Source organism: Scyliorhinus canicula, chromosome 28, assembly GCF_902713615.1.
Source record: "Scyliorhinus canicula chromosome 28, sScyCan1.1, whole genome shotgun sequence".
In the NCBI taxonomy this organism is placed as follows: Eukaryota; Metazoa; Chordata; class Chondrichthyes; order Carcharhiniformes; family Scyliorhinidae; genus Scyliorhinus; species Scyliorhinus canicula.
In genome coordinates, this window is record NC_052173.1 from 18,243,422 (window position 1) to 18,304,955 (window position 61,534).

Consider the following 61,534-nt stretch of genomic DNA (forward strand, 5'->3'; position numbering starts at 1 on the left):
TGGCAATAAAGCTTGCCCACACTTAAGCACAGAGTTGTGATCTATTTGCACAGCTTCCGTTAAGTTCAGTAATGTATTTTGGAAGGAAAAATGAGAAGAGGCAATATTGTCATGTGAGAGTACCGTTAAGAAATGAGTGTTTATAAATGGGTGTGTATATAAATATCTGTAGCCAGAGTACCTTTAATAAATGGGTGTTTATTACTGCAGTGATGTCAGAGAGTGGGTGGAGCTGGGCAGTCTGTCAGCTTTTTACTTTCGTTTTAAGCTGTTTGCTGCAGGGTGTGTTTTAGTTTCGTTTTTAGAGCTGGATAGCTGCAGTCACAGCCAGAAGGTGTATGAGTCTCTCTCTCTGTAATCTAAAGACTGTAAATCGATCCTTTAGTGATTTAAAACTAACTACTGCTCTCAGTAGTGACTTTAACCTGATTTTAAAAAAGTTTTTTTAAAAAGTCTTATGGATGTTTAAAGGACAGCTTAAGGATTACTTAGTGTTGTATTCTTTGGGGGTTGTATTTGAATTAATGGTTGCTAAGATGTTCACTGTATGTTTTAAAAAGGTTAACTTGAGTTCATAGAATAAACATTGTTTTGCTTTAAAAAATACTTTTCCATTTCTGCTGTACCAGACCTGTAGAGTGGGCCGTGTGCTCCCCATACCACAATCTATTAAAAGTTGTGGGTCAGGTGAACTCCATGATATACTTTGGGGTTCTCTAAACCATGACCCATAACAATATAACTTAAATGGTACAGCTTTAAAGATATGTAGCAAGAGAGTTCAGGCACAGAAATATTCGAAGGCAGATGGACAAGTTGATGCTGTTAAAAAAACATACAGGATCCTTAGCTTTATAAATAGAGGCATTGAGTAAAAGCAAATAAGGTATGCTTAACCTTTATAAAACACTCAGCAATGATGTCAAGACTTTGGAGAGGGCTTTTCCACGCGAGCGGCTCCGCGCGTAAGATGCCCCTAGCTAAAGATTTATTGCATCCGTCTCCCGAGGAGGAGAAGTAGAAACACAACAACTAGCGCCTGGTGCAAGTCCCAACTCTTACTTCATGGATGTCAAATGTCCCGGTTGCGACAAAATCACGACTGTGTTCAGACACGCACAGACTGTCGTACTGTGTGTCGGCTGCTCCACTCTCTGCCAGCCCACCGAAGGAAAAGCCAGGTTAACAGAAGGCTGTTCCTTCAGAAGAAAGCAGCACTAAAAATGAAAGTTGGCATTTGAGGTTGGGCAAGACTCCACACAGCCGGGCATCGAGAGACTGGCTGAGGGGTACTGATTCGCTCCCTTGGCATCTGGATGGTGACATGGGAGAGATGGACGGGGGAAAGGAGGGGGTGTGTCAGTGTCCCGAAGCCTTGCCCACCCTGGTTTATAGAAGCATTTTTGGACCTTGCTGGGTTTGTGAGATTTGTTCAGAATTGTCAAATATAATGACATAAAAATTTTTTTAAAAGACTTTGGAGAGGGTACAGAGGAGAATTACCAGAATGGTACCACGGGGGATGAGGGACTTCACTTAATGCGGAGAGACTGAAGAAGCTGGGATTGTTCTCCTGAGAGCAGAGAAGGTTAAGAAGAGATTTAATCAAGGAGTTTCATATCATGAGGAATATTAATCGAGTAAAGGGAAACTATTTACAATGACAGATGGGTCAGTAACCAGAGAGACTCAGATTGAAGAGAATTGGCAGAAGAACCAGAGAGAGGATATGAGGAGAATTTTCTTTATATAGTAAGTTGTGAGCGGGAATGCTCTGCCTGAAAGGGTGGTGGAAACAGATTCAACAGTAACAAGGGCGGCATGGTGGCGCAGTGGTTAGCATTGCTGCCTCACGGGGCCGAGGACCAAGGTTCGATCCCGGCTCTGGGTCACTGTCCGTGTGGAGTTAGCACATTCTCCCCGTGTCTGCGTGGATCTCACCCCCACAACCCAAAAAGATGTGCAGGGTAGGTGGATTGGCCACGCTAAATTGCCCCTTAACTGTAAAAAAAAGATTCAATAATAACATTCAAAAGAAAATTGGCTAAATCATTGAAAGGGACATTTGTTTTGCTGTAGGTCGATGGTTACTGGAAGCAGGAGGCAAACGACTGGAACAATCTCAGCAGTTCTCCAAGAACATTGTGAACCTGTTCACCATCCAACCCCAATGCTGCAATCACTTTGAAAAACGGTGAGATTTACTTGCTGATGGGAGATAAATGTTGGCGTGTCAACAATCAGTTACTCACAGAAACAGGATATCCAAAGAACAAGCCCATGGTTTGGGTGCAGTGTTTGTAACAGGGTGACCTGGACACATTGATTGGTTCAATGTTGAATATCTGTCAATCATCTGGGGGGAAACACAAAGGGCCGACTGATGGATGTCATTTCTGGGATGGATTCCTTCACTGGATTCGTACATGGGATAGTTTTATACCGTGGAGAAGGTCACAACTGGGAATGTCTGGGCACGTTCAATCTCTGAATCTGAACAAACATCAGCAGGAGACGACTTTGATCACAGCTTCCGGGGATGGATTCAGTACCGGTATTCCAGAGGGAAGAGGCCCAGCCAACAGGATTCAGCAAAGAAAAGGAATTTGTTAATCCTCCTTATGTAAAGTCTGTTATTGGACCATTTTTTAAAAAGCAGGTAAGAAGAGTGACATTGTGACAATCTCTAATTGGATCTCCCTGATGTGTATTTATAACAGGCTTCACCCAGTCTCAAACACAGCTCAGGGCCGAGCTCACCCTCTGGTAACATTAATCTCGCTTCACCCAGTCTCAAACACGGGGCCGAGCTCACCCTCTGGTAACATTAATCTCGCTTCACACAGTCTCAAACACAGCTCAGGGCCGAGCTCACCCTCTGGTAACATTAATCTCGCTTCACCCAGTCTCAAACACGGGGCCGAGCTCACCCTCTGGTAACATTAATCTCGCTTCACACAGTCTCAAACACAGCTCAGGGCCGAGCTCACCCTCTGGTAACATTAATCTCGCTTCACCCAGTCTCAAACACAGCTCAGGGCCGAGCTCACCCTCTGGTAACATTAATCTCGCTTCACACAGTCTCAAACACAGCTCAGGGCCGAGCTCACCCTCTGGTAACATTAATCTCGCTTCACCCAGTCTCAAACACAGCTCAGGGCCGAGCTCACCCTCTGGTAACATTAATCTCGCTTCACACAGTCTCAAACACAGCTCAGGGCCGAGCTCACCCTCTGGTAACATTAATCTCGCTTCACACAGTCTCAAACACAGCTCAGGGCCGAGCTCACCCTCTGGTAACATTAATCTCGCTTCACACAGTCTCAAACACAGCTCAGGGCCGAGCTCACCCTCTGGTAACATTAATCTCGCTTCACACAGTCTCAAACACAGCTCAGGGCCGAGCTCACCCTCTGGTAACATTAATCTCGCTTCACACAGTCTCAAACACAGCTCAGGGCCGAGCTCACCCTCTGGTAACATTAATCTCGCTTCACACAGTCTGAAACACGGGGCAGAGCTCACCCTCTGGTAACATTAATCTCGCTTCACACAGTCTCAAACACAGCTCAGGGCCGAGCACACCCTCTGGTAACATTAATCTCGCTTCACACAGTCTCAAACACAGCTCAGGGCCGAGCTCACCCTCTGGTAACATTAATCTCGCTTCACACAGTCTCAAACACAGCTCAGGGCCGAGCTCACCCTCTGGTAACATTAATCTCGCTTCACCCAGTCTCAAACACGGGGCCGAGCTCACCCTCTGGTAACATTAATCTCGCTTCACACAGTCTCAAACACAGCTCAGGGCCGAGCTCACCCTCTGGTAACATTAATCTCGCTTCACACAGTCTGAAACACGGGGCCGAGCTCACCCTCTGGTAACATTAATCTCGCTTCACACAGTCTCAAACACAGCTCAGGGCCGAGCTCACCCTCTGGTAACATTAATCTCGCTTCACACAGTCTCAAACACAGCTCAGGGCCGAGCTCACCCTCTGGTAACATTAATCTCGCTTCACACAGTCTCAAACACAGCTCAGGGCCGAGCTCACCCTCTGGTAACATTAATCTCGCTTCACACAGTCTCAAACACAGCTCAGGGCCGAGCTCACCCTCTGGTAACATTAATCTCGCTTCACACAGTCTCAAACACAGCTCAGGGCCGAGCTCACCCTCTGGTAACATTAATCTCGCTTCACACAGTCTCAAACACAGCTCAGGGCCGAGCTCACCCTCTGGTAACATTAATCTCGCTTCACACAGTCTCAAACACAGCTCAGGGCCGAGCTCACCCTCTGGTAACATTAATCTCGCTTCACACAGTCTCAAACACAGCTCAGGGCCGAGCTCACCCTCTGGTAACATTAATCTCGCTTCACACAGTCTCAAACACAGCTCAGGGCCGAGCTCACCCTCTGGTAACATTAATCTCGCTTCACACAGTCTCAAACACAGCTCAGGGCCGAGCTCACCCTCTGGTAACATTAATCTCGCTTCACACAGTCTGAAACACAGCTCAGGGCCGAGCTCACCCTCTGGTAACATTAATCTCGCTTCACACAGTCTCAAACACGGGGCCGAGCTCACCCTCTGGTAACATTAATCTCGCTTCACACAGTCTCAAACACAGCTCAGGGCCGAGCTCACCCTCTGGTAACATTAATCTCGCTTCACACAGTCTCAAACACAGCTCAGGGCCGAGCTCACCCTCTGGTAACATTAATCTCGCTTCACACAGTCTCAAACACAGCTCAGGGCCGAGCTCACCCTCTGGTAACATTAATCTCGCTTCACACAGTCTCAAACACAGCTCAGGGCCGAGCTCACCCTCTGGTAACATTAATCTCGCTTCACACAGTCTCAAACACAGCTCAGGGCCGAGCTCACCCTCTGGTAACATTAATCTCGCTTCACCCAGTCTCAAACACAGCTCAGGGCCGAGCTCACCCTCTGGTAACATTAATCTCGCTTCACACAGTCTCAAACACAGCTCAGGGCCGAGCTCACCCTCTGGTAACATTAATCTCGCTTCACACAGTCTCAAACACAGCTCAGGGCCGAGCTCACCCTCTGGTAACATTAATCTCGCTTCACACAGTCTCAAACACAGCTCAGGGCCGAGCTCACCCTCTGGTAACATTAATCTCGCTTCACACAGTCTCAAACACAGCTCAGGGCCGAGCTCACCCTCTGGTAACATTAATCTCGCTTCACACAGTCTCAAACACAGCTCAGGGCCGAGCACACCCTCTGGTAACATTAATCTCGCTTCACACAGTCTCAAACACAGCTCAGGGCCGAGCTCACCCTCTGGTAACATTAATCTCGCTTCACACAGTCTCAAACACAGCTCAGGGCCGAGCTCACCCTCTGGTAACATTAATCTCGCTTCACACAGTCTCAAACACAGCTCAGGGCCGAGCACACCCTCTGGTAACATTAATCTCGCTTCACACAGTCTCAAACACAGCTCAGGGCCGAGCTCACCCTCTGGTAACATTAATCTCGCTTCACACAGTCTCAAACACAGCTCAGGGCCGAGCTCACCCTCTGGTAACATTAATCTCGCTTCACACAGTCTCAAACACAGCTCAGGGCCGAGCTCACCCTCTGGTAACATTAATCTCGCTTCACACAGTCTCAAACACAGCTCAGGGCCGAGCTCACCCTCTGGTAACATTAATCTCGCTTCACCCAGTCTCAAACACAGCTCAGGGCCGAGCTCACCCTCTGGTAACATTAATCTCGCTTCACACAGTCTCAAACACAGCTCAGGGCCGAGCACACCCTCTGGTAACATTAATCTCGCTTCACACAGTCTCAAACACAGCTCAGGGCCGAGCACACCCTCTGGTAACATTAATCTCGCTTCACACAGTCTCAAACACAGCTCAGGGCCGAGCTCACCCTCTGGTAACATTAATCTCGCTTCACACAGTCTCAAACACAGCTCAGGGCCGAGCTCACCCTCTGGTAACATTAATCTCGCTTCACACAGTCTCAAACACAGCTCAGGGCCGAGCTCACCCTCTGGTAACATTAATCTCGCTTCACACTTGCTTATTTTACACTCTTAACACATCCTTGATGGACAGCACTGCTGTCTGATCACCAGAGCTTTTCTATTCTTTAATGCTATTGGTTCCAACCCTCATCATTTACAGTCATATGACAAGTTTCCACCTGTGATAGGTTGGCATCATTCGTTTTTAAAAATTAATTTAGAATACCCAATTATTTTTTTCCAATTAAGGGGCAATTTAGCGTGGCCAATCCACCTAGCCTGCACATCTTTGGGTTGTGGGGGTGAAACCCACGCAGACAGGGGGAGAATGTGCAAACTCCACACGGACAGTGACCCAGAACCGTGTTCGAACCTGGGACCTCGGTACCATGAGGCAGCAGTGCTATCCACTGCGCCACCGTGCTGCCCTGGTTGGCACATTTTCTAGGCTTACAATTCAGTGCTGTAAAGTGAGCATTGCACTGTCAGTGTTGCCGTCTTTCAGATGAGTTGTAAAACCAAATCTCTGCAAACGCAAGTGGATGGAAATGGTCCCATGGCAATTTCTAGAAAATAAAACAAGGAGTTATCCCTAGTGTTCTGGCATCTAACATTCCTCCTATAACCATCAGAACAGGGGCTGGGATTTCCCTGACTATACTGACAGATCGATTCTCCTGGAGTAGTCAGGTTTCAGGTTGGGTGTTAGTTCTGAAATCGTCCCTCGTAATACCATATGCATCACTTCTGAGTGTATCGGATCACTCCGAGTGATTCCTCAATGTAGAAGATATTCCCGTTGGGACAGTCTGACAAACTATCTGGCAGTGGTAATCTTGAATGTCCATCCGCATTACCATGTGGACTTGACTGTTGGTGCTCAATGGTATCAGTCTGTGCAGACCAGAGCAATGCCTTTCTTTGCATTCTGCTTACGGCAAGTGACAGAATTCCCGTGTGTGGTCCAAAATGGTAGTTAACGGACGATGGCCCTTCAGCAATGTGAACGTTATCCTGTCCAGGAATTGATGGACTTTCTTTACTCCAAAAATGATCCCCAATGCTTCCTTTCAATCTGAGCTTAGTAACTTTCAGCTTTGCTCAAGGTTTGAGAAGCAAAAGAATTGGGTCTTTCTTCACTCAATGGAATGATGTGAGAGACCATCGCTCCTACACCATAGGGAGATGCATCGCAAGCTAAATGTAAGGGTAACGTAGGATCAAGATATGACAACTTATTTGTCTTGCATGAAAGCGCTGTTGTATTGATGCAACCACTCCCACTTCTTGATCTCGCACAAGAGGTTATGTCATAGTTTCAGAATTGTCGCTAGGTTTGGGACAAATCTTCCAAAATAGTTCAACAATCCCAAGATGCAACATAACTGATTAATATTCTGAGATGCAGGCACCTCTCTCATTGAAGGAGATTTGCGAAGGCCAGTAACGTCTTTCACATGTCTCAAATACTCAACAGAATATTGGAAGGACGCATACTTGTACTTACAGACTCACAGGACATTGTCTCCCAATCTCTGGAGAGTGGAATCCAGATTTTGAAGGTGTTCCTCTTCATCTCTTCCAGTGACTGGGATGTTATCCAGATAGCACTGGATTCTGCTCAGTCCACTCAGGATCTGATCCATTGCTCTTTGAAACAGTGCAGGAGCTGATGTGATACCAGACGGCAACCTTCAATACTAGAACAAGCCTTTATGGTCACAATTGTCAGAAGTTTCTGTGACTTCTTGTTCACAATTCATCTGTGAGTAAGCTTGGCTCAGATCAATTTTGGTGAAATGTTGGCCTCTTACGAATCCCGCAAACAAATCATCAATGTGAGGTAATGGGTACTGTTCAGCGCACAACACTGGATTTATGGTGGCCTTGAAGTCCCCACAAATCCTTACAGATCCATCTTTCTTAATGACAGGAACTACTGGCGTGGCCCATTCACTAATGCTGACAGGTTCCAAAGCTCCGGACTTCACAAGCCGATCCAAATCAGCCTCCACATTTGGCCTAATAACGTATGGTGCAGACCTTGCTGTCAAGCATTTTGCCAGCCTTCCTTCCTTTATTTTTAATTTAACTGTAATATCTGTCATGCTCCCTAATTCACAATTGAACACAATAGTGGGCTTCTTTTTTAAAAATATAAATTTAGAGTACCCAATTATTTTTTCCCAATTAAGTGGCAATTTAGCATGGCCAATCCACCTACCCTGCACATCTTTGGGTTGTGGGGGCGAAACCCACGCAGACACGGGGAGAATGTGCAAACTCCACACGGACAGTGACCCAGAGCCGGGATTTGAACCCGGGCCCTCAGCGCCGCAGTCCCAGTGCTAACCACTGCGCCACATGGCGCCCCGAACAATGGGCTTCTTTAAAATGGATTCTCCATTGGTCACCATGTTGACCTCGGCCCAGTTCAGTCAAATGTCTCCAGCCATGTTTGACCCATCGACGCTGGATATTTTCCCATTACTACATGTGGAGGTAAATCTGCTGTGTGCCCAATCTGTTGCACAGCTACTTCAATGAGGCCCTTCAGTGGAACCACTTCTCCTGTGTATGTCTTTATCATTATCTTTGATGGCCATAAGGGAATATGTTTGAGTTTCTTCGTGTAGACAGTCTCTGGCACGAATGAGACTGCTGCCCCAGTATCAGCTTTCATCCTTACTGGCTATCTATCCAGCAGTGCAGTGACTCAGTATTGGCATGTAGCACCAGCAATAGCTAGCATATTCAGTGATATTTATTTCCTCCTCTGACTGTGAGTTGCTTCGTTTTCTTCGCTCCTTTTGTACAGCATGGACATACCTCCTTTTAATTTGTTTAAACGCTGCCTTGGTTTGTTCCTGCTTCTTATTTTTACTGAAGAGCTTGCTTTTTCTTCCTGCAGGATGCTCTAAGTGTCCTTTTTTCCCATTGCTTTGACATACCATCATGTCTTTACACCAACATTCAGCCCTGGCATTACACATTGGTAACATGTATGAATCTCAAGATTCTTGGGTGTTCATTCAGCAGCCGTTTTGTGTATTTGAGTATCCAAACTCAATTGCTGAGCTTCCTTTGCAGCCAGCTCCATAGAAACATTGATTGTCATAGCCTTCTGCAGAGTAGGATTACTCTCAGTTAGCAAATATTTCTGTATCGCTTCACTGCGTAGACCACAAACAAATCTGTCCTGAATAGTGTCATCCAGCACATCTCCGATCTCACAATATTCTGCAAGTCTTTTAAGCTCAGTCACAAATTGCGCGATTGGCTCCCCCTCTTCATGGTTTCCTTCATGCAGTTTAAAGCATTCTACAATCGCCAAGGGCTTCGACAAAAACTGTGCTTGTAAAATATCTACAATCTGCTTGTATGTTTTAATGCCTGACATCTCAGGTTGCACTAAACTACGGAGGAGATTAAACATTGCCCCCCCCCCCCCCCCCCGCCCCTGTTACGCCCAGGAAAGTGGGCACCATGATATCTTCGCAAAATAGTCAAAATGTTCATTATAGGACCTCTATCGCTCCACATTTTCATCTAATGGTCCCACAATGCCGAAAACCCCAGCCATTTTCCTACCAATGGGGGTTTCCCGTTTTCACACTTCACAACCAAAACAATCACTTCAGCTTCAGCCTCTTATTTAGCACAGACAGCTGTATAATCTATTCTGCAGGCAGATTATTATTACTCACGTCCACCGAGCTCACTAGTTCTCTGCCGCATGCGTCATGCCAGGTGAAAAGCTTTCCTTTCTAACTGTTCTTTTTCCAACTTTCCTCGATAAATTTCTTCTTTCCGGGTGGCTAGCGCACATTTATAGTCCTCATTGGCATCTACTGTGTTGTGTTTTGGAGGTGCGATATTAGGAGCTTAAAACAATGGAGCTTTAGTTACAGTGCGTTATTACTTACATGTCGGCATGGTGGCACAGTGGTTAGCACTGCTGCCTCCTAGCACCAGGGACCTGGTTCGATTCTGGCCTTCGGTAACTGTGTGGGGTTTGCACATTCTCCCCGTGTCTGTGTGGGTTTCCTCCGGGTGCTCCAGTTTCCTCCCACAGTCCAAAGATGTGCAGGTTAGGTGGATTGGCCATGATAAATTGCCCTTGGTGTGCAGGTTAGGTGGGGTTATGAGGATAGGGCGGGGTGTGGGCCTAGGTAGGGTGCTCTTTCAGAGGATCGATGCAGACTCAGTGGGCCGAATGGCCTCCTTCTGCACTGTAAGAAATTCTTTGACATAGAGTTTTAGAGCGGGCAGCATAGTGGCGCAGTGGTTAGCGCTACTGCCTCATGGCGCTGAGGCCCCGGGTTCGATCCTGGCTCTGGGTCACTGTCCGTGTGGAGTTTGCACATTCTCCCTGTGTCTGCGTGGGTTTCGCCTCCACAGCCCGAAGATGTGCAGGGTGGGTGGATTGGCCATGCTAAATTGCCCATTAATTGGAAAAAAGAAATTGGGTACTCTAAATTTATTTTTTTTAAATAGAGTTTTCGAGCACAGAAAGAGGCCCTTTGGCCCATCCTCCATGCACCAGCCATCAAGCACCTCTTCTCTCTCTCTTTCCCGTACTAGGACTTATGGCGTCACTTCCGATTATTACAACAGAGCTTCACGAGAGCTAATAATTTAATAATCTTTATTGTCACAAGTAGGCTTACATTAACACTGCACTGAAGTAAGAATTAATGCAAATACACAACAAGATCCTCATGAAAACAGATCCCCATTCACAGAGCAAGAGAGAAAAGAGACCCAAATTCATCCAGAAAGAGATAACGGATTCCATTTCACCCAGATAGAGAAAACAGACTCGGCAGAGAGAAAACAGATCATCTTTCACCCAGTAAAACCTATTTGGGGAACCGATGGTGTAGTAGTGTTGTCATTGGATTTGTAATCCAGAGAGCCAGGGTAACGATCTGGGGACCCGGCTTTGAATCCACCACGGCAGAGAATTCAATAAGAACATCTGCAATTACAAAGTGACGATCATGAAGCAATTGTCGTAAAAACAATTCCTCAATCTCCCAGGGTGAGTGGGAAAGACAGAGAGCGCACAAGGAGAATGAGAGATACTTCTTTCACCCAAAGAGAGGGATACAGAGAGAGAGATAGATGGAGAGAGTGAGAGAGAGAGAGATTGAGAGAAAACACCTCCCCTTTCATCAAGTTGGATATCAATGAGGAAATTTCAATGATTTCTTTGTGAATGTGTTTTCTTGTATCAGTAAGGTCTTACAGCACCAGGTTAAAGTCCAACAGGTTTGTTTCTAATCACTAGCTTTCGGAGCGCAGCTCCTTCCTCAGGTGAATGAATCAACCACGTTTGGATCTCAATGGTTCATGTACTTGGATGGAAAAGTAACATTTTCCCCTGTTCCCCTGTCAATGCTGATCCAACCAGGGCAGGTTTTTCTCTATCAGCTGTTCCTGTTCTTACCTCCACCTGAAATCCACACGTGAATACTCTCGTGCATGTCACAGTGAGTAGAAACCCAGCCCATTGTCACTGAGTCCCAATATCAGGTTCCAGCCTCCGACCTGGCTGAACTCAGCTCAAAGTGCTCTCAAGAGCTGCAAAAGTTGACATTGTCTTTTTCTCTTGCTGTAGGCCGATGGTTAACGGCAGCGGGAGGCAAACGGCTGGAACAATCTCAGCAGTTCTCCAAGAACATTGTGAACCTGTTCACCATCCAACCCCAATGCTGCAATCACTTGGAAAAACGGTGAGATTTACTTGTTGATGGGAGATAAATGCTGGCGTGTCAACAATCAGTTACTCACAGAAACAGGATATCCAAAGAACAAGCCCATGGTTTGGGTGCAGTGTTTGTAACAGGGTGACCTGGACACATTGATTGGTTCAATGTTGAATATCTGTCAATCATCTGGGGGGAAACACAAAGGGCCGACTGATGGATGCCATTTCTGGGATGGATTCCTTCACTGGATTCGTACATGGGATAGTTTTATACCGTGGAGAAGGTCACAACTGGGAATGTCTCGACACGTTCAATCTCTGAATCTGAACAAACATCAGCAGGAGACGACTTTGATCACAGCTTCCGGGGATGGATTCAGTACCGGTATTCCAGAGGGAAGAGGCCCAGCCAACAGGATTTAAGATTTAGGTGGGAATGGAACCCTTTTTATAAATTAAAACTGACCAGTGAATAGAATTGTGATTTTGTGAGAATGTCTAACTGGATGTCGCTGATGTGTGTTTAGACCAGGCCGAACCCTGGGCCTTAATCCCAGCCCAGTGCTGAGTTCAAACTCAGTCTCCAGGAATTATCATTCAGTCACATTCTAATTAGTGTAATTTATTAGTAACTGTAAGGTTTTATTACTAGCAGCAGTAAAGCTTATGAGGAGTGTTGGGATATATTAGTTATAAATTAAGTTGCAAAATAAATGAATTAACAGACAATGATGATGGCAGGCAGGTGGTGTGTTGTGACTGTGGAATGTGGGAGTTCCTGGACACCAGTCTTACTCAGGGCAAGCACACCTGCACTAAGTGTCTGCAGCTTGGGGAGCATTGGTTCAAACCCTTTGAGCTGGAGGTCAAGAGCAGGCAGTGTGATGCATCTGGGGGCGGGTAAGTTAACCGGACACTTTATTCTTGGAGACAGTTTGGGGAGAGGTTCTCCTGATTTGGTCAGTGGTCAGGGACAGGAGGGTGTGGGGAAATGGGGGAGCTTCAGCCCATGCAGGTGTCCAATAGGTTTGAGGTTCTTGGCACCAGTATGGATGAAAGTGAGTCGTACAAATGGGTGGGCAAATTGACCATGGCACACGGGGAGAGTTAATAGGAATGTAGGGGACAGTTCTCTACAGCCGAGAGCACGGCTGCATTGCCTGCCTGAGCACCAAGCTTCAGGACATGTGCTCGGGGTTGGAGAGGAACTTGCAGTGAAAGAGGAAGGATCCAATTGGCATGGTCCACGTTGACACCAATGACATAGGACTGAACAAAAGTCATTCTCAGGGTATGACAGCAGATCCAGCTAAAATGAATTGGGAAACTACATTAAAGATGCAGTGTCAGATTTGTAAGGAGATATTCAATAACTCTCAGCAAAGATTTAGCCCAGTGAGAAAGAAAGACTCTTTGAGAAGGCTGCATCACCCATGGTGAAATATGGAAGTTAAGAACAGTATCAGATTTAAAGAAACATTGGACATCTAAAAGGTGTTTGATAAGTTGACACGCACAAGATAATAGCGCATGGTGTTGGCAGTAACATAGTCGCATTGGTAAAGAATTGGTTAACCTCCAGGAAGCAGAGAGTGAGGATAAATGGATCTTTTTTGGGTTGGCAACCTGTAGCCCATGGAGTGCCACAGGGATTAATGTTGGGGCCTCAATTATTTACAGACTAGATCAATGACACCAATGAAGGGACCAAATGCATGGTAGCTAAGTTTACCGATGGCATCAAGATAGGTCGGAAAGTAAGTTGTCAACAGGAGGTAAAGTAACCCACAGCGAGATATGTATGGGTTAAGCTAGTGGGCAAAAATGTGGCAGATGGAGTATAATGTGGGGAAAATGTGAACTTGTCCACTTTGACAGGAAGAATAGAAAAGCAGTGTATTATATAAATGGAGAGAGATTGCAGAACTCTGAGGTACAGAGGATTCTGGGTGTCCTGGTACATGAAACACAAAAAATTAGTATTCGGATCCAGCAGTCGATTAGGAAGGCAAATGGAATGTTGGTGTTTATTGCAAGGGGAATGGATTTTTTTATTCATTAATGGGAAGTGGGCATCGCTGGCTAGGACTGCATTTATTGCCCATCCCTAATTGCCCTTGAGAAATAGGGACATATTACTGCATTTACAGACCACATCTGGAATACTGTGTGCAGTTTTGGTCTCTTTAATTGAAAAAGGATAGAATTGTGTTAGCAACAGTCCAGAGAAGCTTCACTCGACTCTTTCCTGGGATGAAGGGACTTGTCCCGTGAGGAAAGGTTGAACAGGTTCGGCCTCCACCCATTGGAGTTTAGAAAAATGAGAGATCTTACTGAAACATATCAGATTCTGAAGGAATTGATAGGATGGATACAGGGAGGATGTTTCCTCTTGAGGCAGAGACTAGAAGCAGGGAACACAGTTTAAGAATAAGAGGTCCACTGTTTAAGATTGAGTTGAGGAGAATTTGTTTCTCTCAGAGGGCTGTTAGGCATTGGAGTTCACTTCCCCAGGGAGCAGTAGAGGCGGAGTCATCAAATTTATTCATGGCTGAGTTGGACAGATTTTTGATTGACGGCGGGTGTCAAAGGTTAGGGGGTGGCGGGCAAGCAGCAATGTGGAGATCAGCCATGATTTCATTGAATGGCAGAGCAGACTCGAGGGGCTGAATGGCCTTCTTCCTCCAAGGGACAGAGTGCAACATGGACAATAATTCGTATTCCCTCCTTCTCGGGAATGTTCATCAATTTCAAACCTAATTCCAAACCATATCAAAGATGGGTTGGTGCCTGGTCTTGGCGTGATCGGCTGATACACAACACAGGGCAAGTGTCAGTTCAATATGGAAAGCACACTTTTCTTTACAGAGAAGAAAAGGCTGGTTTGGAGAACTCTGTTGTTCTTGGACACAGGACAAATGTGAGATTTGGAGGGGAACAATAATTGGCCTGATTTGGATACGGGATGGGGGAGGGGGATAGTGGGAGAGGGAGAGCAGCTTCCAAAGGGCCTGTAACATTCCTTAATCTGATCTTGTCACTGCAGCTGGGAGCCCTGACTGATCAATTGGACATGCTATTTTCTCATTCAGGCCTCAACGTTCCCGGCAAGAATGTGGTTGACTGTATTTTTCAGAAGGTGTCTTCTTTCAGAAGGGCCTCACGGTAGCATGGTGGTTAGCATCAATGCTTCACAGCTCCAGGGTCCCAGGTTCGATTCCCGGCTGGGTCACTGTCTGTGTGGAGTCTGCACGTCTTCCCTGTGTGTGCGTGGGTTTCCTCCGGGTGCTCCGGTTTCCTCCCACAGTCCAAAGATGTGCGGGTTAGGTGGATTGGCCATGCTAAATTGCCCGTAGTGTAAGGTTAATGGGGGGATTGTTGGGTTACGGGTATACGGGTTACGTGGGTTTAAGTAGGGTGATCATGGCTCGGCACAACATCGAGGGCCGAAGGGCCTGTTCTGTGCTGTACTGTTCTATGTTCTATGTTAACGTCAGCTCGGGATCCTGCATCAGATTACTCTCCAGTGACACCTGGTGGAAAGCTCATGTATGTTTGGATACCATTCAGCTCAATTGGGGCTACTCCCATAGTTGAACAGCCTTTTGATTATTGACATTGACTTGAAAGGTGACAATGAGTGCGAGGTTGGGAGATGCTGATTTCCATGGAACTGTATCCTGGCAAAACTCAGGAGACAAAAGCTAGCAGTGTGGGAGGAGGTAGGAGAATCTGGGGGAGCAGAGATTAATGTTTTTGTCCCAAACATGTTCGGACTGAGATGTCATGGTAACAAATGGTAATGTTTCACAGCAACAGACTTTACCCAAATGTGGATTGTATTAGGAAGGGATTTCTCATTTGCAAAGCTGTCATCTTTTTCTTGCAGGACAGAGTGATGCCCTGGTGCAGCAAGACCACTCGGGGAAGTTCATGCCTGGAGGTGGAGGGGCGTACGAGATACTGGAGCAGGGTAACACCGGAGCCCAGCAGAGCCTGTATGATCTAAGGTGATCGAACAGAGGTCCACGTGATGGGAAACAACGTGGAAAAGGTAAATCCAGACACGTTTAAATTAAAGTGAGAGCTCAGGCCAAGCGAGTATCCAATTCTTCTTTTCCAATTAAGGGGCAATTTAGCGCGGCCAATCCACCTACCCTGCACATCTTTGGGTTGTGGGAGTGAGACCCACACAGACATGGGCAGACTGTGCAAACTCCACACAGACAGTGACCCAGGGCTGGGATCGGACCTGGGACCTCGGCTCCAGTGGGCAACAGTGCTAACCACTGAGCCACCGTGCCGCCCCAGGAAATGTTCTTCTCTAACTCTTTCTGTTCTTGCCCCCCCTGAATTCTGCAAACGCACTCTCGAGCACACCTCAGTGAGTAAGAAAGCCGTGCAGGAATCCAGCCCAGTCACTCGCTCTCTCTGCAGCGACCGTGCCCTACAAAGCTGTTGGTGACCATGGACCTCCATGCTTATCTTTCTCGCCAGACATGGATGGTCTTTGTTGGTGGTACATTCACCCGGTTTGTGAAGCTCTTTAGAAAGGTCCTACTTTCTCTATCTACATCTCTTTTGCCAGCAATCTTTCCCATCGGTATCAGATTGTCTAAATCTGGATTTTGTATCACGTGCCCAAGAAATTCCAACTGTCTCTTCCTGATCTTGGCCAATAGGGTTCTGTTGGTCTCAGACTTTAGCAGCACCTTTTCATTGGTTCTGTGACTTGTCCGGGATATCTTCACTATCCACAAAATCTCCTCTGGACCAGAGTAGGTGCAGAGGAGATTCATCTTGATGTTGCCTGGGCTGGAGCGTTTCAGCGATGAAGAGAGGCTGGTTAGGCTGGGGCTGTTTTCCTTGGAGCAGAGAAGGCTGAGGGGGGATCTGATTGAGGTGGACAAAATTATGAAGGACATAAATAGGATGGAGAGGAAGGAGCTTCCGAGTAGAGGGATCAATGACCACGGGGAGGAGGGGGTGGGGGCACAGATTTAAGGTAATGGGGAGGAGATTTAGAGGGGATTTGAGGAAAAAGTTGGTGGGAATCTGGAGCTCTCTGCCTGAAAGGGTGGTAGAGACGGCAACGCTCTCAACATTGAAGAAGTATTTAGATGAGCAATTGAAATGCCCCAACACACAAGGCTACGGCAAAGTGATGGGAAATGGGATTACGACAGGTGCTTGATGGCCGGCATGGACAGGATGGGCTGAAGGGCCTCTTTCCATGCTGTAACACCCAATAACTCTATGCCAAAAACCACAGCTCTGCAGCCTCGATTCTTCTCTCCATTGCTTACTGATTGTTCAACACTCAATTCCGTGTGTCAAAACTGGTGTGATCTACCATCCCAGGGTTCGCAGCTTAGTTTTCAGGGCTAATTTTAACGAGGCAAAATCTTGTCACAGAGTCTAAATATCAGGTTGCTACCTCTGGCCTGGCTGCTATCAACTCAATCAACTCAAAACTGGACATGTTGACAGTGTCTTTCTGCTTTACTGGGCGACAAACTCAGCAGTTCTCCAAAGGACATGGGGAACCTGTTCCCCATCCAACCCCAATGCTGCAATCACTTGGAAAAACGGTGAGATTTACTTGTGGCAGAAAGTGACCGAGCTGAAACATAAACTTTGTTTCTATCTCTCCACAGATGCTGCCTGACCAATGGAATGCTTCTAGCAAGTTCTTTATTTATGAAGCAAGATTCACTTGTTGATGGGAGATAAATGCTGGCGTGTCAACAATCAGTTACTCACAGAAACAGGATATCCAAAGAACAAGCCCATGGTTTGGGTGCAGTGTTTGTAACAGGGTGACCTGGACACATTGATTGGTTCAATGTTGAATATCTGTCAATCATCTGGGGGGAAACATAAAGGGCCGACTGATGGATGGCATTTCTGGGATGGATTCCTTCACTGGATTCGTACATGGGATAGTTTTATACCGTGGAGAAGATCACAACTGGGAATGATCTCGGCACGTTCAATCTCTGAATCTGAACAAACATCAGCAGGAGACGACTTTGATCACAGCTTCCGGGGATGGATTCAGTACCGGTATTCCAGAGGGAAGAGGCCCAGCCAACAGGATTCAGCAAAGAAAAGGAATTTGTTAATCCTCCTTATGTAAAGTCATCTTGGGCGGCACGGTGGCACAGTGGTTAGCACTGCTGCCTCACAGTGCCGAGGTCCCAGGTTCGATCCCGGCTCTGGGTCACTGTCCGTGTGAAGTTTGCACATTCTCCCCGTGTCTGCGTGGGTTTCACCCCCACAACCCAAAGATGTGCAGGGTAGGTGGATTGGCCACGCTAAATTGCCCCTTAATTGGGAAAAGTGAATTGGATACTCGAAATTTATAAAGAAAAGATGTAAAATCATTTTTTATTCTAAATAAAAGGAAGGTGGTAAGTGATTAGAAAAGTGATTTTGTCGTGGAAACTGACTGGATGGCATTGAGGTGTGTGTGTGAGGGGATCTCAAAGCCAGACCAGTGCAGAGACTTGATTCGCTGACCCTCAGGTAACATCAGTCTCCCCACACACTTGTTTATTCTACGTGTAGTGATATAAACATATCTTTAATAGGCAACAATACTGTCTGATCAGCAGAAGTGGGTTTTAACGTATGATTGTGTGTGGTAGGGGTGTTATTTGGATTGACCAGTGTTCCACTGTCCCTCACATAATCAATGGCTGTTAACTAAAAAGAAGCATTTTTCTCTCCAACGTTCTGCCTTGTTCCCCTGCCAATGCTGATCCAACCAGGGCAGGTTCTTCTCTATAAGCTGTTCCTGTTCTTAGTGAGTAGAAACCCAGCCCATTGTCACTGAGTCCCAATATCAGGTTCCAGCCTCCGACCTGGCTGAACTCAGCTCAAAGTGCTCTCAAGAGCTGCAAAAGTTGACATTGTCGTTTTCTCTTGCTGTAGGCCGATGGTTAAAGGCAGCGGGAGGCAAAGGCTGGAACAATCTCAGCAGTTCTCCAAGAACATTGTGAACCTGTTCACCATCCAACCCCAATGCTGCAATCACTTGGAAAAACGGTGAGATTTACTTGTGGCAAAAAGTAACTGAGCTGAAACATGAACTTTGTTTCTATCTCTCCACAGATGCTGCCTGACCAATGGAATGCTTCTAGCAAGTTCTTTATTTATGAAGCAAGATTCACTTGCTGATGGGAGATAAATGCTGGCGTGTCAACAATCAGTTACTCACAGAAACAGGATATCCAAAGAACAAGCCCATGGTTTGGGTGCAGTGTTTGTAACAGGGTGACCTGGACACATTGATTGGTTCAATGTTGAATATCTGTCAATCATCTGGGGGGAAACACAAAGGGCCGACTGATGGATGCCATTTCTGGGATGGATTCCTTCACTGGATTCGTACATGGGATAGTTTTATACCGTGGAGAAGATCACAACTGGGAATGATCTCGGCACGTTCAATCTCTGAATCTGAACAAACATCAGCAGGAGACGACTTTGATCACAGCTTCCGGGGATGGATTCAGTACCGGTATTCCAGAGGGAAGAGGCCCAGCCAACAGGATTTAAGATTTAGGTGGGAATGGAACCCTCTTTATAAATTAAAACTGACCAGTGAATAGAATTGTGATTTTGTGAGAATGTCTAACTGAATGTCGCTGATGTGTGTTTAGACCAGGCCGAACCCTGGGCCCTAATCCCAGCCCAGTGCTGAGTTCAAACTGACTGTCACTCAGGTAACATCAGTCATGCATCACACTTGCTTGCATGCACGTGATATAACCACATCCTTGATCGAGAACACTGCTGTCTGATCACCTGATGTCATTTTTCAGATGTAGTCAGTAAGGGCACTGGCATTGATCACTACTGCGCGTGTCATCCTAGAGGTTTATGGGCACATGAAATCAGCCAGTGCAATAAGAGGCTAGGATGGCTTTTGCCACTCACAGTGGTCTATGAGTCATACATTAGGCAGAACTCCAAAAAAACTGAAGTTACTGTTTGTTGAAGAGCGATCACTTTGATCCATTGCTCCTGGAATAATTTTCAAAGCAGGCATTTAATTTTGTGTTTGTAAGGAAGGGGCTGGGCAGTTCAAACATTATGACTGAGGGTGCTTGACCCTCCCTCACTTCCACCCAACCTGAGCCGTAATTCTGTCCAGCTCACTGTGAGAAACAGCACTTTAAACCTGCTCGTATTTAACACAAGTGAAAGAAGGGAAGGAAATGTCTAACTCTGAGCTGTGATTGAATATCAACAACCACTTGTTACCTGTAATGAGAAACCAAGGGAAGAAATGAGTGACAGGAACAACTTTGTTTAATGTCTCACTTATTCAGCAGTGCCGTACGCAAAAGAAAAATATTGTGGATGTTGGAAGTCTGAAATTTTAGAGGCCACAGGGGAATCCAAAACAGTGGGATGAGAAAGTTATTTGATTATAAAGTTAACGTTTTCCACAATACACTCCAGTTCTCAGCCGGGACTAGGCTGCATGGCTCCCATTCGGGCAGAGCTTTTATTGTCAGAATCCATGGGCTGACCGAAATCGCGTTCGGCGACGGGGCGGAGAATCCGTTTTGACGCCAATCAGGGGGTGGCGCCACTTTTGCGATGCTGCGTCCCCTGAAAAGCGGCATACGCCGCGCACCGTATCCACGGCCTCAGGCCATTGCCTGAGCCCCGCCCCGTGAAGCTCCGGCCAGCCCGGGTTCCCGACGGCGTGGGTTACGTGTGTTCACACCGTTCGGGAACCTCGTGAGGCGGCTGCGAAATCCGTTTGGGGCCGCCACAGTTGGGTGAGGGCTGATCCGTGGGCAGGGGGGGCTTCATTCGGGGCTGGGGGCACTGTGAGGGGGTGATCCTGAGCCCGCGAGCAGCCGAAGTGGGGGGGGCATTGCTTTTGCAGTCCAGGTCCACAGGTTGAGCCCGCAATGGAGCATGGCGCGGCCGCCGCCGTGCGCGTGGGCGGCCACAGACCCGAAAATGCTCAGGGTTGTATCAGCAGCTGGAGCAGGGAGCTCTGCGCTACCTCCCTGCTCGCCAGCAAAACAGCAAATCGGTGGCCATTTTGCGCCAGTTTTCCTGGCGTAAAACATCACCGTTTTCACGCCGGCTTGGGGACTTAATCTCCCAAATGGAGAATCCAGTCCCAGTACTCTGCTGATGGGTCCCCGCCCCTCAGCGGGGAAGCGCGTATCCTACGAGGCTCACGGGGAGGATAATTGGTCCGTCCCCGAAGGTCTTGTGCAGGTTATAACGTCCCTCCCCGCAAAGTCCGAAGACTTTTCAACGGAGGGTTGAGTAGGAGGGCGCCTGCTCTTTTTTGCCCGTGGCTGTACTTCTTGCGCCCATAGAGCTGGATCAGGGGGCGTAGATTTTGATGGCGAACGTTGCGTCCTTGCTGATCGTTACGGTGAAACCACCACTGGTGGCCACTCTTTGGTCTGTTCACCATCAGAAACTTCCAATGCCTGGGTCTCCATATTGGAGTTGGAACCCTCGACCTCCTACTTCCCTGTGCCGGGTCCCCCAGGGGACAGCGCCCTCAAAGCAGCTGGTGCGGGGGTTGTTTGAGTGGAAACTGCTTCCTCCGGAGGAGTTGTGTGTACAGATGTTCTCCTGTTTCTGAGATGGTCTAAATGCTACTTTAGTACTTGGTCCTGTGCCTGAACCTGGTAAGAAACTGGCCCTGTCTGTTGAACAAACGTCCTGGAACCCACTTTGTCTCGTCGCTGACATTTCTGATGTAGACTGTGTCATCTTGTACGAACTGTCTAGTCTGCATACGCCTGTCTGGGCAATGCCCTTAGTGCTCTTGACTGGCGTATTTTCCTGCCAATATCTGGGAACGCAAGGCTGAGGCAGGCCCTAAGTCTCCTGACCGTTAAAAGTTCTGCCGGTGCTACGCTGGTCGTGGCATGTGGGGTGGTACGGTAACAAAGTAACAAAGTAAGAAGCTGGCCAGACGTATATCACGGGAACCTGAGGTTTGCTTCATTGACCCTCTTTTAAACATTTGCACCGCCCTTTCGACCAGCCCATTCGAGGCCGGGTGGTACGAGGCTGTGTGGATGTGTCACACCCCGTTTGCCTTCATGAAACACCCAAACTCTTCGCCAGTAAAAGGCGTGGCGTTCTCGGCGACGAACCCCTCTGGGATACCGTGTTTACTAAACGAGAGTGGCAGTTTCTCAATGGTCACCTTCAAAGTAGTGGGCGACAGCCTGTGCACCTTTGAATGAGCATCCACAATAATCAGGGACATGAAACCCTAGAAGGGACCGGCAAAATCGGCATGTAGCCGCACCCAGGGCTATCCCAGCCATTCCTATGGAAGCTTCTGCTGTTCCTAACAGGCACCTCACTGTTGAGCCAGTTGTTCTATGTCTGCATCCAGGCCTGGACACCAGACATAACTGTGGGTGAGCATCTTCATTTTCGATATGCCCGGATGCCCGTTATGCAGATCTTGCAGTATGAAGTCCTGATCCTTGTGTAGGACCACGGCACGGGTCCCCCACAGGAGGATGCCGTCTCTGACTCTGAACACAGTTATCTTTCTGCATAGTTTCGTTCTGCTGCAGCCAGTGTTCTGGAAGCGAAAGCAATCACCCACTCTCACCTGGGGCCACACCTGGAGTATTGTGTCCAGTTTTGGTCTCCTTACTTGAGAAAGGATGTGGAGATGCCGGCGTTGGACTGGGGTGAGCACAGTAAGAAGTCTTACAACACCAGGTTAAAGTCCAACAGGTTTGTTTCAAACACGAGCTTTCGGAGCACGGCTCCTTCTTCAGGTGAATGGAAAGGCTTGTTCCAGAAATGTTTATATAGACACAGTCAGAGATGCCCCGGAATGCGAGCACCTGCAGGCAATCAAATCATCAAAGATGCAGAGAGAGAGGTAACTCCAGGTTAAAGAGGTGTGAATTGTCCCAAGCCAGTTCAGTCGGTAGGCCTCTGCAAGTCCAGGCTTGTTGGTGGGGGCCGAATGTAATGCGACATGAATCCCAGATCCCGGTTGAGTCCGCATTCATGCGTGCGGAACTTAGCTATAAGTTTTTGCTCAGCAATTTTGCGTTGTCGCGTCTCCTGAAGGCCTCCTTGTAGAATGCTGACCCGGAGATCAGAGGCTGAATGTCCTTGACTGCTGAAGTGTTCCCCAACTGGAAGGGAACAGTCCTGCCTGTTGATAGTCGCACGATGCCCGTTTATTCGTTGTTGCAGTGTCTGCATGGTCTCGCCAATGTACCACGCTTCGGGACATCCTTTCCTGCAGCGTATGAGGTAGACTACATTGGTCGAGTCGCACGAGTATGCGCCGCGTACCTGGTGGGTGGTGTTTCCACGTGTAATGGTGGTGTCCATGTCGATGATCTGGCATGTCTTGCAGAGATTACCCTGGCAGGGTTTTGTGGTGTTGTGGTTGCTGTTCTGAAGGCTGGGTAATTTGCTGCAAACAATGGTTTGTTTGAGGTTGCGCGGTTGTTTGAAGGCCAGTAGTGGGGGTGTGGGGATGACCTTGGCAAGATGTCCATCCTCGCTGATGATGTGTTGGAGGCTGCGAAGAAGATGTCGTAGTTTCTCCGCCCCAGGAAAGTACTGGACGACGAAGGGTACTCTGTCAGTGGTGTCCCGTGTTTGTCTTCTGAGGAGGTCGGTGCGGTTTTTTGCTGTGGCGCGGTGGAACTGTCGATCAATGAGTCGAGCGCCATATCCCGTTCGTACGAGGGCATCTTTCAGCATCTGTAGGTGTCTGTTGCGCTCCTCCTTGTCTGAGCAGATCCTGTGTATACGGAGGGCTTGTCCATAGGGGATGGCTTCTTTAATGTGTTTCGGGTGAAAGCTGGAGAAGTGGAGCATCGTGAGATTATCTGTGGGCTTGCGGTAAAGCGAGGTGCTGAGGTGACCGTCCTTGATGGAGACGAGTGTGTCCAAGAATGGAACTGAATTTGGAGAATAGTCCATGGTGAGTTTGATGGTGGGATGGAACTTATTGATGTCATCGTGTAGTCGTTTCAGTGATGTCTCGCCGTGGGTCCAAAGGAAAAAAATGTCATCGATGTATCTGGTGTATAGCATCGGTTGAAAGTCCTGTGTGGTGAGGAAGTCCTGTTCAAACTTGTGCATGAAGATGTTGGCATATTGAGGTGCAAATTTGGTCCCCATGGCTGTTCCGTGCGTCTGGATGAAGAATTTGTTGTCGAAGGTGAAGACGTTGTGGTCTAGAATGAAACGGATGAATTGCAGAATTGCGTCTGGAGATTGGCAGTTGTCGGTGTTGAGGACTGAGGCTGTTGCAGCAATGCCGTCGTCATGGGGGATGCTGGTGTAGAGTGCCGAGACATCCATTGTGACGAGGAATGTTCCTGGTTCAACTGGTCCATGGGTGCTGAGTTTCTGTAGGAAGTCCGTCGTGTCGCGACAGAAGCTGGGTGTACCTTGTACGATGGGTTTCAAGATGCCCTCGATGTGGCCAGAGAGGTTCTCACACAAGGACGTGAGAAAGGACGTACTGGCGCTGGAGGGTGTGCAGAGGAGATTCACTAGGTTAATCCCAGAGCTGAAGGGGTTGGATTATGAGGAGAGGTTGAGTAGACTGGGATCGTACTCGTTGGAATTTAGAAGTATGAGGGAGGATCTTATAGAAACAGTTAAAATTATGAAGGGAATAGATAGGATAGATGCGGGCAGGTTGTTTCCACTGGCGGGTGAAAGCAGAACTAGGGGGCACAGCCTCAAAATAAGGGGAAGTAGATTTAGGACTGAGTTTAGGAGGAACTTCTTCACCCAAAGGGTTGTGAATCTACGGAATTCCTTGCCCAGTGAAGCAGTTGAGGCTCCTTCATTACATGTTTTTAAGGTAAATATGGATAGTTTTTTGAAGAATAAAGGGATTAAGGGTTATGGTGTTCGGGACGGAAAGTGGAGCTGAGTCCACAAAAGATCAGCCATGATCTCATTGAATGGCGGAGCGGGCTCGAGGGGCCAGATGGCCTACTCCTGCTCCTAGTTCTCATGTTCTTATGTTTATGTTCACCGTCGTCCATGCGGTGTGACAACAGGCCACCAATACCATACGACGAGGCATCACCACGTGACGACCAGTGGTTTAGCAAGATTATAGTGCGTCAGCAGGCTGGATGACGTCAATTGCTGTTTTACCTGAGCAAACGCCTCTTCCTGTGGTGCTCTCCACAGTAGGCTATGCAGTGGGGCTAGCATGGTTGCGAGGCCTGGAATGAATTTGCCATAGTAATTCACGAGCCTGAGGCAAGAGCGCAACTCGATTGGATTCTCCGGCGTGGGGACTTGTTGAATTGCTGACACCTTCTCTTCTACCGGTGTAGTCCATCCCGGTCTACTCGGTACCCGTCACTGACGTGAAAAACGCTCTTCTCTCTTTTGAGGTGGTTGCCAGTCTCTGAAAAGCGACGGAGCGCCTCATCCAAGTTTCTCAAGTGCTCTCACTCTGTCACCCCCGTGACCAATATGTCATCCAAACACATCGCCACATGTGGTAGTCCCCTCAGAATGTTTTCTATGACGTGCTGAAAAATAGCACAATCCGACAATGCTCCGAAGGGCAATCTAGTGGACTCGTAAAGACCACTGTGGGTATTTATGGTCACGTTTTGTATGGACTCCGAGTCTAATTCTTTTTTTAATATGAATTTAGATTACCCAATTATTTTTTCCAATTAAGGGGCAATTTAGCATGGCCAATCCACCTACCCTGCACATCTTTGGGTTGTGGGGGTGAAACCCACGCAGACACGGGGAGAATGTGCAAACTCCACACGGACAGTGACCCAGAGCCGGGATCGAACCTGGGACCTCAGCGCCGTGAGGCAGCAGGGCTAACCCACTGCGCCACCGTGCTGCCCCGTCAGGTCTAATTCTAATTGGCGATAGGCATGGCTCATATCAAACTTTGGAAATGAATGACCACCAGCCAGTTTCCCAAACAAATCTTCGATCCGTGGCATCGGATACCTGTCCAATCGGGAGGCCCGATTCACTGTCAATTTCTAACCGCCACAAAGCTGAACAGTTTTAATAGTTTCAGGACGGAGACTACCAGTGCTGCCCAGTCACTGAATCTTACTGGCTCTATGATCCCGAGGCCCTCCAGTCATCCGAGCTCTGCCTCAATCTTCGGCAGCAGCTCATCGGGGACTGAGCGGGCCTGAAAATATTTATTCTGCGCTTCAGGGTTGAAATGTTCATTTCGCCACAGCTTCCTTGATTTTCCCAAACTGGTTTGGAAAACTTTGGGGTATTTCCCCAAAACCTCGTAGAGGCCTCCAGTGCCCATCTGAAAAATCCGCTGCCAATCCAGGCTCAGACATTGCCGTGAATCGTGGCCTAGCAAATTAGGGCCGTGTCCTTTTACTACGATCAATGGCAGCCTTACAGATTGCTGCCTGTAGATCACCGGAGTCATTGCTGTGGCAAGTAGTTCCCCCATGTAGGTTACAAGTCTTGCCTCAGTATCTTAATTTTTTCAAACGTTTGTTTACCAATGACCGAGACCGCGGCTCCCGTGTCCAATTCCATTTTGATGGTGTAACTGTTGACCTGAACAATAATCCGAAGGGGGGCCACTCTGGGTGCCATGATGCAGTTCAGCTGCATACAATCGTTATCGGGCTGGTCCACATGAAAGGTGTGGGCTCTGGGTTGGCGCCTACCTAGGGTGAGGCGGCAGGATTACCGATTGCCCTGTGGTTTTCACTATCTGCGGCATGCCCCATATTGTTTGGGGTCTGTGTCCTGCCTGTCTGTCTCAGTCCCAGACCAGCGGACCAGACCTCAGCGGTGTTCGGCCCAGGGTAGGGTTCTGCGGGTTCCCAATCGAGGGGGTGCCGTACGCTGGGAAGGGGCGCATCACATACTGTTCACTTCCATCCCTTGGAGTTCCTGTACTCCCTTCTCTGCAACTTGTCTTGAAAGCAAACCTTCTCCGGCCTCCTTCAGGTCTAGCAATGCCTCGGCCAATAACTGTCATTGGGTCGCCATATTGTTTACACCACAAACCAATCGAACTCGGGATGTGAAGAGCCATAATCACAAAATTCAGCTAGTTTCCACAAACGGGTTAAGAATTCGGTAACGGACTCCCCTGGGGTTGTCCGTGTTGAAACCATGTTGCACGATGGCCAAAGGCTTGGGATCGTAATGGTTCGCCACTAGTTTTATCAACTCCTCGAAGGTCTTGGAGTCCGGCGCTGCGGGGTACGTTGGACTTTTTATCATGTTGAAGGTGGGGGCGCCACAGTCAGTCAAGAGTATTACTGTCAAGGGCAGCACGGTGGCCTAGTGGTTAGCATAACCGCCTCACGGCGCTGAGGTCCCAGGTTCGATCCCGGCTCTGGGTCACTGTCCGTGTGGAGTTTGCACATTCTCCCCGTGTCTGCGTGGGTTTCGCCCCCACAACCCAAAAATGTGCAGAGTAGGTGGATTGGCCACGCTAAATTGCCCCTTAATAGAAAAAGTAATTGGGTAATCTAAATTTAAAAAAAAAAAGAGTATTACTGTCTGTCGCTCATCACTGCTCATAGTGTCAGCCCTGAAAAGCTCCGCGTATTGCGTCCAATTTCCATGCTTGAATCAAACACATCAGGTCTCTCAAACAGCGGCATTTTGAAAACAGTGCAATCCTTAATCCAGTAGTATCAGTAGAGATGCTTCCAACTGTTAGCAGCGCCGTCTGTAGCTCCACTTTTACACTCGTCGCCAATTTAGCCGCCACTGAGGAGTCCGAAACAAGAGGCGTAAAGAAAATTATTTTGTTACAAAGTAAACTATATAACAGTACACTCCAAGTCCCGGCCGGGATTACTCATCCTCGGCTCCCTTCTGGGCCAGCTTTTATGCGAGAGTCCATTACTCCGCTGATGGGCCCCACCCCTCAGCAGGGAAGCACGTAATCTATGAGGCTCATGGGGAGGCTGACTGGCCCGTCCCCATAAGTCTCGTGCGGGTTAGAACAGAAATAAAGAGAGAAAATGTTGGAAATATTCAGCCGCTGCAGTGAGAGAAACAGAGCTAATGTGTGGGATTTTGCGGCCTCCCAGCCGCGTGTTTCTTGGCCGCGCGCAGTTCGCTGGCGGTGGGATTCTATCTTCCCGCCGCTTGTGAATGAGAATTCCCATTGAAGCCATCCCATGCCAATGGGTAACCTGTGGGCAGGAGTGCGCTGCCTGAGGGACGGGCGAATCCCCCTCCCAGCGAATGGGCGAAGAATTCGGCCCAATGTTTCAGGTCAATGACAGAAGTGGGAAAAGTTTGAGAAGTAACAGGTTTCGGGGCAGGGAAAGATGGGTAGATAGGTAGGGGAAGAATAAAAGGGAAGGTGTGTGACAGGGTGGCAAACAGGAAAGATTCAATGACAAAAGGGAAGATAGTGCAAGGCAATAAGAGGATAGAAATGGAAATCTCCTTAATTTGATAATAGGCTATAACAACTCAGAAAGAACTTCATTAGCTGTAAAACAATTTGGGACATCTGCAGGTTCTGAAAGATGCTATATAAATGCAACTTCATTCCTTCTGGTGACAGAAAGCAGCAGCTTTTCATTTCATTAATACTGTTCTTCTTCCTCTGCCCTGTCATTTACGGTTCTATCACATGCTTGGTGAGGCTGTTATCACTCTTGCTTCTGTATGAGCAGATATTCTAGTTTCACACGTCTGTGCAGTACTGAGGGAAAGCTGCATTATCACAGCTGCCACTTTCAAATGCAATGTTAAACCACAATGTAAAAGATCCCACAGCACTCTTTGAAAAGAAGATTTTTCCCAGTGGGAAACATTCCTCCCTTAACTGCCACCAGCAAGGCAGATTATCCGAAACATTATCTCATTTTATTTTGTGGAATCTTGCTTTGCACAACTTTGGGAATCAACACAGAGCAGGAAAAGTTGACATTGTCTTTTTCTCTTGCTGTAGGCCGATGGTTACTGGCAGCGGGAGGCAAACGGCTGGAACAATCTCAGCAGTTCTCCAAGAACATTGTGAACCTGTTCACCATCCAACCCCAATGCTACAATCACTTGGAAAAACGGTGAGATTTACTTGTGGCAAAAAGTGACCGAGCTGAAACATGAACTTTGTTTCTATCTCTCCACAGATGCTGCCTGACCAATGGAATGCTTCTAGCAAGTTCTTTATTTATGAAGCAAGATTCACTTGTTGATGGGAGATAAATGCTGGCGTGTCAACAATCAGTTACTCACAGAAACAGGATATCCAAAGAACAAGCCCATGGTTTGGGTGCAGTGTTTGTAACAGGGTGACCTGGACACATTGATTGGTTCAATGTTGAATATCTGTCAATCATCTGGGGGGAAACACAAAGGGCCGACTGATGGATGCCATTTCTGGGATGGATTCCTTCACTGGATTCGTACATGGGATAGTTTTATACCGTGGAGAAGATCACAACTGGGAATGTGTCGGCACGTTCAATCTCTGAATCTGAACAAACATCAGCAGGAGACGACTTTGATCACAGCTTCCGGGGATGGATCCAGTGCCGGTATTCCAGAGGGAAGAGGCCCAGCCAACAGGATTCAGCAAAGAAGAGGAGTTTGATAATCCTCCTTATGTAAAGTCATCTTGGGCAGCACGGTGGCACAGTGGTTAGCACTGCTGCCTTACGACGCTGAGGACCCGGGTTCGATCCCGGCTCTGGGTCACTGTCCGTGTGGAGTTTGCACATTCTCCCCGTGTCTGTGTGGGTTTCACCCCCACAACCCAAAGATGTGCAGGCTAGGTGGATTGGCCACACTAAATTGCCCCTTAATTGGGAAAAGTGAATTGGATACTCGAAATTTATAAAGAAAAGATGTAAAATCATTTTTTATTCTAAATAAAAGGAAGGTGGTAAGTGATTGGACAAGTGATTTTGTCGTGGAAACTGACTGGATGGCATTGAGGTGTGTGTGTGAGGGGATCTCAAAGCCAGACCAGTGCAGAGACTTGATTCGCTCACCCTCAGGTAACATCAGTCTCCCCACACACTTGTTTATTCTACGTGTAGTGATATAAACATATCTTTAATAGACAACGATACCGTCTGATCAGCAGAAGTGGGTTTTAACGTATGATTGTGTGTGGTAGGGGTGTTATTTGGATTGACCAGTGTTCCACTGTCCCTCACATAATCAATGGCTGTAAACTAAAAAGAAGCTTTTTTCTATCCAACGTTCTGCCTTGTTCCCCTGCCAATGCTGATCCAACCAGGGCAGGTTCTTCTCTATAAGCTGTTCCTGTTCTTACCACCATCTGAAATCCACACATGAATACTCTCGTGCATGTCACAGTGAGTAGAAACCCAGCCCATTGTCACTGAGTCCCAATATCAGGTCCAGCCTCCGACCTGGCTGAACTCAGCTCAAAGTGCTCTCAAGAGCTGCAAAAGTTGACATTGTCTTTTTCTCTTGCTGTAGGCCGATGGTTACTGGCAGCGGGAGGCAAACGGCTGGAACAATCTCAGCAGTTCTCCAAGAACATTGTGAACCTGTTCACCATCCAACCCCAATGCTGCAATCACTTGGAAAAACGGTGAGATTTACTTGTGGCAAAAAGTGACTGAGCTGAAACATGAACTTTGTTTCTATTTCTCCACAGATGCTGCCTGACCAATGGAATGCTTCTAGCAAGTTCTTTATTTATGAAGCAAGATTTACTTGTTGATGGGAGATAAATGCTGGCGTGTCAACAATCAGTTACTCACAGAAACAGGATATCCAAAGAACAAGCCCATGGTTTGGGTGCAGTGTTTGTAACAGGGTGACCTGGACACATTGATTGGTTCAATGTTGAATATCTGTCAATCATCTGGGGGGAAACACAAAGGGCCGACTGATGGATGTCATTTCTGGGATGGATTCCTTCACTGGATTCATACATGGGATAGTTTTATACCGTGGAGAAGATCACAACTGGGAATGTGTCGGCATGTTCAATCTCTGAATCTGAACAAACATCAGCAGGAGACGACTTTGATCACAGCTTCCGGGGATGGATTCAATGCCGGTATTCCAGAGGGAAGAGGCCCAGTCAACAGGATTTAAGGTTTAGGTGGGAATGGAACCCTTTTTATAAATTAAAACTGACCAGTGAATAGAATTGTGATTTTGTGAGAATGTCTAACTGGATGTCGCTGATGTGTGTTTAGACCAGGCCGAACCCTGGGCCCTAATCCCAGCCCAGTGCACAAGGGAAAGAAAACAGGGAAGGAAATATCTAACTCTGAGATGTGATTGAATATCAACAACCACTTGTTACCTGTAATGAGAAACGAAGGGAAGGAATTAGTGACAGTAACAACCTTGTTTAATGCCTCACTTATTCAGCACTGCGCTACGGAAAAGCTAAATATTGTGGATAAGGGAAGTCTGAAATAAGGAGAGAAAATGTTGGAAATATGCAGCTGATCAGACAGCCTCTAGGGTGAGAGAAACAGAGCTAATCAGTGGGTTTCTCCGCCCCTCCCCCCCCCCCCCCCCCCCCCCCCCCCCGGCCGAATCCTTGGGGGGGGGGGGGGGGGGTGGGTGGAGAAGCCCACCCCGTCGCCGGCTGCTGTATTCTCCCGCGCTGGTTTTCGAGCGGGGGAGAGGTTCACGCCACGCCGGTCGGAGGCCGTTGGCAGCGGCCCGCCCAGCAATTCTCTGGGCCCCGATGGGCCGAGTGGCCGTCCGTTTTTGGCTGGTCCTGCCGGCGTGGGTTAGGAATGGTCCCACACGGCGGGACCTGGAAGGTAAGTCGGCTTGGGCGGTCCTCGGGGGGATCTGACCCCAGGGCGGGCCCCCACGGTTACCTGGCCCGCAATCGGGGCCCACCGATCTGCGGGCGGCCTGTGCCGTGGGAGCACTCCTTCATTCCGCGCCGGCCTCTGTTGGGATCCGCCATGGCCGGCGCGGCGAAGACAACCCCCCCTGTGTATGCACTAGACTCTGCCGGCCGGTCTGCGCATGCGCGAGTTCACGCCGGCCCTTCGGCGCATGCGCAAACACGCACAGTCCCTTCGGCACCGGTGAAGCGGCGCCAACCCCTCCGCCATCCACCTAGCCCCCAAAAGTGTGGAGAATTCCGCACCTTCGGGGGCTTTTGATGCCGGAGTGTTTGGAGCCGGTTCTCCCGCCTGCGTGGGTACTTAGTCCCCGGGAAGGAGGATCCCGTCCAATGTTTCAGGTCAATGGCAGAACTGGGAAAAGTTAGAGATGTAACAAGTTTTAAACAAGTACCGAGACAGGGAAAGATGGGGGAGAATAATAGAGAAGGTGTTGTGGTTGCTCAAGGCAATATGAGGGAGACGTCCAGTATAACTGAACATGGGTTTATTGGGAACAAGTAACGGTAAACTATACAGGCATAGAGTCACTAAACAGCTCTTCACTCTCTGGCTCCTGGGCCCACTCTGCCAAGGACGCCACGCATTTTCCCCATTGGTCGGGGTTCGTGCACTCCCGCGTGACAGGCCCCGAGCTAGTCACATGGACTGTGAGGGCTCGCCCCTTAAAGGGGCTGCGCTACCCGATCCCTACCCCCTTAAATCCCTCAATAACATATTTACTGAACAGTTACTATATATTAAATTGGTATTTAATTGGTGGAGGGGAAATTATACTGCTATTGGACAGGAGCTGAGGAGCATAAAGTGGGAACAATTGTTCTTGGGGAAATGCACAATAGTAATGTGGGGATTGTTGAAGAAGCACTTGCTGTGAGTGCTGGATAGTTTTGTCCCACTGAGACGAGGAAGGAATGGTAAGGTGAAGGAGCCTTGGATGACAAGAGAAGTGGAGCTTCTAGTCAAGAGGAAGAAGGAAGCTTACGTAAGGTTGAAGAAGCAAGGATCTGACTCGGCTCTAGAGGGTTACAAGGTAGCCAGGAAGGAACTCAAAAATGGACTGAGGAGAGCTAGATGGGGGCATGAAAAAGCCCTGGCGGGGAGGATTAGGGAAAACCATAAGGCGTTCTACACTTATGTGAGAAATAAGAGGATGATCAGAGTGAGAGTACGGCCGATCAGCGATAGTGGAGGGAACTTGTGCCTAGAGTCTGAGGAGGTAGGGGAGGCCCTAAATGAATAGGGGCAGCACGGTAGCATAGTGGTTAGCATCAATGCTTTACAGCTCCAGGGTCCCAGGTTCGGTTCCCGGCTGGGTCACTGTCTGTGCGGAGTTTGCACGTCCTCCCCGTGTGTGCGTGGGTTTCCTCCGGGTGCTCCGGTTTCCTCCCACAGTCCAAAGATGTGCGGGTTAGGTGGATTGGCCATGATAAATTGCCCGTAGTGTCCTAAAAAGTAAGGTTAAGGGGGAGTTGTTGGGTTATGGGTATAGGGTGGATATGTGAGTTTGAGTAGGGTGATCATTGCTCGGCACAACATCGAGGGCCAAAGGGCCTGTTCTGTGCTGTACTGTACTGTTCTAAATATTTTGATTCAGTATTCACTCGAGAGAGGGACCTTGTTGCCCATGAGAACAGCATGAACCAGGTTAACAGACTCAAACAGGTTGATATTAAGAAGGAGGATGTGCTGGAAATGTTGAAAAGCATCAGGATAGATAAGTCCCCTGGGCCTGACGGGATATACCCAAGGTTACTACGGGAAGTGAGGGAGGAGATTGCTGTGCCGTTGGCGATGATCTTTGCGTCCTCGCTCTCCACTGGAATAGTACCGGATGATTGGAGGGAGGTGAATGTTGTTCCCCTGTTCCAGAAAGGGAATAGGGAAATCCCTGGGAATTACAGACCCATCAGTCTGACGTCTGTGGTGAGCAAAATATTGGAAAGGATTCTGAGGGATAGGATTGATGATTATTTAGAAAAACATAGTTTGATTAAAGATAGTCAGCATGGCTTTGTGAGGGGCAGGTCATGCCTCGCAAGCCTCATTGAATTCTTTGAGGATGTGACGAGACACATTGATGAAGGTCGGGCAGTGGATGTGGTGTATATGGATTTCAGTAAGGCATTTGATAAGGTTCCCCATGGTAGGCTCATTCAGAAAGTTAGGGGGCATGGGATACAGGGAAATTTGGCTGTCTGGGTACAGAATTGGCTGGCCGAAAGAAGACAGTGAGTGGTAGTGGATGGAAAGTATTCCGCCTGGAGGTCGGTGACCAGTGGTGTCCCGCAAGGATCTGTTCTGGGGCCTCTGCTCTTTGTGGTTTTTATAAATGACTTGGACGAGGAAGTGGAAGGGTGGGTTAGTAAGTTTGCCGATGACACAAAAGTTGGCGGAGTTGTAGATAGTGTTGAGGGTTGTTGCAGGTTACACGACATTGACAGGATGCAGAGCTGGGCTGAGAAGTGGTAGATGGAGTTCAACCTTGATAAATGTGAAGTGATTCATTTTGGAAGGTCGAATTTTTTTTTTCTTCTTTTTAAAAATAATTTTAGAGTACCCAATTAATTTTTTCCAATTAAGGGGCAATTTAGCATGGCCAATCCACCTAACCTGCACATCTTTGGGTTGTGGGGGCGAAACCCACGCAAACACGGGGAGAATGTGCAAACTCCACATGGACAGTGACCCAGAGCCGGGATCGAACCTGGAACCTCGGCGCCGTGAGGCAGCAGGGCTAACCCACGGAAGGTCGAATTTGAATGCTGAATACAGGGTTAAAGGCAGGATTCTTGGAAGTGTGGAGGAACAGAGGGATCTTGGGGTCCACGTACATAGATCCCTCAAAGTTGCCACCCAGGTTGATAGGGTTGTTAAGAAGGCGTATGGTGTGTTGGCTTTCATTAACAGGGGGATTGAGTTGAAGAGCCGCGAGGTTTTGCTGCAGCTTTATAAAACTCTAGTTAGACCAGACTTGGAATATTGTGTCCAGTTCTGGTCGCCTCATTATAGGAAGGATGTGGATGCTTTGGAGAGGGTACAGAGGAGATTTACCAGGATGCTGCCTGGACTGGAGGGCATGTCTTATGAAGAAAGGTTGAGGGAGCTAGGGCTTTTCTCACTGGAGCGAAGAAGGCAGAGAGGTGACTTGATAGAGGTGTACAAGGTGATGAGAGGCATGGATAGAGTGGATAGCCAGAGACTTTTCCCCAGGGTGGAAATGGCTGTCACGAGGGGACATCATTTTATGGTGATTGGAGGAAGGTATAGGGGAGATGTCAGAGGTAGGTTCTTTACACAGAGAGTGGTGGGTGTGTGGAATGCACTGCCAGCAGAGGTGGTGGAGTCAGTCATTAGGGACATTTAAGCAACTCTTAGACAGGCACATGGGCAGCAGTGACTTGAAGGGGTGTAGGTTAGGTTAATCTTAGATTAGGATAAATGGTCTGCACAACATCGTGGGCTGAAGGGCCTGTACTGTGCTGTACTGTTCTATGTTCTTTATACAATAAAAAGGGTTGAGAATCACAAGCGGAGGGAGTCCACAGCAGTACACCACAATGTCAATCTGTCGGGGGATTTTCTGGGCCTTGTAGACCATCCTAGCTCCCCAATCGGCTCCTCCAACTCGTTGGATGACAACTCGTAGCATCCCTGTCATCTGTGGAAGATTGTCTCTGATATTCGACCACTACTGCAGAGGCATACCGTTCTCCAGCTCCCTCCTGGGTCATCGACGGGGCATCTTCAGAACTCTGACATTCCCTCTGTTCTAGCTCCGCCATGGGAGCACTGGTGCTGGCTACTGGCTCCAACTGTTCTGAGATTGGGTTTGTGGTCCCTCAGCTTCTTACGTGGTCAACTTTCTTCCACACTGTCGTGGCACTCAAATCCAACACGTATGGGACTCGACCTGACTTTAATACAATTTTGCCTGGTAGCCAAAGTGGGCCTGAGGTCAAATTCCTGATGGGAACCAGGTCGCCCACTTGAAATGACCAGTCTCCTTCGTGTGAAATGTGCTATTTCCTCTGAGAGACCTTCCAGCCTCTACCCTCACCACCAAATTCAGGAAAACCAAGTCCAATCAGGTTGTGAAGCGATGGTCGATGAGTAATACCGGCAGTGTGATGCCCGTGGTGGTATGGGGGTTGTGTTATAAGATGGAAGAAAGTTGGCCAACCTAAGACGTAGTGGTCTGCTGGACTGCCTCTTCATGGCTGTTTTGAACATGGACACAGCTCAATCCGCTGACCCGTGTGAGGCGGGTGATGTTCTTGTTTGCTGAATGCCATTTGTTCCAACAAAATGCTGAAACTCTTCTCCAGCGGATGCAGTGTTGTTGTTGGACACCATTACTTTGGGGAGGCCATGGGTAGTGAATATCCACTGCAGGGCCTCCATTGTGGCTGTCAAGGATGTCGTCTCCATTTCTTTCTTGGGCATCCAACCACTTTGAGTGGACGTTAGACAAGATGAGGAACATTCTTCCCAATAAGCGGTCTGCGACGTCCACATGTACCCTCATCCATGGATGACCAGGCCATTCCCATGGGTGGTTGGCAAAGGGCCGCATTGGCGCACCATGTGTTCAATATCCTTGTCTATGGTGGTCCACCAAATATAGCTCCTAGCTTCCTAGCTGGCATTTTCATTTACTTCTGGCCCGGATGGGTGCTGTGCAATTACTGCAACAGTGGCTCTTTTGCTGGGGGTGGTATCACCACTCAGGAACCCCAGAGTACGACTCCATCCTCACAACTGAGTTTGACTTTGCGAGTGACGGAAGGCCTTAACTGGTCAGATTTACCTGAGTGCCACCTGGTTAGGATCATCATAGAATACCTACAGTGCAGAAGGAGGCCATTCGGCCATTGTGTCTAGACCGACCCTCTGAAAGAGCACCCTACCTAGGCCCACGTCCCCGCTCGATTCCCGGAACCCTGCAACCTAACCTGCACATCTTGGACACTAAGGGGCAATTTATCATGGCCAATCTATCTAACCTGCACATCTTTGGACTGTAGGAGGACACCAGAGCACCTGGAGGAAACCCATGGGGAGAACGTGCAGACTCCGCACAGACAGTCACCCAAGCCGGGAATTGAACCCGGGTCCCTGCCGCTGCGAGGCAGCAGTGCTAACCACTGTGCCACTTCAAGATCATGATCATGTGCTTCACTTTGGACAGGATTGGGTCGCGTTGTGTCCAGTTCTTTATATGACCTGATGTTATTGCCAATTGTCAAGACATTTTTGTGCCAGGAAGATTTCTTTAAGCATCGGTGGTGGCGCCAGGTTCTTTGGGAGCGAGAACTGACTCAGCTCATCAAGAGTTTGAAAATTGTGTGTCTGGCCTGTGCGGAGAGATGCAATTGTAGGCCGCCAGCAACAAGGCTCGCCAGTGTACCCTGGCAGAGGTGATTGGAGGTATTGGCTTATCTTCACAGAGGAGCCCCAACAGAGATTGTGCTCAGTTACTATTGTGAAGCGTCGCCCATAAACATACTGGTGAAATTTCTTGACGCTGTAAATTACGGCAAGACCTTCTTTCTCGATCTGTGTGTATTTCCGCTCAGCATCGCAAAGAGTTCTGGAGGCGAAGCCGGTTGGTCTCTCTGAGGCATGTTACAGGATAGGGCCGCCCCTATTCCATGTGGCGATGCATTGAAAGTTAAGATGATTGGCGTACCCAAGCCGGAAGGCTGCTCCTGTGATTAGTTTCAATGCCAACGCTGGTGTTTTCTAAAGAGCACGTGTTGTGGTGCTAACGTCGTGGCTATGTTGGGGACAAACTGACCATAATATTGTACCATTCCTAAGAAGGCCTTTCATTCTGCCATGTTCTTAGGTGCTGGGATTTCTCTTATGGCTCTCCCCTTGTCTTCAAGTGGATGTAGGCCTTTTGAGTCCACTTTGAACCCTAGGTAAGTGATTTTACTGGCTTGAAATGTATTCCAGTCGGATTCCCGCATCTCTAAATCTTCTCAGCACCTCTCCTCGGCTTGCTAGGTACTCTTCATGTGATGTTCCTGTTGCTAGAACATCACCCGGGTAGACTACAACTTTTGGGATGCCCTGGAGCAGATTCTGCATTGTCTGCTGGAATATGCAATGGGTAATCTGGTGGATTGAAACAGGCCTTCATGTGTTTTAATAGTCGCAAACTTTCGAGGCAAATGGAAATTTGTCCTTCAATGTTAGAGGGATGGAGTTTAAAAGCAGGGAGGTTATGTTGCAGCTGTATAGGATGCTGGTGAGGCCACACCTGGAGCACTGTGTTCAGTTTTGGTATCCTTACTTGAGAAAGGACGTACTGGCACTGGAGGGGGTGCAGAGGAGATTCACTTGGATGATTCCAGAGTTGAGAGGATTGGCTTATGAGGAGAGATTGAGTAGACTGGGACTGTACTCGTTGGAGTTTAGAAGAATGAGGGGGGATCTTATAGAAACATATAAAATTATGAAGGGAATAGACAAGATAGAAGCAGGGAGGTTGTTTCCACTGGTGGGTGAAACTATAATTAGGGGGCATAGCCTCAAAATAAGGGGAAGCAGATTTAGGACTGAGTTGAGGAGGAACTTCTTCACCCAATGGGTTGTGAATCTATGGAATTCCTTGCCCAGTGAAGCAGTTGAGGCTACCTTGTTAAATGTTTTAAGGCAAAGACAAATAGTTTTTTGAAGAATAAAGGGATTAAGGGTTATGTGTTCGGGCCAGAAAGTGAAGCTGAGTCCACAAAAAGATCAGCCATGATCTCATTGAATGGCGGAGCAGACTCGAGGGGCCAGATGGCCTACTCCTGCTCCTAGTTCTTATGGGAATCTTCATCCAGTTCTAACTGGAAATAGGCATGACTGAGGCTGGGTTTGGTGTTTGTGAGGCCTCCTGTCAATTTCACATAAAGGTCTTCAATTCATGGAATTGGGTATTTGTCTACTTGGGCTGCCTGGTTTATTGTAAACTTGGAATGCATATTCTGAGGTCTGGTTTTAGCACAGGAACAATGGATGCTGCCCATTCAGAAAGCTGCATGGGTTTGATAATTCCTAATCCTTCTCGGCGTTTAGGTTTGGCTTCCACGTTTTGCTATAAGGCGTAAGGAACTTTGGTGTGGACTCAGGGCTGATATAAATCTTGACCTTTACTCCACTTATTCGACCCAACTCATTCTGGAATACTTCTCCATATTTAAATAAAACACTATCCAAAGTTTTGAGGATCTCTAACCAGTTCATCTTGATTTGGCGCAGCCAATTCCATTGCATGAGAGTTGGCCGATGTCCCTCGACAGTGATCGTAGGTAGCTGGGCATCCAGTTGCTGATACAACACTGGTTGTCTCCAGAATTTTCAGGGTTTCCCACGTATATGTCACCAACATGGCCGTTGTGCTACATAGGTTCAAAGACTAAACTCCTGGAAGATATTTGAACGTTTGTTCACCCACAACCGACCTTTCACCCTGGTGTCGACCTCCATCTTTAGTGGTCCTCCATTTACTGTGAGGGCTATGCCAATCAGGCCTGTTTTCCTCACCTTCACTATGTTTAATCTGTACGTTTCAGATTTGTGATCTGAATTCCTCTCCACTTTGTTCACCGGAGTCATAACTTGCTATTTCCTTTGATTTGGTGTGCTCTGCCTGGCGTGACAGCGTGCCTGGGTGTGGCCTTTCCCATTGCTCCGAAAACAAATAATGTCTGCACGCTTCCTGGGGATGGGCCTCCCCCACATCAGCAGCAGACGTCTTGACTCCTGGGCTGACAACCCGTTTTCTTTTCTGGCCACTGACTACGATACTGTTCCTAGGGATCGTAGCTGAATTCCTCTGTGCCTGTGGACCTGGCTGCGTGCCTTACAGCCATACCGCTAGTTCACCTCACTCTCTCGCATGCTTTATAGCTCTGATGCGCCCCTCTATGCGCTCTTGGATTTGCCTGAGCAATCTCGATCACCCTGTCTCGAGTAACCTTTGTTTCAGCCAGAAGCACACGTATGTCGTTAATAACACTTTGTGACACTAAACAGCTGTGCAACATATCACCAAGCGCTGTGCCAAACTCACAATGCTCAACCACTTGGCAAAGAAGGCAGAGACTATCTATCTCTCCTGGGTCCTTGACAGCAAATTAAACTCATATTGTTGTAATAGGATTGAGGGTCTGAGATTGAAAGGCTCCCGAACCAGCGCCACCAACTGGTCGAATGACTTTCTGTCGGGAGCCTCTGGCGACGTCAAATTCCTGATGAGTTTGTAAGCCTGGGGCCCACACACCGGGAGTAGAATAACCTTCCGTTTATCCTCCCCCGTTATGTGAAAAAGTAACTGAGCCGTTCGATATAATGGCTCCTGTCTTCGGCCCACTGGTCGAATGGTCTAACTTCCCAATCATGGCGTTTTCACTCACTGTTTTGATGATGCCAGTGACTCTTTTCAACTTCTCTTCATTTTGGAGGCTTCTCCTTTCCCCGTCAAATTCTGAATTACCGGGGACTTGCAATCAATCCGGTTTACACTCATTGCCAATGTGGTGGCTGAAGGCAATACCAGAGAGAATTCCAGTAACTGAACAAGGGTTTATTGGTAACAAGTAAACTCAGACACAGAGTCACTAAACAGGTCTGCACTCTCTGGCTCCCTGGCCCACTCTGCCCGGGACCCCACTCCCAGGGCCCCATGCTTTTTTCCCATCGCTCGCTCAGGGTTTGCGTGCTCCCACGTGATAGGTTCCAGGCAGGTCACATGGACCGCGAGGGCCCGTCCCTTAAAGGGGCCACGTTACCACAGATGTGTGACAGGTTAGAAAACAGGAGAGATTAAATGACAAAAGGAAGGATTTAAGCAAGTCCATTCTTCTGGTGACAGTAAGCAGTAGCTTTTCATTTCATTAATTCTGTTAGAGGGCTGGTTTAGCTCAGTGAGCTAGGCAGCTGGTTTGTCGCACAGAACAAAGCCGGCAGTGTAGGTTCAATTCTAGTACCAGCCTCCCTGAACAGGCACCAGAATGTGGCGACTGGGAGCTTTTCACAATAACTTCATACTTGTGACAATAAACAATTATTAATTATTATTATTGGTTCTTCCTCTGCCCTGTCATTTACGGTTCTATCACATGCCTTGGTGAGGCTGTTATCACTCTTGCTTCTGTATGAGCAGATATTCTAGATTCACGCGTCTGGTGTTGTAAGACTTCTTACTTTGGGAATCAACACAGAGCTGCAAAAGTTGACATTGTCTTTTTCTCTTGCTGTAGGCCGATGGTTACTGGCAGCGGGAGGCAAAGGCTGGAACAATCTCAGCAGTTCTCCAAGAACATTGTGAACCTGTTCACCATCCAACCCCAATGCTGCAATCACTTGGAAAAACGGTGAGATTTACTTGTGGCACAAAGTGACCGAGCTGAAACATGAACTTTGTTTCTATCTCTCCACAGATGCTGCCTGACCAATGGAATGCTTCTAGCAAGTTCTTTATTTATGAAGCAAGATTCACTTGTTGATGGGAGATAAATGTTGGCGTGTCAACAATCAGTTACTCACAGAAACAGGATATCCAAAGAACAAGCCCATGGTTTGGGTGCAGTGTTTGTAACAGGGTGACCTGGACACATTGATTGGTTCAATGTTGAATATCTGTCAATCATCTGGGGGGAAACACAAAGGGCCGACTGATGGATGTCATTTCTGGGATGGATTCCTTCACTGGATTCGTACATGGGATAGTTTTATACCGTGGAGAAGATCACAACTGGGACTGTCTGGGCACGTTCAATCTCTGAATCTGAACAAACATCAGCAGGAGACGACTTTGATCACAGCTTCCGGGGATGGATTCAGTGCCGGAATTCCAGAGGGAAGAGGCCCAGTCAACAGGATTCAGCAAAGAAAAGGAATTTGTTAATCCTCCTTATGTAAAGTCTTTTATTGGACCATTTTTTAAAAAGCAGGTAAGAAGAGTGACATTGTGACAATCTCTAATTGGATGTCCCTGATGTGTATTTATAACAGGCTTCACCCAGTCTCAAACACAGCTCAGGGCCGAGCTCACCCTCTGGTAACATTAATCTCGCTTCACCCAGTCTCAAACACAGCTCAGGGCCGAGCTCACCCTCTGGTAACATTAATCTCGCTTCACCCCAGTCTCAAACACAGCTCAGGGCCGAGCTCACCCTCTGGTAACATTAATCTCGCTTCACACAGTCCTCAAACACAGCTCAGGGCCGAGCTCACCCTCTGGTAACATTAATCTCGCTTCACACAGTCTCAAACACAGCTCAGGGCCGAGCTCACCCTCTGGTAACATTAATCTCGCTTCACCCAGTCTCAAACACAGCTCAGGGCCGAGCTCACCCTCTGGTAACATTAATCTCGCTTCACACAGTCTCAAACACAGCTCAGGGCCGAGCTCACCCTCTGGTAACATTAATCTCGCTTCACACAGTCTCAAACACAGCTCAGGGCCGAGCACACCCTCTGGTAACATTAATCTCGCTTCACCCAGTCTCAACACAGCTCAGGGCCGAGCTCACCCTCTGGTAACATTAATCTCGCTTCACACAGTCTCAAACACAGCTCAGGGCCGAGCTCACCCTCTGGTAACATTAATCTCGCTTCACACAGTCTCAAACACAGCTCAGGGCCGACCTCACCCTCTGGTAACATTAATCTCGCTGCACACAGTCTCAAACACAGCTCAGGGCCGAGCTCACCCTCTGGTAACATTAATCTCGCTTCACACAGTCTCAAACACAGCTCAGGGCCGAGCTCACCCTCTGGTAACATTAATCTCGCTTCACCCAGTCCTCCAAACACAGCTCAGGGCCGAGCTCACCCTCTGGTAACATTAATCTCGCTTCACCCAGTCTCAAACACAGCTCAGGGCCGAGCACACCCTCTGGTAACATTAATCTCGCTTCACACAGTCTCAAACACAGCTCAGGGCCGAGCTCACCCTCTGGTAACATTAATCTCGCTTCACACAGTCTCAAACACAGCTCAGGGCCGAGCTCACCCTCTGGTAACATTAATCTCGCGTCACCCAGTCTCAAACACAGCTCAGGGCCGAGCTCACCCTCTGGTAACATTAATCTCGCTTCACACAGTCTCAAACACAGCTCAGGGCCGAGCTCACCCTCTGGTAACATTAATCTCGCTTCACACAGTCTCAAACACAGCTCAGGGCCGAGCTCACCCTCTGGTAACATTAATCTCGCTTCACACAGTCTCAAACACAGCTCAGGGCCGAGCTCACCCTCTGGTAACATTAATCTCGCTTCACCCAGTCTCAAACACAGCTCAGGGCCGAGCTCACCCTCTGGTAACATTAATCTCGCTTCACACAGTCTCAAACACAGCTCAGGGCCGAGCTCACCCTCTGGTAACATTAATCTCGCTTCACACAGTCTCAAACACAGCTCAGTTGGTGCTGGCACTTGACTAGTTGACCCTTTGGTAATATCACGCCATTTCTACACTTTGTGTTTTTAAAGCAATGTTTGAATTTAAATTTCAATGAGCAAATACTCCATCAAGAACTTTACAGATAGATTAATGGCCGCACTTTTTGCATGTAGAAGTGTGCCCGGATAAAATATATCAGCAAGAGATTCACGCAGAGAGAAGAAAACACTTCCCCCTCCACACAGTGCAATGAACAATATACAGGAATAGAAGTTTCTCATGCCAGTAACAGTAAACAAAGATATTAAACAGAACTAGAGGTATAATTCAGCCAGAAAGAACTTCTGAAACAAACACAGACAATGCTGGATAAACTCAGCAGGTCTGGCAGCATCTGTGGAGAGAGAAACAGTTAACATTTAAGTCTGTATGACTTCTACAAAGCTGAAGAGGGATAGAAAAGTGATGAATTATATAGTTGGAGAGGGGGTGGGCCAGAATGGAAATATCGGAGCTATGGAGAGATTGACAAAAATGCCACGGCCAAAAGACAATTTTTTTTTTTTTTTTAATTTAGATTACCCAATTATTTTTTCCAATTAAGGGGCAATTTAGCGTGGCCAATCCACCTACTCTGCACATTTTTGGGTTGTGGGGGCGAAACCCACGCAAACACGGGGAGAATGTGCAAACTCCACACGGACAGTGACCCAGAGCCGGGATCGAACCTGGGACCTCAGCGCCGTGAGGCGGTTGTGCTAACCACTAGGCCACCGTGCTGCCCGGCCAAAAGACAATTGGGCGAGAATCTCCGCAAATGCGGAGAATCGTAAAGGCTGCCGTGGGACAGGCCGTGACCCATGGCAGCCTTCACACCCGCTTCCGGGGCCGATTCTCCACCCCCCCAGGCGGGGCTAGGAATGCTGCCCCATGCGTCACAGCGGCGCGGCCTTGACGACGGTTGTCAAGGCCGCACGCCAAGCATCAAGCCGGCTGACACAGCTGATGACGTCAGCCACGCATGCGCAGGTTGGACAATGCCAACCCGCGCATGCGCAGTTGCCGTTTTTTCCTTCAGCCGCCCCGCAAGACGTGGCAGCTTGATCTTGTGGGGTGGCAGAGGGAAAAGAGTACGTCCGTTACAGACGCACGGCCCGCAATCGGTGGGCACCGATCGTGGGCCTATGCCCCCTTGGCACGGCCGTGGTACTACCGTGCCAATCGGGCCCCCAGATGCCCCAAACGGGCATCTGGCGCCCGTTTCACGACGGCAGCAAGCAGGTGTGTTTGCTGCTGTGTTCAAACGGGCGTGAAGGCCCGGCCGCTCGGCCCATCGGCCTCGGAGAATCGGCGCTCACCGTAAAAAATGGTGAGCGGCGATTTGTGGCGTGGGGGGGGGGCGAGAATAGCGGGAGGGCGTGAAAAATGTCGGGAGGCCCTCCTGCTATTCTCCCACCCGGCGTGGGGGGCGGAGAATCGCTCCCAAAGGGCTTGATTCTCCGCACCCCGATGCCGAAATCGCGTCCGGCGCTGGGGCAGAGAAGCCATTTTTGCGCATGGAATCGGGACCGGCGGCGGTTCCCCGATTCTCTGGCCCCCCCCACAATCGGCATCACTGGGGAGTACGCCGCGTATCCACCATCCATTGCCAGAGGCCTGCCCCGCTATTCTCCTCCCCTGACTGGCCGATGTCCTGACGGTGTGGATCTAACATGGTCCTGCCATTCGGGACACTCTTGAGGCGGCTGTGAACTCTGTCCGCGGCCACCATGGTGAGGGGCGGGCCGACCGGAGGGGGGGGGGGCCTCATACGGGACTGGGCCTTCATTGTGCAGGCGGTCCGTGTCGGGTGTGCGGCCAATCGGGGTCACTATTTCTGCGATCCAGGTCCGCGGTCTGAATCCACCATGGAGCACGGCGTGGCCGCTGGAAGCCACCGCTGTGCGCATGCGCGGCCTCTGACCCGGAGGCGCGGGGAGCCGTATCTGCAGCTAGAGCTGCGAGTTTCACGACGGGTCCCTGCCAGCCCCCTGCAGGGCTATGTACATGGGGCCTTTTGACACCAGTTTTTCTGGCGTAAAAGACCACAGTTTTCAGGACAGCATAGGGACATAGTCCCTGAAATAGAGAATCCAGCCCAAAGGTGGTGTTAATGGTACCATTTGGGACTGAAGAAGGTGTTAATAGTGGCCTAATGATAAGGTAGCAGAATGTGTTAATCATAAAACACAGTTCAGTGCTCAGTGGGAGCAAAACTGGACAGATGGTCCTATGGGGGGGGAAGGAGTGGGGTTCATAGAATCATAGAATCCCCACAGTGCAGAAGGAGGCCATTTGGCCCATCAGCTCTGCACTGATCCTCTCAAAGAGCACCCTACCTTTGCCCAATCCACTTCCCTATCCCCACCTAGGGGAAGTTTATCATGGCCAATCCACCTAACCTGCACATCTTTGGACTGTGGGAGGAAACTGGAGCACCCGGAGGAAACCCACGCACACACGGGGAGAACGTGCAGACTCCAGTCACCCAAGGCTGGAATTGAACGGTGAGGCAGCAGTGCTAACCACTGTGCCGCACTACCGGTTCTATTACTTTCAAACTCAGTGTCATGTAGAATTGAACTGTAACAGGTCAGTGCCTGGGACTTAACATCAACGCCAAGTGAGACTCGAGTGAGAAAGTGCGGAACATCTAGGAGAATAGATTGAGTTCTTTTCTGATTGGCTCTCAGTGACTCAATTTCCTACTGAGATTCCAAATTAACCAATGCTGGTTTCATGACTGTATTTGGCAAAATGTGCATTGTATCAGAAATGGATTTCTAATTTGCAACAGTGTCAATTTTTTCTTGCAGATCGCAGACTGATGCACTGGTTCGTGCCTGGAGGACTGGAGGTAGAGGGACACATGAGACACTGGAGCAGGGTAACATCGAAGCGTGGCAGGGCCTGGCTGATCAAGGGCAACAGTATTCAGTACACGGCCCACACTGCTCCTGCTTGACAACCCTGTCACTCCCTTGCTCGCCTCCTCCGAGTGAGGGTTAGAGAGTGGGAAGCAGCAAGCGAGAGGGAGCAGGAGAGAGAGGCGGTGAGTAGGTGAGACGCATAAATCAGGAGGGGCGGTGAGCAGGAGGGTCCGCGAGAGGAAGTGAAGGAGGGTGGAGGCAGCAGCCCGAGAGCTAGCAAGACACCGCCTCTTTGTACAAAGGGCTGTTGCATCTTGTGTCACTCAATCACTTCACAGGCCAGCAGTGGGCCTTCTCTGGGACCAAAGAGCCCGGGGACAGGAGTCACTCCCGCCAAGTGGCCTTCCTGCCTGATTGGCTGACAGCTCGTCTGTACTCAGCAGCACCACCAGTGTGGTGGTGGCCATTTCCAGTACTACACACATGAGTCCTCCGATCGCGGAGGAAGCAGGTAAAGGTGAGAGATGGCGGGCAGGGAGTCACGAGAAGGAGAGTTCAGAGCATCTGGATAGAAATTGTCCCATTGGGCAGACGCAGCATGGGTTCATAAAGGGCAGGTCATGCCTAACTAATTTAGTGGAATTTTTTGAGGACATTACCAGTGCAGTAGATAACGGGGAGCCAATGGATGTGGTATATCTGGATTTCCAGAAAGCCTTTGACAAGGTGCCACACAAAAGGTTGCTGCATAGATAAAGATGCATGGCATGAAGGGTAAAGTAGTAGCATGGATAGAGGATTGGTTAATTAATAGAAAGCAAAGAGTGGGGATTAATGGGTGTTTCTCTGGTTGGCGATCAGTAGCTAGTGGTGTCCCTCAGGGATCCGTGTTGGGCCCACAATTGTTCACAATTTACATTGATGATTTGGAGTTGCGGACCAAGGGCAATGTGTCCAAGTTTGCAGATGACACTAAGATGAGTGGTAAAGCGAAAAGTGCAGAGGATACTGGAAGTCTGCAGAGGGATTTGGATAGGTTAAGTGAATGGGCTAGGGTCTGGCAGATAGAATACAATGTTGACAAATGTGAGGTTATCCATTTTGGTAGGAATAACAGCAAACGGGATTATTATTTAAACGATAAAATATTAAAGCATGCCGCTGTGCAGAGAGTCCTGGATGGGCTAGTGCATGAGTCACAGAAAGCTGGTTTACAGGTGCAACAGGTGATTAAGAAGGCAAATGGAATTTTGTCCTTCATTGCTAGAGGGATGGAGTTTAAGACTAGGGAGGTTATGTTGCAATTGTATAAGGTGTTAGTGAGGCCACACCTGGAGTATTGTGTTCAGTTTTGGTCTCCTTACTTGAGAAAGGACGTACTGGCACTGGAGGGTGTGCAGAGGAGATTCACTAGGTTAATCCCAGAGCTGAAGGGGTTGGATTATGAGGAGAGGTTGAGTAGACTGGGACTGTACTCGTTGGAATTTAGAAGGATGAGGGGGGATCTTATAGAAACATTTAAAATTATGAAGGGAATGGATAGGATAGATGCTGGCAGGTTGTTTCCACTGGCGGGTGACAGCAGAACTAGGGGGCATAGCCTCAAAATAAGGGGAAGTAGATTTAGGACTGAGTTTAGGAGGAACGTCTTCACCCAAAGGGTTGTGAATCTATGGAATTCCTTGCCCAGTGAAACAGTTGAGGCTCCTTCATTAAATGTTTTTAAGGTAAAGATAGATAGTTTTTTTAAGAATAAAGGGATTAAGGGTTATGGTGTTCGGGCCGGAAAGTGGAGCTGAGTCCACAAAAGATCAGCCATGATCTAATTGAATGGCGGAGCGGGCTCGAGGGGCCAGATGGCCTACTCCTGCTCCTAGTTCTCATGTTCTTATGACAGCGATGAGGGGTTAGGCAGCAGGATTGGAGATTTCAGTGCACCCCCTCCACACACCTTCAGATGCTGGGCACCACCATCAGGATTTGCTTGTCATGCTCCCCATGTGCTGAACCCTTCATGGTGGCAATAATTGCCCACTTAATTGTTCAATTGGTGCGACAGAAAGGTCACCCATGGGGCTTCCCATCATGGAGGTGGCAGGATCCCACTGGCATCCGTCCACATGATTGAATGGCATCTCCACGTCCAAACACGTCACAGGGTTGGGCACAAGACACTGCCCACAATGTGCTGGTGAGTGGGAGTGAATGGAAGGATAGAGAGTGGGGATGAGAGGGAGAAAGGGGTTGAGAGCGAGAGAGGGGAAAAGAAGGGGGCGAGAGGGAGAATGGAGCCAAGATCCATAGAGGAGGAGAGAGGAAGAGTGGGGATGAGGGGGAGAGAGGAAGCATGAGGGAGCGTCGATGCCAGGGGGTTGGGGTAGTTGGCATTGTTGAGGGTCAGCGCTGCGGAGTGTCGACGCCGAAGAGGGTCGGTGAGTGGGAGGGTCAGGGAGACGGAGGGTCGGTGAGTGGGAGGGTCAGGGCGATGGAGGGTCGGTGAGTGGGAGGGTCAGGGCGATGGAGGGTCGGTGAGTGGGAGGGTCGGTGAGTGGGAGGGTCAGGGCGATGGAGGGTCGGTGAGTGGGAGGGTCGGTGAGTGGGAGGGTCGGTGAGTGGGAGGGTCGGTGAGTGGGAGGGTCAGGACGATGGAGGGTCGGTGAGTGGGAGGGTCGGTGAGTGGGAGGGTCAGGGCGAGGGAGGGTCGGTGAGTGGGAGGGTCAGGACGATGGAGGGTCGGTGAGTGGGAGGGTCAGGGTGATGGAGGGTCGGTGAGTGGGAGGGTCAGGGCGAGGGAGGGTCGGTGAGTGGGAGGGTCGGTGAGTGGGAGGGTCAGGGAGACGGAGGGTCGGTGAGTGGGTGGGTCAGGGCGATGGAGGGTCGGTGAGTGGGAGGGTCGGTGAGTGGGAGGGTCGGTGAGTGGGAGGGTCGGTGAGTGGGAGGGTCGGTGAGTGGGAGGGTCGGTGAGTGGGAGGGTCGGTGAGTGGGAGGGTCGGTGAGTGGGAGGGTCGGTGAGTGGGAGGGTCGGTGAGTGGGAGGGTCGGTGAGTGGGAGGGTCGGTGAGTGGGAGGGTCGGTGAGTGGGAGGGTCGGTGAGTGGGAGGGTCGGTGAGTGGGAGGGTCGGTGAGTGGGTGGGTCAGGGCGATGGAGGGTCGGTGAGTGGGAGGGTCGGTGAGTGGGTGGGTCAGGGCGATGGAGGGTCGGTGAGTGGGAGGGTCGGTGAGTGGGAGGGTCGGTGAGTGGGAGGGTCGGTGAGTGGGAGGGTCGGTGAGTGGGAGGGTCAGGACGATGGAGGGTCGGTGAGTGGGAGGGTCAGGGCGATGGAGGGTCGGTGAGTGGGAGGGTCGGTGAGTGGGAGGGTCGGTGAGTGGGAGGGTCAGTGAGTGGGAGGGTCGGTGAGTGGGAGGGTCAGGGCGATGGAGGGTCAGTGAGTGGGAGGGTCGGTGAGTGGGAGGGTCGGTGAGTGGGAGGGTCGGTGAGTGGGAGGGTTAGGGCGATGGAGGGTCGGTGAGTGGGAGGGTCGGTGAGTGGGAGGGTCAGTGAGTGGGAGGGTCGGTGAGTGGGAGGGTCAGGGCGAGGGAGGGTCGGTGAGTGGGAGGGTCGGTGAGTGGGAGGGTCGGTGAGTGGGAGGGTCAGGGCGACGGAGGGTCGGTGAGTGGGAGGGTCGGTGAGTGGGAGGGTCGGTGAGTGGGAGGGTCGGTGAGTGGGAGGGTCAGGGCGACGGAGGGCCGGTGAGTGGGAGGGTCAGGGCGATGGAGGGTCGGTGAGTGGGAGGGTCGGTGAGTGGGAGGGTCGGTGAGTGGGAGGGTCGGTGAGTGGGAGGGTCGGTGAGTGGGAGGGTCGGTGAGTGGGAGGGTCAGGGCGACGGAGGGCCGGTGAGTGGGAGGGTCAGGGCGATGGAGGGTCGGTGAGTGGGAGGGTCAGGGCGACGGAGGGCCGGTGAGTGGGAGGGTCAGGGCGATGGAGGGTCGGTGAGTGGGAGGGTCAGGGCGATGGAGGGTCGGTGAGTGGGAGGGTCAGGGCGATGGAGGGTCGGTGAGTGGGAGGGTCAGGGCGACGGAGGGCCGGTGAGTGGGAGGGTTAGGGCGATGGAGGGTCGGTGAGTGGGAGGGTCAGGGCCATGGAGGGTCGGTGAGTGGGAGGGTCGGTGAGTGGGAGGGTCGGTGAGTGGGAGGGTCGGTGAGTGGGAGGGTCAGGGTGACCGAGGGTCGGTGAGTGGGAGGGTCAGGGCGACGGAGGGTCGGTGAGTGGGAGGGTCAGGGCGACGGAGGGTCGGTGAGTGGGGAGGGTCGGTGAGTGGGAGGGTCAGGGCGACGGAGGGTCGGTGAGTGGGAGGGTCGGTGAGTGGGAGGGTCGGTGAGTGGGAGGGTCAGGGCGACGGAGGGCCGGTGAGTGGGAGGGTCAGGGCGATGGAGGGTCGGTGAGTGGGAGGGTCGGTGAGTGGGAGGGTCGGTGAGTGGGAGGGTCGGTGAGTGGGAGGGTCAGGGCGACGGAGGGTCGGTGAGTGGGAGGGTCGGTGAGTGGGAGGGTCGGTGAGTGGGAGGGTCGGTGAGTGGGAGGGTCGGTGAGTGGGAGGGTCAGGGCGACGGAGGGTCGGTGAGTGGGAGGGTCGGTGAGTGGGAGGGTCGGTGAGTGGGAGGGTCAGGGCGACGGAGGGCCGGTGAGTGGGAGGGTCAGGGCGATGGAGGGTCGGTGAGTGGGAGGGTCAGGGCGACGGAGGGCCGGTGAGTGGGAGGGTCAGGGCGATGGAGGGTCGGTGAGTGGGAGGGTCAGGGTGATGGAGGGTCGGTGAGTGGGAGGGTCGGTGAGTGGGAGGGTCGGTGAGTGGGAGGGTCGGTGAGTGGGAGGGTCGGTGAGTGGGAGGGTCGGTGAGTGGGAGGGTCGGTGAGTGGGAGGGTCAGGGCGATGGAGGGCCGGTGAGTGGGAGGGTCAGGGTGATGGAGGGTCGGTGAGTGGGAGGGTCGGTGAGTGGGAGGGTCAGGGCGATGGAGGGTCGGTGAGTGGGAGGGTCGGTGAGTGCGAGGGTCGGTGAGTGGGAGGGTCAGGGCGACGGAGGGCCGGTGAGTGGGAGGGTTAGGGCGATGGAGGGTCGGTGAGTGGGAGGGTTAGGGCGATGGAGGGTCAGGGCGACGGAGGGTCGGTGAGTGGGAGGGTCGGTGAGTGGGAGGGTCGGTGAGTGGGAGGGTCGGTGAGTGGGAGGGTCGGTGAGTGGGAGGGTCGGTGAGTGGGAGGGTCGGTGAGTGGGAGGGTCGGTGAGTGGGAGGGTCGGTGAGTGGGAGGGTCAGGGCGACGGAGGGCCGGTGAGTGGGAGGGTCAGGGCGACGGAGGGTCGGTCAGTGGGAGGGTCGGTGAGTAGGAGGGTCGGTCAGTGGGAGGGTCGGTGAGTGGGAGGGTCAGGGTGACCGAGGGTCGGTGAGTGGGAGGGTCGGTGAGTGGGAGGGTCGGTGAGTGGGAGGGTCGTTGAGTGGGAGGGTCAGGGCGTCAGAGGGTCGGTGAGTGGGAGGGTCAGGGGGACGGAGGGTCGGTGAGTGGGAGGGTCGGTGAGTGGGAGGGTCGGTGAGTGGGAGGGTCGGTGAGTGGGAGGGTCGGTGAGTGGGAGGGTCGGTGAGTGGGAGGGTCGGTGAGTGGGAGGGTCGGTGAGTGGGAGGGTCAGGGCGAGGGAGGGTCGGTGAGTGGGAGGGTCGGTGAGTGGGAGGGTCGGTGAGTGGGAGGGTCGGTGAGTGGGAGGGTCGGTGAGTGGGAGGGTCGGTGAGTGGGAGGGTCGGTGAGTGGGAGGGTCAGGGCGACGGAGGGTCGGTGAGTGGGAGGGTCGGTGAGTGGGAGGGTCAGGGCGATGGAGGGTCGGTGAGTGGGAGGGTCGGTGAGTGGGAGGGTCGGTGAGTGGGAGGGTCAGTGAGTGGGAGGGTCGGTGAGTGGGAGGGTCAGGGCGACGGAGGGTCGGTGAGTGGGAGGGTCGGTGAGTGGGAGGGTCGGTGAGTGGGAAGGTCGGTGAGCGGGAGGGTCGGTGAGTGGGAGGGTCAGGGCGACGGAGGGTCGGTGAGTGGGAGGGTCAGGGAGACGGAGGGTCGGTGAGTGGGAGGGTCGGTGAGTGGGAGGGTCGGTGAGTGGGAGGGTCGGTGAGTGGGAGGGTCGGTGAGTGGGAGGGTCGGTGAGTGGGAGGGTCGGTGAGTGGGAGGGTCGGTGAGTGGGAGGGTCAGGGCGACGGAGGGTCGGTGAGTGGGAGGGTCGGTGAGTGGGAGGGTCGGTGAGTGGGAGGGTCTGGGCGACGGAGGGTCGGTGAGTGGGAGGGTCGGTGAGTGGGAGGGTCAGGGCGACGGAGGGTCGGTGAGTGGGAGGGTCGGTGAGTGGGAGGGTCGGTGAGTGGGAGGGTCGGTGAGTGGGAGGGTCTGGGCGACGGAGGGTCGGTGAGTGGGAGGGTCGGTGAGTGGGAGGGTCGGTGAGTGGGAGGGACGGTGAGTGGGAGGGTCGGTGAGTGGGAGGGACGGTGAGTGGGAGGGTCGGTGAGTGGGACGTCAGGGCGACGGAGGGTCAGGGTGACCGAGGGTCGGTGAGTGGGAGGGTCGGTGAGTGGGAGGGTCAGGGTGCTGGAGGGTCGGTGAGTGGGAGGGTCGGTGAGTGGGAGGGTCGGTGAGTGGGAGGGTCTGGGCGACAGAGGGTCGGTGAGTGGGAGGGTCGGAGAGTGGGAGGGTCTGGGCGACGGAGGGTCGGTGAGTGGGAGGGTCGGTGAGTGGAAGGGTCAGGGGGACCGAGGGTCGGTGAGTGGGAGGGTCGGTGAGTGGGAGGGTCGGTGAGTGGGAGGGTCGGTGAGTGGGAGGGTCAGGGCGATGGAGGGACGGTGAGTGGGAGGGTCAGGGCGACGGAGGGTCGGTGAGTGGGAGGGTCGGTGAGTGGGAGGGTCGGTGAGTGGGAGGGTCGGTGAGTGGGAGGGTCGGTGAGTGGGAGGGTCAGGGAGTGGGAGGGTCAGGACGATGGAGGGTCGGTGAGTGGGAGGGTCAGGGTGATGGAGGGTCGGTGAGTGGGAGGGTCAGGGAGTGGGAGGGTCAGGACGATGGAGGGTCATTGTGTGGGAGGGTCGGTGAGTGGGAGGGACGGTGAGTGGGAGGGTCGGTGAGTGGGAGGGTCGGAGAGTGGGAGGGTCAGGGCGACGGAGGGTCGGTGAGTGGGAGGGTCGGTGAGTGGGAGGGTCGGTGAGTGGGAGGGTCGGTGAGTGGGAGGGTCGGTGAGTGGGAGGGTCGGTGAGTGGGAGGGTCGGTGAGTGGGAGGGTCAGGGCGACGGAGGGTCGGTGAGTGGGAGGGTCAGGGCGAGGGAGGGTCGGTGTGTGGGAGGGTCAGTGAGTGGGAGGGTCGGTGAGTGGGAGGGTCGGTGAGTGGGAGGGTCGGTGAGTGGGAGGGTCAGGGCGACGGAGGGTCGGTGAGTGGGAGGGTCGGTGAGTGGGAGGGTCAGTGAGTGGGAGGGTCGGTGAGTGGAGGGTCGGTGAGTGGGAGGGTCGGTGAGTGGGAGGGTCGGTGAGTGGGAGGGTCGGTGAGTGGGAGGGTCGGTGAGTGGGAGGGTCAGTGAGTGGGAGGGTCGGTGAGTGGGAGGGTCGGTGAGTGGGAGGGTCGGTGAGTGGGAGGGTCAGGGCGACGGAGGGTCGGTGAGTGGGAGGGTCGGTGAGTGGGAGGGTCAGGGTGACGGAGGGTCGGTGTGTGGGAGGGTCGGTGAGTGGGAGGGTCGGTGAGTGGGAGGGTCGGTGAGTGGGAGGGTCGGTGAGTGGGAGGGTCGGTGAGTGGGAGGGTCGGTGAGTGGGAGGGTCGGTGAGTGGGAGGGTCGGTGAGTGGGAGGGTCAGGGCGACGGAGGGTCGGTGAGTGGGAGGGTCGGTGAGTGGGAGGGTCGGTGAGTGGGAGGGTCAGGGCGAGGGAGGGTCGGTGAGTGGGAGGGTCGGTGAGTGGGAGGGTCGGTGAGTGGGAGGGTCAGGGTGATGGAGGGTCGGTGAGTGGGAGGGTCGGTGAGTGGGAGGGTCAGGGCGACGGAGGGTCGGTGAGTGGGAGGGTCGGTGAGTGGGAGGGTCAGCGCGAGGGAGGGTCGGTGAGTGGGAGGGTCGGTGAGTGGGAGGGTCGGTGAGTGGGAGGGTCAGGGCGACGGAGGGTCGGTGAGTGGGAGGGTCGGTGAGTGGGAGGGTCGGTGAGTGGGAGGGTCGGTTAGTGGGAGGGTCAGGGTGATGGAGGGTCGGTGTGTGGGAGGGTCGGTGAGTGGGAGGGTCAGGGTGATGGAGGGTCGGTGTGTGGGAGGGTCGGTGAGTGGGAGGGTCAGTGAGTGGGAGGGTCAGGGCGACGGAGGGTCGGTGAGTGGGAGGGTCAGGGTGATGGAGGGTCGGTGAGTGGGAGGGTCGGTGAGTGGGAGGGTCAGGGCGACGGAGGGTCGGTGAGTGGGAGGGTCGGTGAGTGGGAGGGTCGGTGAGTGGGAGGGTCGGTGAGTGGGAGGGTCGGTGAGTTGGAGGGTCGGTGAGTGGGAGGGTCGGTGAGTTGGAGGGTCGGTGAGTGGGAGGGTCAGGGCGCTGGAGGGTCGGTGAGTGGGAGGGTCGGTGAGTTGGAGGGTCGGTGAGTTGGAGGGTCGGTGAGTGGGAGGGTCAGGGCGAGGGAGGGTCGGTGTGTGGGAGGGTCGGTGAGTGGGAGGGTCGGTGAGTGGGAGGGTCGGTGAGTGGGAGGGTCAGGGCGATGGAGGGTCGGTGAGTGGGAGGGTCGGTGAGTGGGAGGGTCAGGGCGATGGAGGGTCGGTGAGTGGGAGGGACGGTGAGTGGGAGGGTCGGTGAGTGGGAGGGTCGGTGAGTGGGAGGGTCGGTGAGTGGGAGGGTCGGTGAGTGGGAGGGTCGGTGAGTGGGAGGGTCAGGGCGACGGAGGGTCGGTGAGTGGGAGGGTCGGTGAGTGGGAGGGTCGGTGAGTGGGAGGGTCGGTGAGTGGGAGGGTCGGTGAGTGGGAGGGACGGTGAGTGGGAGGGTCGGTGAGTGGGAGGGTCGGTGAGTGGGAGGGTCGGTGAGTGGGAGGGTCGGTGAGTGGGAGGGTCGGTGAGTGGGAGGGTCGGTGAGTGGGAGGGTCGGTGAGTTGGAGGGTAAGCCTAAGCTGCTTCCTTGATGTACACTCTGACAAAGGAAGGTTCAGACTTGGAGATGGCTTCAACACGTTTATTAAGCTGTTGACAATTCTCCTACTTGGATTCGACTCTCCTGTTAATCCTGCTGTAGCTACTCAGACTGACGAACCAGTCTGCTACAATCCACGTGGTGGGTTTGATGTGTTTCAAATCAACCCTGTGTCTCTACTCACTGAGAGTCTCCACTGGAAAGAGGAAGATCATGTCTGCTGTGTCCTTTTATATGGGTTGGTGTAATGCCCCCCTGTGGTCGTGTCACCTCTGTGTGTGTCGTGAATGCCCATTGGTCGTGTCCTATCTTCCTTGCCCATTGGTTGAATGTCTGTGTGTCATGTCTCTGGTGCTGCCTCTCGTGTCTATCTAGTCTACGTGTATTTAGATTAACCCCATGTGTATTTACAGTGATGCATATCAGCACATCCCCCTTTTTTTCCTGTTACATATTTTCCGTACAGTTGTTAAAGAAAATTGAACAAAAACAGGTAGATAAATGATTATGATAACAGTGATCATTAAACAATAAGTCCAAATCATAGGTATGAGTCGAAAATTCATTAATTATTATGGTCGAGTGTCTTTCTTGTTTGGTTGGTGAGGTGGTGATGTTGATGGTGGCATTGCTGTGTAAACACCGTCAGTGTCCCTGTGCATAAGGAACCAAGAAGTGGTCAAAGTACTTTGTTGTCTGATTTGGAGTCTTTTTTTCTTCCGATGCATGTGGTAGCGATGTATGCAATCTGTGTCGTCCTGCCATGGTATGTCATTGTACTGAGCTGAGCAGTAACAGTGTCCCGCATTTGCAGAGTTGTACCATGCTGTACCATTCGTAGTTCCAGTGGCATTGTGTTTGTCGTGCTTGTCGTCGACGCTGTTGCCTTTGGTAAGCTTCTTGTTATTGTCTTTGATGTTGTCGTTGTGTTGGTTGGTTTTGTTGCCGTGTTTGCTGCGCTCAAGGACCACACTCTGTGGATAATACGGATCCTTCACACAGTTACCCGTGTCAGTGTGCTTTGTGGCATCTGCTGTTTCCTTGAGCGTGCCGTCACTGAGTTTGCGGCGCTCCCCGTCTGGAGTCATATCCGGCTTACTTGAATCAGCTTTGGCTTGTCAATGCTCCCCGTCTGGAGTCATGTCCGGCTTACTTGAATTGGCTTGTCGATGCTCCCCGTATGGAGTCTGGTCTCTGTCACCTGAGTCAGTTTTGGCTTGTCGATGCTTCCCGTATGGAGCCCTTTCTGGTTAACTTGCATCTTCTGAGGTTTCTTGACGCTCCACATCCGGACTCAAAACGTTCCGGAATGCATTTGTTTGTGGAGAGGCTCGAGAGAATGAGGTTTGAAGTAACGTGGTGTCACCGGAGTCACCAGTGGTCTCACTGTGATCGTCGTGTGCCTCTGTGCACACTAGCTGAGGTCTGTCACGTTGCACTCGTATGGGAAGTGGGATGCTGTCGTCACTTGTCTCACATACAGTGGGTAGAGCCTCAGTAGCTTCTTGTTCACTTGAGCTGGGTAGACTGTCAGAGTCTGCTTCTGGTGGCTCAAACAATCTGGGTGGACTGTCATAGTCGCTTTGTTGTTCACTGGAGCTAAGTGGACTGTCATAGTCTGCTTGCTGTGCACTTTTTTTTTTTTCTTTTTTTTAAAATAATTTTTATTGAGAAATTTTGATTTTATACAACATTGACGCACCTTAGTAAAATACCGAAAATAACAATAATATTAACAATCAAATACATTCGCCCCATCCCCATGAACAACCCAGCATTTTAACAACAACGCATATTAACACACTATAAAGTTACAGAATAAACACTACAATAAGGAACCCCCCCCGGGTTGCTGCTGCTATTGACCCAGTTACCTATCTCTGAGCCAGGAAGTCCAGAAAAGGCTGCCATCGTTTATAGAACCCTTGTATTGATCCTCTCAGGGCAAATTTGACCTTTTCCAATTTTATAAATCCCGCCATGTCACTGATCCAGGTCTCCACACTTGGGGGCCTTGCATCCTTCCATTGTAACAGAATCCTTCAACGGGCTACTAGGGACGCAAAGGCCAGGACACCGGCCTCTTTCGCCTCCTGCACTCCCGGCTCTACCGCAACTCCAAAAATCGTGAGTCCTCACCCTGGTTTGACCCTGGATACAACCACCCTCGATACCGTCCCCGCCACCCCCTTCCAGAATTCTTCCAGTGCTGGGCATGCCCAGAACATATGGGCATGGTTCGCAGGACTCCCCGAACATCTGGTGCACCTGTCCTCACCCCCGAAGAACCTACTCATCCTAGTCCCGGACATGTGGGCCCGGTGCAGCACCTTAAATTGGATGAGACTAAGTGCTGTGCACTTGTGCGTGGCAGACTTGCATCGTCTGCTGCTGGTTGCTCAGAGGAGGTTGCTAGACCCTCATGGTCTTGTTCATGCAAGGACTGCGCTCTGGAGTCTTGCGTTCCTTCCATCGTGCAGTCTGTCCACGAGCTCGCTGTGGAGACTTGGACCCTTCGTGGTGCATGGACCACTCTCTGTGTGGAGTCGGGGACCCTTCGCGGTGCGTGGACCCCACTCTCTGTCTGGAGTCGGGGACCCTTTGTGGTGCGTGGACCACTCTCTGTATGGCAGCAGGCCGCTCTCTGTGGGCTAGTACCGCTCTCTGTCTCTTGGCGTCAGGCTGCAGCATAATCCTGCACTCACGGGTCGGGATGTTATATATGCTGGGCTGAGGATTCCCCAATCCGAAGAACTTGTTGTCGGGGTCGTCGATGAACAATGCGGCTAGTTGCGGTTCGGATTTGGTACTGTGGTAGCCACCTCCCAAGGTGAAATCTTCGTTTGAGTCGTTGTCATCCAAGACCATATCATCACGTTTTGTGTCGGAGCTGGCATTGGACTTGCGATGTCCAAAGAAGAATACAAGGTCTGAGTCATAGTCTTCAAGGACTGTATCATCTCTTTGGGCGGTGCCAGCTGCTTGTTGCAGGGTTCTGCGGAGGTTACTTTCAGCTACTGGTCCAATTTCAGGCATTGTGCTGTCGTTCCAGGTGAAAGAAGCGGGTTGTACGGCTTTAAAAAATTTCCCCCCCCACCGTGTTTTGGGACATTTCCCCTTTATGTGGCCGTGGTCTGGGGCCTCTGACGTCATGAAGCGTGTGACGTAGGCCGTAGGAAGCGAGTGCGCATGCACATATCGCTGTTCCTTTACTGGGGGCCTCTTTCGCAATTGCGCATTTGCAGCTTCTCGCGCATGCGCAGACGGACCTTCCCGTTCTGTGCGCTCTTTGCGCAAATACGCATGTGCAGCACCTTTTCCAAGATGTCCGCCAATCAAAACTGCAGATTTCTTCAATGGAAAGCCTACCTTTGCCTCATGGTGAGTTTTGGTGCCTCTTTTACGGTTTTTTCTTGTGTGTTCCTCGCAGAATTCTTGGAATTTGTCCAGGGCTGCCTGGAAGTCGCTCTTGTTTTGCCCCTCTGAAGGTCTGGAAGATTTCAGCTGCTTCTGGACCCGCGATGGTAAGTAGAAGGTTTATTTTCTCTGCATACGCCACGCCATCTAGGTCGGACGCTACCAGGTAGATCTCGAATCTCTGCCTGAACCAAGGGCAGTTTTCCCTGAGATTGCCTTTGTACCTGAGCTGCTGTGGAACCGGAATCATAGAACATAGAACATAGAACGATACAGCGCAGTACAGGCCCTTCGGCCCTCAATGTTGCACCGACATGGAAAAAAAACTAAAGGCCATCTAACCTACACTATGCCCTTATCATCCATATGCTTATCCAATAAACTTTTAAATGCCCTCAATGTTGGCGAGTTCACTACTGTTGCAGGTAGGGCATTCCACGGCCTCACCACTCTTTGCGTAAAAAACCCACCTCTGACCTCTGTCCTATATCTATTACCCTTCAATTTAAGGCTATGTCCCCTCGTGATAGCCACCTCCATCCGCGGGAGAAGGCTCTCGCTGTCCACCCTATCTAACCCTCTGATCATTTTGTATGCCTCTATTAGGTCACCTCTTAACCTTCTTCTCTCTAACGAAAACAACCTCAAGTCCATCAGCCTTTCCTCATAAGATTTTCCCTCCATACCAGGCAACATCCTGGTAAATCTCCTCTGCACCCGTTCCAAAGCTTCTACGTCCTTCCTATAATGGGGCGACCAGAACTGTACGCAATACTCCAAATGCGGCCGTACTAGAGTTTTGTACAACTGCAACATGACCTCATGGCTCCGGAACTCAATCCCTCTACCAATAAAGGCCATCACACCATAGGCCTTCTTCACAACCCTATCAACCTGGGTGGCAACTTTCAGGGATCTATGTACATGGACACCGAGATCCCTCTGCTCATCCACACTACCAAGAATTTTACCATTAGCCAAATATTCCGCATTCCTGTTATTCTTTCCAAAGTGAATCACCTCACACTTCTCCACATTAAACTCCATTTGCCACCTCTCAGCCCAGCTCTGCAGCTTATCTATGTCCCTCTGTAACCTGCAACATCCTTCCGCACTGTCTACAACTCCACCGACTTTAGTGTCGTCTGCAAATTTACTTACCCACCCTTCTGCTCCCTCCTCTAGGTCATTTATAAAAATGACAAACAGCAACGGCCCCAGAACAGATCCTTGTGGTACGCCACTCGTAACTGAACTCCATTCTGAACATTTCCCATCAACCACCACTCTCTGTCTTCTTTCAACTAGCCAATTTCTGATCCACATCTCTAAATCACCCTCAATCCCCAGCCTCCGTATTTTCTGCAATAGCCGACCGTGGGGAACCTTATCAAACGCTTTACTGAAATCCATATACACCACATCAACTGCTTTACCCTCGTCCACCTGTTCAGTCACCTTCTCAAAGAACTCGATAAGATTTGTGAGGCATGACCTACCCTTCACAAAACCATGCTGACTATCCCTAATCATATTATTCCTATCTAGATGATTATAAATCGTATCTTTTATAATCCTCTCCAAGACTTTACCCACCACAGATGTTAGGCTCACCGGCCTATAGTTACCGGGGTTATCTCTACTCCCCTTCTTGAACAAAGGGACCACATTTGCTATCCTCCAGTCCTCTGGCACTATTCCTGTAGCCAATGATGACCTAAAAATCAAAGCCAAAGGCTCAGCAATCTCTTCCCTGGCTTCCCAGAGAATCCTAGGATAAATCCCATCAGGCCCCGGGGACTTATCTATTTTCACCTTGTCCAGAATTGCCAACACTTCTTCCCTACTCACCTCAATGCCATCTATTCTAATAGCCTGGGTCTCAGCATTCTCCTCCACAATATTATCTTTTTCCTGAGTGAATACTGACAAAAAGTATTCATTTAGTATCTCGCTTATCTCCTCAGCCTCCACACACAACTTCCCACCACTGTCCTTGACTGGCCCTACTCTTACCCTAGTCATTCTTTTATTCCTGACATACCTATAGAAAGCTTTTGGGTTTTCCTTGATCCTACCTGCCAAAGACTTCTCATGTCCCCTCCTTGCTCGTCTTAGCTCTCTCTTTAGATCCTTCCTCGCTTCCCTGTAACTATCAAGCGCCCCAACTGAAACTTCACGCCTCATATTCACATAGGCCTCCTTTTTCCTCTTAACAAGAGATTCCACTTCTTTGGTAAACCACGGTTCCCTCGCTCTACCCTTTCCTCCCTGTCTGACTGGTACGTACTGATCAAGAACACGCAATAGCTGTCCCTTGAACAAGCTCCACATATCCAGTGTGCCCAACCCTTGCAGCCTACTTCTCCAACCTACACATCCTAAGTCATGTCTAATGGCATCATAATTGCCCTTCCCCCAGCTATAACTCTTGCCCTGCGGGGTATACTTATCCCTTTCCATCACTAATGTAAAGGTCACCGAATTGTGGTCACTGTCTCCAAAGTGTTCACTTACCTCCAGATCTAACACCTGGCCTGGTTCATTACCCAAAACCAAATCCAAAGTGGCCTCACCTCTTGTTGGCCTGTCAACATATTGTGTCAGAAAACCCTCCTGCACACATTGTACAAAGTACAAATCCTGAACATCGTCTTGCCTGGCTGTTGTTGCTGGTTGTCACTGCTTACTGAGTTGTAACTATATGTATTTAAACAGTTCACTCATTGGTAACATGTCTTGTTATGCTCTTGAAGTAGCATAAGCTGCTTCCTTGATGTACTATCTGACAAAGGAAGGTTCAGACTTGGAGATAGCTTTAACACGTTTATTAAACTGTTAACAATTCTCCGACTTGGATTCGACTCTCCTGTTAATCCTGCTGTAGCTACTCAGACTGACGAACCAGTCTGCTACAATCCACGTGGTGGGTGTGATGTATTTCAATCAACCCTATCTGTACTCACTAAGTGTCTCCACTGGAAAGAGGAAGATCATGTGTCCTTATATATGGGTTGGTGTAATGCCCTCCTGTGGTAGTGTCACTTCTGTGTGTATCGTGAATGCCCATTGGTTGTGTCCTATCTTACTGACCTATTGGTTGAGTGTC

At 50.6% G+C, this 61,534-nt stretch overlaps 1 protein-coding gene and 1 long non-coding RNA gene across 2 annotated transcripts; both read left to right on the forward strand.

Moving 5' to 3' along the window:
- The first annotated feature begins 1,025 nt into the window (after positions 1-1,025).
- On the forward strand, positions 1,026-1,318 carry LOC119958163 (40S ribosomal protein S27-like). Its single transcript, XM_038786497.1, has one exon. The coding sequence runs from the start codon at positions 1,066-1,068 to the stop codon at positions 1,219-1,221; it is 156 nt and encodes a 51-aa protein (XP_038642425.1). The 5' UTR covers positions 1,026-1,065; the 3' UTR covers positions 1,222-1,318.
- A 28,221-nt stretch (positions 1,319-29,539) lies between these two features.
- Positions 29,540-46,565, forward strand: LOC119958164. Its single transcript, XR_005458970.1, has 3 exons — positions 29,540-30,810; positions 40,840-41,532; positions 45,841-46,565. It is a non-coding gene; the product is annotated as an uncharacterized LOC119958164 (long non-coding RNA).
- The last annotated feature ends 14,969 nt before the right edge of the window (positions 46,566-61,534 follow it).

Excerpts from the sequence above, each read along its gene's own strand:
- LOC119958163 (XM_038786497.1), top strand. The coding sequence starts at position 1,066 with ATGGATGTCAAATGTCCCGGTTGCGACAAAATCACGACTGTGTTCAGA.